The sequence below is a fragment of the Amblyomma americanum genome, chromosome 6 (assembly GCF_052857255.1).
Source record: "Amblyomma americanum isolate KBUSLIRL-KWMA chromosome 6, ASM5285725v1, whole genome shotgun sequence".
NCBI lineage: Eukaryota > Metazoa > Arthropoda > Arachnida > Ixodida > Ixodidae > Amblyomma > Amblyomma americanum.
In genome coordinates this window covers 60156000-60227066 of record NC_135502.1, presented here as the reverse complement: position 1 = coordinate 60227066, position 71067 = coordinate 60156000, and the positions used below count along the sequence as shown (strand labels likewise).

At 46.2% G+C, this 71067-nt stretch overlaps 3 protein-coding genes across 4 annotated transcripts; 2 read left to right on the top strand and 1 right to left on the bottom strand.

Annotated features, from left to right (window-relative positions):
* Positions 1-27359: 27359 nt before the first annotated feature.
* LOC144093583 (glycogen synthase kinase-3 beta-like) lies at positions 27360-41469 on the top strand. Of its 2 annotated transcripts, none has more exons than XM_077627125.1 (5): positions 27360-27759; positions 28059-28444; positions 28518-28648; positions 28715-29202; positions 41192-41469. In XM_077627125.1, the coding sequence occupies exons 1-5, from the start codon at positions 27672-27674 to the stop codon at positions 41326-41328; spliced, it is 1230 nt and encodes a 409-aa protein (XP_077483251.1). In that variant the 5' UTR covers positions 27360-27671; the 3' UTR covers positions 41329-41469. The 2 variants fall into 2 exon arrangements, with proteins under 2 accessions (XP_077483251.1, XP_077483250.1); XM_077627124.1 differs by lacking the exon at positions 27360-27759 and adding an exon at positions 27854-27985.
* A 5102-nt stretch (positions 41470-46571) lies between these two features.
* dUTPase (Deoxyuridine triphosphatase) lies at positions 46572-58024 on the bottom strand. Its single transcript, XM_077627126.1, has 6 exons — positions 57584-58024; positions 56339-56475; positions 54993-55067; positions 52671-52741; positions 49763-49852; positions 46572-46797 (listed from the first exon to the last, which is right to left on the bottom strand). Exons 1-5 carry the CDS (start codon positions 57808-57810, stop codon positions 49793-49795), a joined length of 570 nt encoding a protein of 189 aa, XP_077483252.1. The 5' UTR covers positions 57811-58024; the 3' UTR covers positions 46572-46797; positions 49763-49792.
* Positions 58025-58101: 77 nt separating this feature from the next.
* LOC144093582 (protein TAPT1 homolog) lies at positions 58102-70688 on the top strand. Its single transcript, XM_077627122.1, has 9 exons — positions 58102-58319; positions 63983-64374; positions 64428-64566; positions 68154-68251; positions 68308-68458; positions 68531-68640; positions 68708-68767; positions 68826-68956; positions 70531-70688. The coding sequence occupies exons 1-9, from the start codon at positions 58157-58159 to the stop codon at positions 70661-70663; spliced, it is 1377 nt and encodes a 458-aa protein (XP_077483248.1). The 5' UTR covers positions 58102-58156; the 3' UTR covers positions 70664-70688.
* Positions 70689-71067: the final 379 nt, after the last annotated feature.

The window sequence follows — 71067 nt, the reverse complement described above, 5'->3', positions numbered from 1 at the left end:
TTTGGCCCTCACGCACCTTAAGCCAGCCGTTGCGTTGCCATGTCTCAAAGACAGTTCCTCAACGTCCACAGGCCCTGAAGAAATTGTCCTCATACTCTGTGTGCTCCTCCCCGTGTTCTCTTTTTTTTTTGTTAATTCCCAGCGAGAGGCTGTATCACTCGGAGACATGGGGCTCCCGTCACTGTGAAAAACGGAATCCATTAAGGCTGCGAACCGTTCCAGCCAGCCTCCTTCGCGCTTTGACTTGGTTAGTACCTGCTATCTCTTTTGTTAGCTGGTGAATTCATGCAGGAGGTGCTAGCTTAGTCCTACACCATGGTGGTCAAATAATGTTCTACTGGGTAGTATCTTGCTAGTGCTCGTCAGAATATCGGAAGCGGCTAAGGTAAAGGCTTGAAATTAAACTGACGCCAACGCATTCAGCTGTAGCAAGAGAAATAATTATTGCGACAATGTTATAAGACAAGAACCCAGAGTGGGTTAGGGAACAAATGCGAGTTAATGATACCCTATTTCAAATCAAGGAATGGACATGGCACGTAATGCGAAGAAAAGATAACCGATGATCATTTAGGATGGCGGAGTGGATTCCAAGAGAAGGCGAACCTATAGCGGCCGGCAGCAGAAGAAGAGGTAGGCAGATGACGTTATTAACACTGCGGCTGTATGGCGGCCGCAGATCAATGGGGCAGGCCTTTTCTCTGCGATCGACGTAGTTTTGTTGACGATGTTGATGCTTTTGATAATGATGATGACGATGACAACGACGCCCTCATTCAGAATACGGCGCTTTTGATTTGGTGCTAGGCCAGTTTGAACGACCACGTGTGTGTGAACAGAAGCCAGAGGCTGGCAATATACTTCTACAAGTCAAAAGAAGTTCAAAGCTGACCAACAGCGCAATTCAGAACCACGCGTCCCTCCCACAACTCACCCACGCTCCAGATCGCGCACTCTCCACAAAATCCGCGCCGACTTAATGCCCCCGACACTTGTGAAGAGCCCGTTACCAAGCAATTTTCAAACAAACGACCTGCGCAAGGGTTCCCCTACCGTCAAAATAGTACCACCACCTCTCGTTGTGGCGCAAGGGCTCGTTCGGCCGCTGCAGCGACGTCGCGGGATCGATCCCCAGGCGCCGTCGCCGCATTCCTATATATACGGGTCGCTAAGAGCGAAAGCGAACGCGCACACACGCGGAGGTGTCGGAGGAAGAGCGGCGCGCTGAAAAGTGCCACATCCAGGTTGCGCGCGGAGCGCGAGCCGCTTTCGAAGCCCCAAATATCATCGGAAGGACCCGCGTGTCGCCGGCGCATCGGGGATCGATACTCGAGGACAGGAGTGCCTCCTTGTTCGCTCGCCACCAGCCGCAGGTGGAGTCGTTTGCGCTGCAAACGGGCCGCGTCGAGGCTGCATTAGCCTTACGTGGCTTAATGGCTCTCCTGTCCCGGCCAGCCGTCGCTAACCGCAAACACCGCGCAGCAACCGTGCGCTCCTTCGCGCCTGATACTTGCTGCTTCTGCTGCGGTTGCTGCAGGGGCGCAACAGCTCCCGAAGAGCCTTTTCGATGCCTGTACACCGGAATCGCCAGCCCGTCCTGTGTATTACCGCCCAGCGTGGTTTGAGTGGGTGGCAATAACTAGACGCACGCGGACAACAGCGAACAGGCTTAGTGTACCAAAGCCCTTTGTAGTTCCTTATCTATTTATCAGAATTCCATTCTACAGTGATAACGACGGCCTAATGGAGGCAGGGGCTCTCGACCCACTACGCCCACGAAACGCCAGACGCGCACTTAAAAGGGGTCCCTCAAACGCGTTTTCGTCAGAACTGTTCAGTGTGTCACCCCTCGTAGAGAACAACATCCCACCGTATGCACGCTCTATCGTTCGCAATATCTAAGCTTCAAACGCAAATAAAGGGAAGTTAAAACTGACTTCATGTAGCTCTCTTCGTTCAGGTCGCGTTGAAGGCCCTCTCGAGCAAACTTTTTTTTTTTTTCAATGAACTCTAACCAAATAGATCTCGTCCTTGTCCACATACTTTCCCTCGTTCTGACTGAGCTGCACGCCTACGTCATTCTCGAGTAGGCAGGCTGCTTTGTTGTGCAGTTATACGCGATTAGAGCAAGCGTCTGCCGATTATAGTTCACTTCGAGACAACGCGCGAATCGGTTTTCCTCAGCTCTGTTGACAAACCGCCATTCGAACTGCTCCTTTGTGCAGCCCCGCGCGCCCTGCCAAGCCTTCAGCTCGCAGCTTAAAGTGCGTGAGTCACGTACGCCGATGCATTTATCGTTGCGACCAGTAGCATGGGTTTGTGTCGGACCTCCGGAGTACAAATGACGGGTACTCGCAGCCGAACATATTAAATCGGAAATGTACTGCACGTACTCTGACGAATAGCTTTGAAGAACCAGCGAACCCAGTGGGCCGGTGTTGGGTACACTGTAATGCCTCTCATTTGAAATCGTGTAGACACCTTTTTAGACACAAACTGGTTCCTTACCCACCCCAGAGTTAATGAATCATCTGTGCACGAAGGTATACGTGAGTGGTGTGTGCCTCGTGTGCCAGCGGGAGAGGGCCATCTTGACGCACATCCTATGGGATTGCACCAAGTTCCCCGACGAAGCTTCGACAAGTACAACGATTCCGCCGCGACTCTCGGCTGCAGCGGAATACTCTTACCTCGAAACCCAAACCTGGGCCGTCCAGCAGGTCTCGGCGGCTCTTGAAAGACAGAGGCCGAGCGAAACCGACGGAACGTTGCCCCTCAGGGCGAGCGACCGCGGGATTAACACGCGCTGGAGTTGAGTAGAGACCAGCCGCTGAGAAGACGTCAGGGCCCGCGTCGCGGCGCCATTTAGTCATGGTGTCGTTCTGCAGGCGATTAAATAAAGTTGTTTCCTCCTCCTCCTCCTCCTCCGATCATTGAGGGCCAATGAAGTTAGCTGGCCGCTAAGAGCATGCAAATTCTACAGGAGTACCTTTAAGGGATGTAAGGCTGCGCTTCACTAACGCGTACACTTTTTTTATTCCCTTAGCTTGCGGTCACTGCGGGCCTCCGGTCTACGTGCAAAGCACTCAGTGAAGCTCCGAGCTCCCCCTACCTACGTGCCCCCCCCCCCCCCCCCCCGCAAGCAATGGCAAAGGCGCATGAGGCACTGGCTGCTTGAGAGCACCGCTGTGACGGCCGAAGACACCTGGCTTTGTTAAGCGCACCAGGAAAGCATGAGAGGCGCACACAACGAGCACGTGATGCCGCTTGGTCTTAGCATTCCCACGACGGCAGAATGCGAACCACCTCGCATTCCGCGATGGTCACCCTTTTTTTCTCTTTGGCATTCTCGATGGCACCGAAGCGTCGCGGTTCTCCGCCGTCTGACATTCCTACGGCGAGCCCGTCGAGCCCGTGGTCCCACAAATTAGCTGAAAAGCAACTTTTCATCCTTCGAGAGGCGACGCACGGGTGCGGCACAGAAGGGGAAAGCATCAAGCAATAAGGACGAGAACTCCCCCTCGGGGACAGGGTTTCCAGAATGTTTTTTGTATGTGTTTCTTTTTCTTTATAGCCAAGCCGCAGGCTCGAAGTTGGGTCCAACCTTCAGGGGCTGTGGCTACTACCTCCATTGGTAATCGAAGCTTAGGGCGGGCCTCGAAATATGTCCGCCCTAACTTCTTTGTTTGAAAAAGCTTTAAAATTGCATGCAAAATAATTGGAGGGCAGTCCTGTCTAGTTGAGCTAGAGGCTCCGTGCAGCGGCACGTAATTCTACAGACCTAGACTCTAACCTCGGGTCGATGAGTAAGGGCTTGTCGAGTTTCTCTGTGTGAGATCTTTTCTTTTAAGTTACAGTTTGACTGTCGGTGTGACTTAACTTGTAACGCAGTTTTCCCTTGTACATCCTGTAAGTATATTTTCTCTTTGTCTTCATCATCTGGCATCAATCATCGTCTGCTCCTTCAGCACCGTCGAATTCACGTTTGGAGAGGTCTTGTGCCCCTCCGAAGAAACGCAAAGAACGATCTTTGAATTTACTAGGAACTAAAGTGATATATATATATATATATATATATATATATATATATATATATATATATATATATATATATATATATATCTTCTTTTTAACGTGAAATCTTTATATGGCTCATCGGCAAGAAAACCCGATGTCGGCGCTGGCCAGCAGCAGTGGTCCCGAATATCCCAGATGACGTCACTGCGGTATAAAAGAAAAATAAAATTTCTACCGAAGAATTGAACCCAGGTCTTTCAAACTGCGAGGCGAGCACGCAACCCATAAGCCACAGAATTTTTTTTTTTTTTTGACGCGATGGCGTTAAAGACCCCGTTATCCAGAAAATCCGATTTCAACGTTGCCAGCGTCGGTGTTGTGAGCGAAAAATCGCGAGCATGACTCTGGCAGGTGGCGCCCAGAGAGCAACCTAGGTAGGGTGCCTCGATGCCTGCCCGCCGCGCCGCCGTTCAGGGTGGTGACAGCCTTTGTACCGCTCCGCGCCGCCGTTCGGCAGACGGGCCGCCATTTTGGTTCGACGTTGCTGCCCGTTGCACGTGTCTCCCGTGCGGTCGACGAGTTGGTGAGGCGGCATTTTCGTGCTCTCGTGAGCAACCGACATTGAAAACATTTTCGCACACGCTCTTGCAGTGTATCAGTATTCTTATCGTTCACCCGTGGGTGGGTGAACAAGATAAGAGAATGACGGGCTGCTGCGTTCCGCTGTGCACCGGATCATGGAAAAAAGGACTGCGGACTTTTCGGTTTCCCCGAGACCCTGAGAGAAGAAAGAAGTGGGAGGCTCAAGTGAAGCGGCAGAAGTGGAAAGCGACTGACACATCTAAGATATGCGAGGTATGTGATCGAAGCTTGCTTGTGCCTCGGAGTTTGATAGGGAAGTTGTCTAAGTTTGTCGGCCGTCGTTTAACGCGTAGCATTTCTTCTTCATATGTGACGTGTACAGAATGTGCCCGCGGTGGCTGTGCAGCCTATGTTTAGTATACAGCCGCAAGTGTTATATCGTTGGATAGCTTATGTCCAGTATAACTACGCTGCGCTCATTAGAGGTTTCAATTAATTACTGCTAGTTAATTGTAATTAAATTGCTGTTTACGCTGCATTATTTAGTCATATATTTTTGGAAAGCCTATGTAGGGAGACTTAGGTGCCTTCGGTAGTTTTCCCTTTACTGTTCTGTCTTGTTTGTTTGCAGCTGCAGGTGCGCATGCTTATGTCGCTCTACTTAGTGCGCGCATCGTGTCGCGACTCAGTGCACCTTCACTGCGATCCTGATAGCGGTACGTGAATAATCGCGGTGGTATAAGCCGAAAGTTCGGTGATGCGAATTTGTTTCAGCATCCCAGTAAATAACCAAAATGTTAGCAGTGATCAGCTCGGTGGTGTCAATATGACACTTTCGTGAATATAAGTGCCTCTGCATGATAGCTCAGAAGAGCCTGTCCCGCTTACTCTGTGTGCTTGCATGTGTGGTCTGCTTGTCTCTAAGATTGCTTCCGTGTTAACATTTTCTAGCGTCACTTTGAGCCTGACCAGTACGAAAATGCCAGACAAGACGGGCGGCGGCTGCTGAAGTCTACTGCAGTTCCGACTCTCTTTGATTTTAGACGTAAGTAATGATTTCTTGTGAGTCACTGTGTTGCTTCCAATTACAAGCGTTATGCGTATTGAATATGAATGCCTTTATTTCTCCATGCAGCGCAACCGAAAAGCAGGAAACCTCCTGTGAGGCGACGAAGTTTAGCTGATTCTGCAACTTCAGCTACCGAATCATTTCAGTCGACAGATATAGCCTCACCCGGACCTTCATCTCCCAACGATCAGGAGCTAGACACAGGTGAACTCTGCATCAGCGATAGCACAGAAGAAGAGGAACAGGAGGAGCACTGTGACATCCTGGATGTTGACTCACTGTCAACAAGCGAAATGCGGAAAGCTCTCCAGGACATGCAGAAGAAAAACTCTCAGCTTAAGGAAAGTCTGTCTGCCGCTAAAAAGATGAGGACTGCTACGAGGCAAGCAGCCAAGCTGGAAACAAAGGTCACAATGTTGACTACCAACTTGAAATATCTGAACGAAGACCAGAAGACAGCTCTAGAAAGGCAGGATAGAACATGCCGCACGTGGAGTGCCGACACAGTAAAAAAGGCACTGCAACTCAAGTTCGCCTGTGGAAGTACAGGTTATGACCTCCTCATAGAGCAAGGCTACCCCCTGCCATCACGGCGCACACTATGTAGAAGATTGCAGCATCTGTCTTTCAAGCCTGGCGTGCTTCATGAAATATTGTCTGCAATGCAAACAAAAATATCTTCAATGAAAGATATCGAAAAAGACTGCATACTATTTCTTGATGAGATGGAAATCCGGAGTGGGATAGAACTTGACCGTGGCAACGATACTCTGCTTGGAATGATAACATTGCCTTCATCTGACCAGCCAGCAAAGCATGCGCTTGTCTTTATGGTGGGTGGCACAAATACCCGTTGGAAACAAGTAATTGCTTTTCATTACACAGGTGCTTACGTCAGTGGAGATGTGCTCAAGGACTCCGTATTCCACCTTATCAAGTTCTGCACAGACATTGGCCTTCGTGTGCGGTGCGTCACTTCTGACATGGGAAGCTCCAACCGCGCGATGTGGAGGTCACTGAACTTAAGCAGCTCTCGCAACGCTGTTACAGTGTCCAGTGTGCCGCATCCCTTCATAAGCAACGAGACACTACATTTTATGCCAGACCCTGCCCATGTGCTGAAGAACGTGAGGGGACATTTTGTTCGGAAAGATCCGATGCACCTGAGTAGCGAGATAGTTTCACGGTTCAATTTACCGACAACTGAAATAACAGTCGAACACGTTGAGGCTCTTTTGAACTTAGATAGCGATCAGCTACAAGTTGCACCTAATTTAACCCATGTGCATGTGTCCACTGGGCACTTTACGAAAATGAAAGTAGGAATAGCTGTACAATTATTTAGAGAGTCGCCTGCAGCTATTCGGTATTATATTGAGCAGCGGCTACTACCACCTGAATTTGAGACAACTGCGTGGTTTCTTGAACTGATCTCAACGTGGTACTCCCTGATGACAGCTCGCCACCCAGTTGTGGCTCTGAGCTTCATGAATGAAGAGAAATACAGGGAAGCAATTTCAGTGCTAAACCTCACTGTTGAGGTCATTAACAGCCTAAGCATTGGTGTGAAGAAGGTATGGAAGCCATGCCAGGCAGGTGTTGTTATGTCGACGAATGTTATTTTGCAGCTGCACATTTTTCTCCTGAAGGAATGTGGATACAAGATTGTATTAACAGGACGGTTTGCACAGGACTGCCTGGAGAACTTATTCTCTGTTATAAGAATGCGGAAACCAGTCCCGAGTCCATATGACGTGAAAAATGCCATAAAGATTCTTTCCGTGAGCCAGTTCTTTAAAGTGCCAAAATCCACCAGTTATGACACTGATGACAGTGAGTACCTCGGTAGACATTTTTTCTGCGGAAATTAGGCACGTACAGCAAGAAGTCCCAGTTGACGTAAATGATTTTGATTTTGAAGATCTTGAGCCTCTTTGTCATATTGAAAGCAACATTGTGGCCCATCTAGCAGGGTTTCTGGTGAGGCCACTGCTGTCAACTGTAACTTCTTGTGCTGTGTGCACAAATGCGTTTACTGCAGAAGAAGTAGGAGAGGAACATGCTCTTGTGCAAATGAAGGAATATGTGAGTGGTGGAAGGAACCTTACTTACGTTAGTCGTGGAGTACTGAGCCTCGTTGAAAGCTGGGAGAGTGCCTTCAAAAACTTTTCTGAGGAAAGTGACATATGCCGATTGAAAAGCCCCATGAAAACTTTGAGGCGCATCCTGGAAGAATGTGTACCTCCTTTTTAGGTGCACTGCAGTGACCACCCCACTCTGAACAAAAGACTACTTGAGCGCTTTGTAACGCTGAGGCTACTCATCTATTTGCGTTGGCTGATGCAGCCTGATGATTCATGTGACGGATATGGCAGCAAGACAGTCGCTGGTGCTAACCTTGAATAAAATTTATTTTGCAAAGTCTATATACATTTTCGCAAGCTACCTGTTTTCTGTAAACCTCACTGAGTGCATGAAACGACCGCTGTTATTAAAAACACATTTAAACCTCCGCATTTGCTTTAGAGATATGATTATGCAGAGTGCTATTACGGCACCAATACACTAATTAGAAGCTCAAAATTGTAGCTCATGTGTAATCTAGACTCATCGTGTACAGGATCACTGTGAAATAAAAATACGGCCGGGACTCTGTGATATAAGGCCGTGAACTGCTGTTAAACGCAGCAAACGAAACATGTGCTTCAAAGTTTCGAGGGAGCCTACCAACACGTGAACAGAAAAGCGTTGTGTAATTTCACAAACGGTTTTGTCCAAAAAATTTTCCACCGTCCAAACGAAATAATATTGCGACAGTGAAAACTCAACTAACATTCCGACTCGCCAATCGCCTCTCCTCGTAACACCGCAGCGCTCTGCCAACATGACTACTGTGCTTTTTTACAACAGAATATGAGCTCTGCATTTCAGCACGAAAGCATAATTCCACACATGCCAGAAATTTTCAGCTTCCGATGCGATTGGTGAGAATCCTGCCCTCTGCAACGATAGCTCGGCGGGCGCGCGAGGCGCTTCTTCGAACCAAAATGGCGGCGCCGCGGGGCTGTCACCACCCTGATTGGCGGCGCGGCGGGCAGGCATCGAGGCACCCTAAACCTAGCATGCTGGTGGGCCACCTATGTCACGTGACCCTGCGGCGTTATGAAAACCTTCACACCGGATAGTGAGCAAACTGCCCACCGTAGCAGGTGCAGCTGAAGAGCAACCTGGTCCGCACAAGGCCAACCGCAGGGAGCACCCGCCATCGCAGGGCAGTGGCGCATCGCTTAACACTGCACCACTGCACCAGGAGGTACGAAGACTCCCAGGGATCTATGAATGTAAAGTTTAGAATGACCTTCTGCATATATGGGAATTAAATTACGCTAACGCGTCATAGCCTTAAGGCGGAACTCGAGTGTCCCCTCCAATTTTTTTTATTTATTGCCCATAAGCCACAGAATCGCGTTGATTCTTGCTGAACAAAGGTGAACCCGATACCCAACAATTCTGGACAAAAGCATTTTTCAATAGAAAAGAGTTTATGAACGCAATTTTTTTCATGTATTGCAAGATTTCCGTATAACAGGGAGTATATCCGCATATCTCCCGTGTGTAGGTTTGAACTTTTTTTGCCATTAAGGTTTTTGCTATCGTCAAAAACATCCCCCATTAGTTTTCTATGGCAGTCTTAACTGCTCGATGCGAGATAAGAAAAACTTTAAAAATACGATTTTTCTACGCATCGGAAGAATGGACAATTACCTTCCATATTTCCATAACAGTTGCTCACAATCTTACATTATTAATTTTTTTTTTCTCCAGAGAGCTGGACATGAGTATATGCGTTGCCTTACGACTGTATACTAATGAGTGGGTGTGTCATTCGCGCTCATTCGCTCCGGTCACAACAACAACAACAATAATAATAATAATAATAATAATAATAATAATAATAATAATAATAATAATAATAATAATAATAATAATAATAATAATAATTGGTTTTGGGGGAAGAAAATGGCGCAGTATCTTTCTCATATATCGGTGGACACCTGAACCGCGCGGTAAGGGAAGGGATAAAGGAGGGAGTGAAAGAAGAAAGGAAGAAAGAGGTGCCGTAGTGGAGGGCTCAGGAATAATTTCGACCACCTGGGGATCTTTAACGTGCACTGACATCGCACAGCACACGGGCGCCTTAGCGTTCTGCCTCCATAAAAACGCAGCCGCCGCGGTCCGGTCACAATAATAATAATAATAATAATTGGTTTCTAGGGGAAGGAAATGGCGCAGTATCTGTCTCATATATCATTGGACACCTGAACCGCGCCGTACGGGAAGAGGTAAGGAAAACGGATTTTCAGGAAACGACGTTCATATTGGTAACGCAGTAAAAGCGACTAAAAGGGACTTTTTTGTTAAGCACAAAGAACCAGTGCACACCGTCATGTTGCCGCTGAAAGTCTAAAGCATCAGATTCTGTCCAGCAGGCCAGCTGAACCCGTCTTCGAGCGTCCGAGACGTGTGAAAGATTTGTTACGCACTATGTTGCTCCATTTGCACGTCACCTACACGTCGATGGTTTACTTCCGCGCATGGTGCATGTCGCATGAGGATCGAGGGACAGCTGTCGCGATCCTTTCGCACTCCACCTGGGGAGAGCATCACGACAGGGGTCCCTCCTCCGGCATGGTCCTGAGCTGCCTTGTCATCGGCGGCATAGAAACTGGCGGTGGTTTCGGTATCCCGTGTCGATCAGTCACCATCAACATCAACAACGTTAGTCTAACTACGTCCACTGCAGGACAAAGGCACGTCTTGTGCCATGTCCTTTGCAACCCGCAGCCACTTTATCCCCGCAAACTTTCCGAACTCATCCGTCCATCAGACTCTCAGTCACCCCCCCCCCCCCCCCCCCCTTACGGTTGTCTTTTTGTGAGAATCCATTATGTTACCCCAGCCATCGTCGGTTCGCTGCTGCCTGCATTACATGCCCAGCCAAAGCCCTCCTAAGCTCACGATTAACAGCGATATTAAAATATGTGGATGTGACACAGAGACAGGACACAGGTACTTCGTTCAAGTCCATTTACACTTGATTTCCACCAAGAAATCATAAACTTTAGTTGGTTCTATAATCAATGGTACGGAATTTCTACATACCTCTCTACGATACGCCTACGTTATCCTGCGCTGTACCCAAATTACCTTCAGACCATTTCGTTAGTTTCCGTGTCTCTACCCCAAAGCTGAGCACTGTCAAGATACGACCGTTATATACACCGTAGTCGGGATATAGTTCGTTCAACCAGAGTGCAGTTAACCCAGGCAGGACTCCGCTCTGACTACGCTAAAGGCACGAAAAAACCGCCTCCCAATGCAACATAGACTGAGGCAGCTGCAGATATAGTCAGGTGGCGACATCTTTGAAAAGTTGCGCGCATTAGTGTCCTCTGTGCAAGCCAGCCGCGCGAAACGCGTATTTGCCGCGATGCACGCATAAATTACGCACGCTTTTGCTGTACCTGCAGAAATAGAGAATCGTGTTAGCAAAAATAGAATTGGTCAGGGTTTGTCTGATTACCAAAATAAACACAAAAGGAAGCATGTTGGAGAGAAACGATTTGCCACATGGAAAAAAGTAACTGTCGCTTCCGGCAACAGACACCCATTTCAGTGAATTCCCTTGTATTGTATTCGTACCTTTAATGCCAAGTCACGCCTAATTTGGAACATTACTTTGACAGCACTAGCTGTATTTGTTTGGATCTCCCAGTTTCAAGACGTCATCGGCGTCGTCGTCATCGTGTCGTTTGCATGCTTCATTCTGCAGCAAAAAGAGTAACTAATATACCTGTATGCAGTTGAACCTTGTTATAAAAAAAAAAAAATAAGCGGCCCAAGGACGGAGTCATGGGCACTCCTGATGTCACATCAACAGCAGCACAATCAGTCGAACTGTAAGAGACGAACTGGGAGCGAAATGACAGAAAGCTTGAAATCCAGTTAACTAATGCGTCAAATTTTTCGAGAAATCTACGGAAATGGCGTCAGCGTGGTTGCCAACATCAAGGGAGAAATGTCATGCGTTAACTCAGATAATTTCATTACCGGGCTAAAACGAAGCCCGAAAAAAGTGTACTGTAGACAATAAACTATTCGATTCCAGAAAGACCATGATGTGTTTATGAATTGCGTGTTCCAGCATTTTGCATGACTGTGAAGCCAATGAAATTGGCCTGTAGCTCAACAACCACTGCTTATCGCCAGATCTGTAAAGAGGGAGTACTTTGTCAAACTTCCATGAAGAAGGAACACTTGCATACGATAAGGGGATTTTAATATGACCGTTAGATATTTTGATGACCAAAAGGAGTAAAGAATCAGGAACGCATTGTGTATCCCGTACGGAACAGTGCATATCTTAGGATCCAAGTTTAATGCATGGTTGAGAATGCCTTCACTAATTATCTCAACTTCACCGAATACTTCGCAAGAAACTATATCAGTAAGTGGCGCTGTGAAATTGTAATAGGAAACAAAAAAGAACTGAAAATATTTCTTGAAAGCTTATCACATTAAAGCAAGATCGCTTATGATGGCATTATCTATTCTGAAAGAAGTGGATGAAGCATCGCGAGGTAATCAGATGACCAAAGTTTTCGAGGAACAGTGCTGATGGTGCAGGTGAACGCGAAAAAGAAATCTTTGGCGGTGCGCAACTTCGTATTACGTTCTTTCTTTACGTCGAGAAATATATCCATGGTTATGGGACAGTTGCTCCTTTTGAAGCGTCTAAGCCTACGAACGCGGCGGGACAATTGTAATATGTCAGGAGTCATCCAAGTAACGTTCGTATTCCTTTTCTTAGTTTTAATAGGCACAAAGCGACAGATACAAGGTAGGACAAGACGCTCAGAGTAATTAAAGAGACGATTTATGTCCTGCCTGTCTGAGAGCACACTAAACGTATCGCAATGATCCGCTAAGACATCAGTAATGAAGTCGTCATCAGCACTAATGAAATCAGGGAGCTAGTAAACGTATAGGGTGATCCAGAAATTGGCTAAGAAAGCGATAATAAAATACCTTTATGGCCTGAGAACCCATCAATTACCTAACAACAGAAGTCTTGTTCGGCAAGATTAGCGCTTAGAAAAACGAAATCCAGGGCGGAATTCAGCGGGATTGCACTAGAAACGACCTCAGCGGGTCGAAAGCAGAAGTAAATGTTCGTCAATTGTTTAAAAATTGTGATGTCACGACAGATTTCAGGCGCCGATGGCTTGTGTATGCCAGGAGCGTTGAAATCACCCGTGCGGATAAAGCCCGATGAGGCAGTGTTTAGCTCGTTCATGAAATTTGCAACAGCATGAATGACATTAATGGAAGAGCCGGGTGGACGATATAGAACATTAATTACAATATACCGATTATTTGCGTAATTTTTACACCACAAGGATTCTGTTTCTAGGGGAGAAGGCAAAACGGGGAATCGTAGATCCGACCGGACAAGCAGTGCCAAGCCACGCCACCTCCAGTACCACAACTGCTGTGAAAGAGCACTCCAACAAAACCGGGTATAGCGAAGTCAGAGTAAAAACCACTATGCAGTCAAGTCTCAGTGATGCTGATAGCATGGGGATCTCAATAGAAACAAGCAACAGTAAATCAGTAAACTTATTTACAATACTACGAGCGTTAATATTCAAGACAGACAAGGTTGTCGAAACAGGCAGAACGAAGTCAAGGATGGGATGGGAAGGAAGTCAGACCCAGGTTCAGAAGAAACACTTTGATTATAAGTCATTGCTAATGAGTTTCAAGTGTCGTTCCAGTTATAACGAACCTTGTCAATGAAAGCATGAAAAGACACGGGTGCGTCCCAAATTTTTTTCTGAATGAACTGAAACCTTGCAGAGAAATCTTCTTTATTCAAGAAGTTACAGCCCGTGAGTTTCAAGATGTTTTTTTATAACCTCAGTTTTGTCGTTGAAGTTAGAAAATTTTAGGATAACGGGTTTTAGGATAATCAGTGCGTGTTCTACTTAGTCTGTGGCAGCGTTCACTATCGGGACAGCTACTCTTCAAGTCCTCAGCAAATACAAAGAAACTTTAATCATCAGTGTGCCAGCATTTTCACTTAGGTCTTCCAATATACCGTGTATTGTAAGATCATTTCTTTTATCCGTCCCAAAGCGACTCAGACTATGAGGGACGCTGTAGTGAAGGGCTCCGGAAATTTCTGCCGCCTGTGGTTCTTTAACGTGCACTGACATCGCACAGACCGCTTGGGAAAAGAGTCTTGAACTAAACCGTTGAGTTGACGGATCAAAGATTCGTTCCGCCGTCAAGCCACCTTAAATCCGCCTCAAGCAGTAAAAACCCAATTGTGCAGTCGATCTGTGGTTAGGGAGCCTTCAGCGCGCGCACTGAGCGCCCCGACGCTGCGGAATGCAGGCCAACCGACCATTTGAACCTCGCCAATGCGCGCGTTTTGTTCTGCGGCGCCAACAAAACTAGACTTGGAGGAATAATGACGTAGATCACAGTCTGTTGACTATTCCAAAAATTTAACCAGTTTTCTTGGTGCTAGAGCAGATACTGATCACAGTGCACGTTCGCTTCTTCACAAGGCATATGAGCCCGCTAGCTGTAACACTTAACCGCATGACAGCAATGCCCAGTGGAGAATGAGTACGCCAGATCAAAAGCTGCCGAAAAACCATTAGACGCTTTGATGAGGGCTTCCTCAACAGCTTGAAAGGCCGCCGTGGTGGCTCACTGGTTATGGTGCGCGGCTGCTGACCCGGATGACGCGGGTTCGATCCCCGCCGCGGCCGTCGCATTTCGATGAAGGAGAAATTCCAGTGGCCCGTGTGCTGTGCGATGTCAGTGCACGTTAAAGAACCCCAGGTGGTCGAAATTTCCGGAGCCCTTCACTACGGCGTCTCTCATTGCCCGAGTCGCTTTGGGACGTTAAACCAACATAAGCCATAATCCAACTGCTTTATAGGTGAACGCTCTCCACTTCCTTTTGTTCCTTTCACAACGCAAGAGATGGCGTTAGCGACTGGTTCTTTGTTGACACTCTGCAACATCACATGGGAATGTAAACGCAACCAAACATTCCATCAACACAATAACCCGAGTGCGGAGCAATGGGAGAGTCTACTCACCAGCTGCGAGCTCACGGCCCAAAGGGCTTTAGTGCAGCACGCAAGTGAGGTAGCTAGGCTCAGTGGAGCCCTGGAATAGGGGCCCAACCTTGCTTAAGAAGAGGCCTCAAGTCGCCAGCGCAGTGAAGACGACGGAGGCCTCGAGACGCCAAGCCCTTGAAAGCACGCAAATAAAGTTTTCTCTCTCTCTCTCTATTTGTTGAGAAGATTTGGACAGAGCTCTCGGAGCTATGTCAAAGTCATTCGTTGCCTAATACTTCGAACCTGATGCAACCGCCTTGGTAATGGCCGCGTTCTGGTCAATAGAAATTGTCTCACGCTTTTATTTTCCACCGCTACCCCTAATCTTGAGCTCATGAGACCAGTGGTGCGGCAGTAACATCAAGGACACCAAGCACTGCCAAATGGTAAAACCATTCGACCCCGCCGAGAAAACCGAACTGAACACGGCACCTGAGAAACACAGCCAACACAATGCAGGCCCACAGCAGGCAGCGAGGAAGTTTGAAAAAGGGGTTATACCAATGACCTTGCCAATTCTATCGAGGCTCAGCGTATCATGCGCTCCGCGCTTCGTGACATATCGTTCAGAGGGCCGCCTGGCCGGGTCAGGGGAAGATTGGCACGCCGCCGTCAATACTTCGTAGTGTCCAAGGCGACGCCGACGATTCGTCCAGAGAAACGCTCCAAGTGGGAGAAGTTTTCTGCAAGTATTGCGCGGTGCAAGCAAAATCAGGTAGTTACGCTTTGGTAGGTACGTAATTGTTGAGCACCTTGCAAATCGATATATTCAGCGCAAAACGAAAAGTGAGGTTCGTTTGGAGTTCACGGTATCGGTTTATAGTAAAATTTAACTTCGTAAAAACGAGATATCGTATACATGGGAGAGGAATAGCTATCCCTTCGTTATATCCATTATTTCGTTAGAAACCACTTCGCTATAGCAAGGTTTGATTTCACAAAAGTACAAAGCCGCTTCGGGAGAGAAGACGGTAATGGCAGACGCCGCAAAATGGCCTTTCTGTCGGAGAGCGACATGCTCGAACATCGGTCGAAATACCCTTAGTGCTTTCGGTGCCCACGGCTAGACATAAACTTCTTTTAAGAGCGGCAACCGTGGAGCTGGTAATGCTTGTTGATTCTGCTCGGCCGAGAGGTGAGGCACAAGCGAGAACACGCCTACATGCCTACAGCTTCCTCGTCTAAACACGTAGACCACGAGGCGCGACAGCTCGTCCTTTTACGCATATAGATTCCAGCGCTCCTTGTGTGCCTTAGTTTCGCTACGCGTGAGAACCATGAGGCGTTATCGCTTCTGCCAGTGAACGAAGTTCAAAAAAAAAATACTGCCATATAACCGCAACCACGCCACCCCGATAAAATTCCTACATGCGCACGAAACTTGCCTGGCGCAGGCGAGCTCATTCTGTAACGGCTGTGCGCAGCGTAGACGGCATGGAGAACGCGTCGACGGCGTGACTATCATCGCAGCGTTCATGTAGTCGACCTCCACTATACACCCCACGTGGCGTGAGCTATGTCCCGCTTTAGCCAACCGGCGCCAACGGTAAACCGACGCCCGTGCGAAGCCGTCGTCACTCCTTTGAGGCCGTCTGCGCCGCCGTGAGTCGATCGGCATCCCACGAGCTCGCCGACAGGCGCCTCTTTGTCCCTCGCTACTCGGTATTTGTCCCTCGCTACTCGCTACTCGGATACTCGGTATTCGACTTTCAGACACGCGCTGGGCGATCTGTGAGGCCAGCTATGACCAAAGTCTTCGTCGGAACATGCATGGTTGTCCTGGTTGTCCGCCAGGATATGTATACGCTCGCAATGCTTTTGAAGGATGCCTAAGAGCCAGAAAGACAACAATATTAAGGTGCACTAAGATATTGCGTACTTCTGGAGTCCAGCACGAAACATAACAATCTACTCCAAAATGATCAACCTCAGACACATTTATTAAATTCGCGTTTTCGGTTATTGATTGAAGTCGCCTTGACGTGCACCCTGGAAAATAATATGTAGTTTTTGGCACGAATCGGGTGGGCCATCAAGAATTTGGCGCCCGATAGCCTTGAGAAGTAAACCCATCTTTTCCCATTCTAATGGGCTCAAATTATGACGTTCAATCAACTTTATGCGATCAGCGGAATAAAAAGCCAGGAATGAATTTTTGTCTTATACGCACACTGCATGGAATCTAGTGTCTCACATTTTCTGACATCAAACATTGCTCGAAACACGCCCCCGAAAAAAATTGTCTTACATCAAATTTCGGGGACAACTTTTCTTGGCACTGAACGAAAACTTCTATAGCTAGGCGATGACTTCCATGGGTCGAAATGCAAGAACGTCCGTGCGATGGCTGCGCGGTGCCAGTTCTTAAAAGAACCCAGGTGGTTGAAATTATTCCGTAGCCCTCTAATGCGGGGCTTTCTTTTATCTCCCCCCCCCCTTCTTTCACTCCCTCCCTCATACCTTCTCTCATCACTAAAATTTTCGGTATGCAGATTCACCCTTTTTTTGCGTTGCCTCGCTAGTCAGTCAGCTGGTATGCTTCGAGAGGATGAAGTATCCATGTCCCCTCGTACTTCAATGGTTTTCATTCACCTACTTTGCCGAAGAACACCGAAATATATTTACTTCATCGAACCCGCTTCCCGCAAACTTTTGTTCATTACTGTACTTGTCCACATAGAGGAAAACAAATTGTAAATATTGGGGTATGTTAATTTTGTTATTTGTTATTGCTGTTTGTTATTAAGCTTTGTTAATTTTATTGCTTTGTTTGCTGTTACTTGTTTAAGGTCAATACTTTGGTTGTCAAATCTGCCTTGGGCTGCATCCCTCTGGTCAGAGGAGAACCAGACGAGGCCCCTATCGCCGACCAACGGTCCGAACCTCCACCTTTCGCACGTAGGGTGGGGTTGTTTGCCACTCCAGTCCCTCCAGACCTCAAGAGAGCTCATCCGTGGTCAGGTTGGTGAGAAGTGGCAAAGCCATCGGGAATATTTGGTTGTGACAAATTAAACGGTGGCCTCGGGCCCTCAAAAGGGAAGGATTGACGACAATAGATGTGCTAGCTGTCTCTCATGAAAAAAAAAATTCCTTCGACAGTCAGTGGATGTAAGCAGATCGCCTTTTGACATTTTTGTGAGAGCTTATAGCCCTCCTTTCCTCGTATCATGACAGTGCTCAGTCTGAAGCCTGCCTGTGTCGCATGACCATATGCACGGGGTTCAAGAGCGTCCGTTGTCCAGTTTTTATGGAAAACGTTTACGAGTACTGCATGTTGTCCAACGGGACACTAGGTTTACACGCGAGCTTTCGGTTGCGCCACACAACGCCAACAGCCACTCCGTCCAGCCAGGAAAAAGTTCCTGATGAGGATGGTTATGGATTTTTATGGCGAAGGGCATCTATGGCCAAAGAGCGCCATGGCACATGGCGTGCACAAGGTATTTTCGACTTCTCAAGGTGGGGTCAAAGACCCACTTCCCAAGCATTTCACACTAAATAACCCGAGAACCAGACCAGGAGAAAGCTTGTACCCATTGTATCACCAGTGGGTCCCCGGCGGTACTGGCGATCGAACCCCGCACCTCCCGCATGCGAGGCGGAAGCTCAACAACTTGGCCCCCGCTGCGGTGGGGAAAAAGTTCCTGCTACAGTTGTTACTGCGAAGATGACCCTCGGTGACGTGGTCTCCAGATGAGGGCCCGTACATCAGCAAAGAACTAGAGTTCGATGGAAAAAAAAAAACTCTGGACGAAGTACTGACGATTTTGAAGTCATAATAAAAGGGGAGAAATATTTGGTTTATTGAATTTATTGGGGTCGCGCGGAATGGTTTGCTCATTTTTCGGGCTGGGGGGTGGGGGGGGGGGGGGGTGAAGGGAAGTTGGAGATACGGTGTGAGGTCACTGAGGCTGTGTTAGCCCACTCCCCCAAGGCAAAAGGGACAAAGGCCCGTCTCCTTTCCTTTTCTGCCTAGCCTCTGTTACAGTGCCACAGAAAGTTGTGACGTCACGCCCCCTTAAGTCTTTTAGAGCCAAAGCACTATTGGCCTCATTACCTTAAAAATTCGTTAGTCACGTGATGCGGGAAATGGCGGTAAATAAACGAGTCTTTGAATGAAGGTGACCTTGGCCAACCTGAAGAAATTAAATAAATACCGCCGGTTTCGAACCCGCGGCGGCGCAAACAGATCAGCTTCGCTAGCCACTGCACGAGGGCACTATGCTATCGCTGCATTTTTTTTTCCCAACATGGTATTTACTACGCGAGGTTTACGTATATACAGAGAGGGGCTATGTATAGATTATTTACAAAGCAGGCGGCTTGTGACTGCACTGCACTAGCTTGACAGAAAATAACATGATAAAAAGGCGGCAAATATAGACACCGCATCAACAGAGGGAACCAGTCTGATAGAAAGTCTCTCTCATCATAAATGTCCCTGAGCTTGAGCGTAATTCTACTGAAATGGCTTCTGGCTGGGACAAGAGGCTCAGCGTTGCGGTCCAGCACGCACGTTTTCCACAGGCTATGAAGTCCAATGAGAAAAAATATGTCATATGGTTCGTAATCAGGTTGAGTAGCCGCAAGGTAACGAACACTGTAGGAATTTAAAACAGCCTTTCTTTAGCGTCCTCCGCAGCACATCCCAAAACAAAATCTCATACTTGCAGTTAATGAAACTCTCTTCAACGGTTTCAGCTACATTGCACAGACGGCAGTTAACAGAAGGCATAAGTTAAGACATAAGCATAAGGAAGATTTTTGTACCTCATGCTATCGCTGCAGTCGATCGCGCCTCGTGTTATTGTTATTGCTGTTAGCCTCATAAGAGAGAGGGTTTATTGATAAGAAAGGCAGAGAGGTTGGCCTGAAAAAGAAATATCTGGCCTGCTACTCTGCTCTGGGGGACGGGAAGAGGAGATAAGAGAAGGTCACGATGGGGGACGATGATGATGGGAGGAGGCAGATGAAAAACTACTTAAAAAAAACAAGGCACACTTTCTGACATCACAAACGCGAGACAAGGTCCGTGTTGCTCAAAAAGCGTGAGAGCGCTTGCGTTGCCTTTACAGGTCTAAAACTATCTGGCCAAGCGCCGAGGATCAAATCCTCAGAGAGGAGCGATGTGTCCATAGGCTTCAGAGCAGATGCGAGTATGAGTCTTTCACGTGCATACGCTGGACACGCCACTAAAACATGTTCTATAGTCTCTAGCACGCCACACGTGGTACATTCCGGGTAGTCCGCTTGTCCTATTAACTGCAAGTATTTGCGCGTGAATGCCACATTTAAACGTAGTCTACGGATAACGCATGCAATAGGGCGAGGTATTCCGCGAGGAACTGAAAAGGTCATCGTCGGATCTAGCCTTTTAAGGCGGATATGGCGGGTGTCTGGCAGGGCCCAGTACCTAGCCGTCGCATACCCACAAGGGGGTTTGGCCATAACCAGGCGGTGACTACCTGCATTGCAAATTGCATGCGGCAAGCATGGGATAAAATATTTTGTGCAGCTCAGTTTCCGTGACAGAGGTGGTTGGGGGTGATAAGGATGCCTACTAAGCCTAAATTTATGAGGTAGAAAGTAAAAAAAGAGAGAAAAATATAGGGATAGCCAAAAGTAAATACCAAAATAATAAGTAAAAGTGGCATTACAAAAGCTTATGATGGTAGGCGTTCTGATTCTAGAAGAAAATTTTGATTGGCAGAGCAAACATGCCCATTGGCATATCCAAGCATAGACGCGCCAAGGGATAGAGCAACCGCAGAAGACAGGCGCAAACTGAGTTTCTGGAATGGAACTTCTAACAATCGCCTCCTTAGCGATGAGTAGCGACGACCATAGAGAAGAAAGTGCTCCACTGTTTCCAGCTCAGCACAATACGGACACTGGGTGGAGGTCGCAAGACCAGGCCTGTAGCGGTAAAAATTTAGTTGCGGCACAGAGCAACGTAGTCGCGTGAAAGAAACTTCGGTTTGCGAGATCGCCAAGCTTTACTCCTCCAAGGGAACAGGAGGAGCAGAAAATCGTCCAAGGAAGTAAGCGCTGAGGCGCCAAATGCTATCAGTAAATATATGTACGGAGCCGTGGCGCCGTAATGAACGCACAAGTTGGAAGGGGATCAACGATCGGACTACTCATGGCTGCCTTCACTAAAGCATCAGCTGATTCATTTAAATGAAAGTCACTGTGTCCAGGAACCCAAACAAAACCGAATTGATGGGACATGTGGGGAGATCAGAAACATCAGTATTCGAAGTGGGCGCGATTCAGTAGACGCGGACAAGGAAGTGCATAAGGATAATGAGTCGCTAATTATTATTACCGCAGAAAAAGGGTTGGGTATATTGCGCAGAGCAAGAACCACGGCTAGAAACTCGGCCAAATAAATAGGCGTGAAATTTTGAAGATGGAGAGAAATAGACCAGTCAAGGAAGTGGGAGAAAATTCCTACATCGAGGCATCACTACATACTGAGGCATCAGTACTTAGCATCAAGTAGCCTTGCAGCATATCACTTAACAAGGAGAAATACATTACAAGATGATGTCCATAAATGGGTTGATGAGCCGCACCGGAACGATTTCAGGTATTGGCACATTTAGTGGCCCAAGCAAGCTGCAACACGTAGTCTCGCGCTGTGCATTGCACGCCATCTTCATCAGCAAGTCCCGAAAGGAAAGGAAACGCTCTTTCAGTCGAGCTTTCAGGTACGTGTCGTTGGTCACATAAACCTGCTTTCGCACAATATTTCGTGGTTAGCTATGGTAAACCGCCAGCGATTATTTTAATTCATTTTCTCCGTGGACTGCACAAGCTGCGCTAGCGGCATATAAAATGTAGTCGTCCAGGAAAAGCAAAGCGTTCTTCAAACGTCTCTAATCAGGATAATATCTCACCTTTTAGAGCAAAAAGTGCTTTTTATTAGAGGTTTTGTGGACAGTGCTTTAGACTCGCTTGTCAATATAACTTCCCTAAAAGACGAGGTCAACCGAGCTTAAAATTACTGCCTTTCTCATGGTTAAATGGTTTGTTGCAGGGTTATTTGTCGACCTTCAGCTCACATGTTGCAATTGCGACTGATGGCTCGGTGTGTGCAGAAAAGGCAAGTGTAGGTATTTACTCCCAGTCCCTTGACTGGTCTTTTTCTCTCCGTCTCCAAGATTTCACTCCTATATATCTGGCTGAGTTTCTAGCAGTGGTTCTCGCTCTGCGCAAGGTACCAATTTCTTTATCAGCAGTAATAATAATTACGGACTCGTTATCTTTATGCACTTCCCTCTCGGCGTCCACTGAATCGCAGCTCTTTCGCATTCTAAAATTCCTGATCCCTCCACACATCACATCAATTCGATTTCTTTGGGTTCCTGGGCACAGGGGTCTTCTATTAAATGAATCAGCTGATGTTTTAGCGAAGGCAGCCCTGAGTGGACCCATTGTTGACCCGCTTCCAACAACTGCTTACATCACGGCGGCACGCTTTCGACGGTACACTGTAATGAACGAATTGGGCGCATCAGCGCTTACTTCCTTGGACGACTTCCAGCACCTACTGTTCCCTTGGAGAAGCTCAGTCTGGCGATCGCGCAACCTTGAAGTTTCGTTCACGAGGCTTCGTTGCCGGGTGCCGCAACTAAATTTTTACCTCTACAGGCCTGGTCTGGCGATCTCCCCATTGTGTCCGTATTGTGCGGAGCCGGAAAAAATAGAGCACTTTTTTCTTTTTTGCCGTCGCTATTCATCGATTAGGAGGCGACTATTAGAAGTTCCAATACAGAATCTCAGTTTGCGCCTGTCTTCTGCGGTTGTTCTGTCTCTTGGCGCTTCTATGCTTGGCCATACCAAAGGGGAATGTTTGCTCTGCCGTTCAAAATTATCTCCTAGAATCAAAGCGTCTACCATCATGAGCTTTCGTCCTGCCCATCCCGTTATCAGCTTCTGTATTTCGGTTTTTACAACCACTTATAGTAATCCCTACCCCTTCTTTGCCTAAATTTTAGTTTGTATGACCCCCCTAACCTCCTGCAACCACCTCGGCTACGGAAACTGTGCGATCCAAATTTTGGTAGGTCATCCCATGCATGCTTGCCACATGCAACTGGTCATTTAAATAGTCACCGCCTGGTTATGGCCAATCCCCCTTGTGGGTATGTGCCATTGTGTGAGGTCAACAACAACAACAACAACAAGTCTGAGCGGGGGCGATTGGTGCGTGCGGCTTAAGTTCTTGCGTGGGGAGAAAAGAAAAGATCAGAACGACGCAGTGAACTCACATGCAACCGCGTCCTGCTGATTCCTACGCCTCTCGATTCTGAACCGAGCCCCCAGTGTGGATTATAGACGCCTGTGCAACAAGTACAGGAGCAATAGCTAGAAGGACGACAAACCTTGACATGCTTGCGCCTTATTGGACCTAGCTGAGCAACCCGCACCGATGCCAGAAGAAGACGAAGGCAGGCACCATGACGGAACCGCGGCCGCCGCTCACCATTTCACCTCAAGGGGAGGAATCAGGTGACTCCTGAGCCAAGGGCGGCTTCCAGGGCAAGTGTCCTCGCGCGCTTCTGCCCGAAGCCCCCGCACGCGTGAGCGCCTGCTCCCGCCTTCCTATAGACCCATCGTGGCAACAACGCAGGTTGTACGGTCGTGGACAACTTTCTGTGCCTATTCAGTGGAAACTGTACGAACACAAGGAGGCGGCATCTGGTGGTTGTGCTGTTCCCAAGCGCTCACGAGCCAAACGTACAAGTCCGAAAGGCGTAGCGTCGCGCCCCTAGCTTCTACTGCACAGGCACAAAAAGTTGTCAACATGGTTTCGGCCGGTGGGTGCAGCCATCTTAGAACGCTGAAACAAAGTTTTGTCGCCGCGTGTCACCATGCACGCTGCCAGAACCATTTTGTAAGCATCCGAAGGGCATTCCAGCCGTACAGACCTGCTTGATAAAAGTGAACGCGTTTCGTTAAAGCAACCAAAGCAACGCTGGCACAACCAAGTGCATGCATGCTTATTATCAAATGCTTTCAAGGCAACTGTAATCGCCAACCGATGTGACTGAAGGAGGCTTGCATGTAAAGTGAAGGGCGTCATGTTGGTGTACAGCGCGCAGCTTCAACAGTGCAGGCTGGAGCATGTGGCGATCAGTCAACTAGTGTCCTTCATGTACCCTAATATGGCGGCCGCTGTGGCTTGAGTGCAAGCTCCCTGTAATCGGCGCCGCGTGGCCGTGCGTGACGTCATCATCTGCAAAGCCGGAACAGCAATAACGATTTATTTATTTGTTACAGCCTTGGTCACGTGGGTCTTAGGTCACTTCGTGCGCTGGACACTACTTTCACTATAAGTTACAGCACTGCGACTCAACTGTGTTCAGGCTGCAGTATAATCGTTGCACCGCAGTTTAATTCTGTACAACACGTAGGCCAGCCGGCTTCAAGAGCTGGCATGACAACAGACGGCGTATCAGCGGTTATATGGCAGTTTTTCTCGTTTCTCGCGTCACCTAGGCCACCCAACGCTTCGTAGCGATCGTTCGATAGATGAAACCGAAACAGCATCAAGAAGAAGCTTAATTATAAATTATTTAGCGGTCTCACGTGAATATACCACATGGTGAGCCATGTATCCTAATGTCTGACGAATCATTTAATGAAGAAAACACGCAACTAAAATTAGGTGAATGTGATCCTTTAACCAGTTGCGGCTTGGATGTTTGAGATAGTACCACAGGCGCGTCATAGGCCGGTACCATATGGAACCCGAGTAGCACGGACTTCCTCTGTGATAAAACGAGCGTACCCAAACACGTGGTACTACCGCCTCGTGGGGATTGCGTGCGGCAGCAGGGCTCTTAATTACCGCAAACAGAGAGCAATTGGTAGCGCCAGCGTTATGCACGTGTTCGCTGCGGTCCATAATGCGAGTGTTTCGTCCTTTCGTTGTTTACAATCGGACGCAAGTGTGAAACTGTGAGTGAGCCTCTGAAATTCTGAACCGCCAGGTGTAAGTGTGAGTGCAACTGAGCTCTTTTGGGCGTAACCATCAAAGTTTGTAAGCGTGAGTGTACGTGAGTCCTGAGGATGGGAATGGACGTAAGCCCCTCTGAGCGTCTATGTACTTGAGCGACTTGAGCCCTTGCAAGGGTGTGAGTGGTTAGTGTGAGCGAGCGTGAGCCCTTGCAAGGGTGTGAGTGGATGTGAGTGTGACTGGACGTCAGCTTCTGCTCTGGTGTGAGCCTTTGAAAGCCACCAGACAGCGGCGATTGTCATATGCACAACTGCGCAGGCCGTTCAAGCGCTCTAGACAAGTGTGTAGACGACCGTACGTGAACACCTGTGATTGTGAATGAATGTGAGGCGAGTTGGAGGGAAAGGAGAAAAATACAGTATTTGGATGTGAGGGAGTCACTTGTCATCATGCTGAGATATAGATTCAACTGGGGAAAATAAAAAAAAAACTTTTTCATATACAAGCAGCTGTTCTCCCGTTTCCACAAGGCGGTAACTTTGAGAATCACCTTAACATATCAGCAAGTGTCAGTTAATTAACCATTTAATGGGCTGAAACATGCGTGATGATTTTCATGGAACCATAAAAAGTGATGTTGCAAGTTTTTCGTTGATCTACACAGCCCTAATCCTTTGCACAATTTTAAACGTGAGTGAGCAGTGCTTTGGGCATGAACATTTTCACACTTGAAAAGGAAAACGCACATCATTCGCCTATTTTTTTCTGGGCAGGTTGTGAGATCAAATTAATGTCATATATTAGTGGTACTTTCATCCCAGTGGATGCAGCTTGATCTGCAGATTGGCCGATGCGAATAACTTAAATGATGCACGCTGACATTCCTATTTTTTTAGACATACAGTTCTTCAAACATTTAAGAGCGCAGGTTCTGACGAATTCTGTAATTTCAGAAGCGTTTGCCGTATATTTGGAAAGGAAACGAGCTCATGAGAAGTGTTGAAAAGGAATGCCTGATTTTGAACACCCCGCCTCCGGCGACTTCCGTTCGGAGCGCCAAGCCTGCGCCGCGGCTGTTGCTATGAGAACAGCACAGCGAACCGCAGGGGCTCAGATGACACGACAGTTTCTTCTTTACACCCTTTGGCGTACTTTATGTTGCACGCGTAAAAGTCAGTGTAATAGCTTATATTAATATAATGAGCGATTTAAAGCCACGGTACATGTCAAAGCTTTGCCTGGCTTGGCTGACCAACATCGAGCGGGCATACAGGCACCCTAGACCGACAGACAACACGGCAACGCGACAGTAACGCCCCCTTTCGAAATCTCGAAATGTAGCCTCGGGGCCTTGGAGGCGCCAAATTGTGAATCGCTCTATTAGGCTTTTGTGATGAAGCAAAAGCATGAGTGACAGGCAATCTCGGAGGCCACTGAAGCAAATTCCGAACCCCCTATGATTTGAACACATGCTTTCTTTAATTTGTGAGATGCGCACAGTAAAAGCACTCATTCGTTTGATGAAGATATGTACGTGTCACCTCTTAACTGGTTTTGGACATTTGGAAAACGTTGAGCTGCAAAAAACAGCCTCAGAAATTGGTATGCGTACACGGGTTTGCAGGCTGTAACGCGATGCCATCTATCTTTTTCTGGCTGGCTGCTGGCGGCAAGGGGTCACTAGCGCTTCAGAAGGCAATCCTGACGCGCACTGCCCGGTGTCCGCGCTATTAAACATGAGCCTGTTTTCTGGAGTTACGTAGAAGCTACCTGGTTACGTAGAAGCTACCTGGCGACATGCAAGGATGTCGCTTCACGAGAGAGCTACATCTGGACCTCTCTGCCTAGCTTCCTCCAGACGTCGGATATGCGATGATGTTTAAATGAGTTTCCGACCCCTTTAATACCAGCTAGGCTATTAGTTTATTGCGGACTACATTACTTTTGCTCATGTTACCTCATCTATTTCTTTATGTTGCTCGCAGCTATCTTGAATGGTGCAAATCAGTTACAGTGATTTCCACATTATCTAGCCCCTCTCTTTATTATTATTCTTATAATTTTGAAATCAAAACTCTCATCCCTTTTCTGTTCATGACGAAGAATTCACCGGTGTTGCGCTCCCACGTGCTTTTCCTTTTTGTTAACTGCGTTCAGGTAAATAGCCACCCGATTATTGGCCGATCCCCCAGTGTGGGTATGTGCCATCTTTTGATAGGCTAACAACAACAATAACAACAAGCGCAAGAAGCAATAACCAGCTGAGGTAAAACGGGTATCGTCTTTGTCGTCTGCTACAAGTGCAGAACGCCAGTAATATTCCGTAAGAAACATTGTTATGAATCGCCTCTGCTGAAATGTAGAACCTTGTAATTGCTTATTAAACAGGTGCACATGTTGGCTAACCTCCGTGGTCAGGATGTTGTTTAGGACATGGGTTTAGAACGCTAGACGCGGTTGCTAGGTGCTATGACGTCAGCACAAAATTTATCCGACTCGTTTCGAAACTTCTCCGAGGGCAGCCGACGAAGCCCGAACGCGAGCCGAGGGTGACGTTTAGGTCAATGCCTGATCGCTGCGCGTACGGAGTTACGTTACCGCCGGACTACCGCTGGTTACCGAAGAGAAACCCGGCGCCGTGCTACGGAGTCGAGTGGAGACCAGCGAACATGGTCACCCGGAGGCCCGAGCCCGGGCGAGGTCGGCCTCGTGTGGCTGTGTAGGGCAGACGGTGCAGTATCGACAGCTGAATGCTAGGCCTAATAGCACTGCCGTCTGCCGAAGAACCGTGATGTGAAGTCACAAGGAACTTTGATCTTCCCGAGCGTACGTTATAATGAGTGGACGGCCGAGGACGACTTCCTTTGCTGAAGGGAACAAGCAGCCTCAACAGCCGAATTTTCTCGCTGGAGTGAAAATAACCAGTAAGTACAGCTCGTAGGCCTAACGCTCGTAACATGGCGCAGCGCGGCGGGGCCGGTGACTCGCGATCAAAAGAAAAAAAAAAAGCAGGGCGGGGGGCAGCGTGGCACAGCGCGTCGTCTCCTCTGTCTCTCTCTTGCATGCCCGTGGGGATCGGGCGTTGCGCCACGTTAGATTCGGATCTGGATCTGGCCACCAATATCATAAACGAGATCGACCTGGTGCCCGGTAAGTGAAGGTGTGCGGGCGCGGCGTTGGCCCCCGGGCGTACATATCTCCAGTGGTCGCGGCTCCGGTGCAGGCAAGGACGGCGCCAAGGTGACCACGGTGCTGGCCACCCCGGGCCAGGGGCCGGACCGGCCGCAGGAGGTGTCCTACTGCGACACCAAGGTGATCGGCAACGGCTCCTTCGGGGTGGTGTACCAGGCGCGGCTACTGGACTCGGGCCAGCTGGTGGCCATCAAGAAGGTGCTGCAGGACAAGCGCTTCAAGAACCGTGAGCTGCAGATCATGCGCCGCCTGGACCACTGTAACATAGTGAAGCTCAAGTACTTCTTCTACTCGAGCGGCGACAAGAAGGATGAGGTGTACCTGAACCTAGTGCTCGAGTACATCCCTGAGACCGTGTACCGGGTGGCGCGCCACTACAGCAAGTCCAAGCAGACCATCCCGATCTCCTTCATCAAGGTGAGCTTGCTGGTGCCCTCCCACAGTGGCAGGCACCCGGTCTATGTCTAACCGAACATGTGTACCCACGCAGCTCTACATGTACCAGCTGTTCCGAAGCCTGGCCTACATTCATTCTCTGGGCATTTGCCACCGAGACATCAAACCTCAGAACCTACTGCTTGACCCAGAGACGGGCGTTCTCAAGCTGTGCGACTTTGGCAGGTGAGTTGGTCCAGCTACCACTTCGACAATGGTGGCTGCATTGGTTGGTCCCCGCTTTGTTGACAGTGCCAAGCTGTTGATCAAGGGCGAGCCCAACGTGTCGTACATCTGCTCGCGCTACTACCGGGCCCCCGAGCTGATCTTTGGTGCCACGGACTACACAACCATGATAGACGTGTGGTCGGCAGGCTGTGTGCTAGCCGAACTGCTGCTGGGCCAGCCCATCTTCCCGGGTGACAGTGGCGTGGACCAGCTGGTGGAAATCATCAAGGTCCTTGGCACGCCCTCCAAGGAGCAGATCCGCGAGATGAACAGAAACTACACAGAGTTCAAGTTCCCTCAGATCAAGGCACACCCCTGGCACAAGGTGTTCCGGGCGCGGACACCGCCGGAGGCCATCGACCTGGTGGCCCGGCTGCTCGAATACACACCCAGCGCACGTGTGGGTCCCCTCCAGGCCTGCGCGCATGCCTTCTTCGATGAGCTGCGCGAACCAGGCACCCGGCTGCCCAGCGGTCGTGAGCTGCCTCCCCTCTTTGACTTCACACCCCACGGTGGGTCACATTGAATCGTGTGAAAGAGCATTTGTGTTGCATGATTGTTGAGCATCATTGACAGACATGGTTGCATGCACAGAATGCGAACACGTAGTGAATACCTGTGGGGATATGCCACTCACTCTGTAAAGCCATTGCTTCTCACTCTTTGCTGCGTTAGATGCAGATATGCTAGGTATCGGGTTGGTCGAAAGTCTCCAGGCCGAAACGTCTGCTTATGAGCCTTGTAGAGGGTGAGGAGTCTCAACCTTCTGCGCTAGGACAACAACTCCTTAGACTCTGTAAGTGCTCTACCATACTGCTCAAAAGGAGACCCTGTGGTCTGGACAACTTTGGCCAACCCTATGCATGCTTATGCTACATGAATGAGTCAAGGCTCGCAGCTCAAAGGAATTGCCTTGTAGCCGAAGAATCAGGCGTGATACAGTTGAGTCTTTTTAATTCAAAATTGCTGCATGCTGATTGCTTATTAAAAAGACTCTCCTTAATTCAGCCACTGCATAATTCAAACCAATTCTCACTCCCCTTTGAGTTCCAATTGTAGAAGGTAACTGTTTCCTATTTGAGTGAGCTTATTATTCAAATAGCGCAAAGTATGGGGTGGCATTCAGTAGTAAAGCTTCGGTATAATAACGGTATTCCAAAAGATAACTTGCATAGCGATTGTTGAATGCACCTTACATTGTTCCTAAAAAGTGTAATTTTGGTAATTCCTAATAGCCTTATTTGCTCATTTGTATTTATTTATTTTCATTATATTACCATGTGTACTTTCTTTAGCACTCTTGGCATTGAGGAAGTTTGTGTTGAAAAGTGGTGCTGCCTTCGCACTGATGAATAAATAACAGTGACACGGCCATGCACATCACTACCTTTATGCATATACGTGCACTAAAATGCTTGCACGCTTATGTGTGTGTATTATTGTGCATGCATATGTTATGTGTATGTATATGTTAGCATACAAGTTATATGACTGCCCTAAAGGCATGTGCAAAGGTCACAATTGCATTATTCAAGAAAATGTGACATTTTTCATTTGGGGTCATACCATTTTCTAGTTTGTCATTTTTGCTGGCATGCAACTGCCACCATGCTCACTGTTTATTGTTTCCGGTATGGGGTGCATAAAAACACGCATATTCATTGAACCAAGTTTCGAAGCGACTACGCTGGCACAACTATTGCAGGATCACGCCCTTTAGATGCCAGTCTTCCTATTGTGCAAGGAAAAAAAAGTGTATGCTTCCTAAAGATAGGTTTTCGGTCTCTTGTCATTTTTTTTTTCCCCGGTGGAATGTTAGCAGCAAACATTGTCATTAATATGGTGTTTTTTATCTGCGGGATCCTTGTAGACAGTTTTCTATCTTTTGTATGTGTCGTGAGAGCTGGCTGTTTTAACTAGCATTCCTGCAGGTTAGTTGGGAGCAAGGATGTTCATCGTTGAAGTTTATTCCCCGACCTGTGCAGAGCACATCCTGCACTCAACTCTCATGTTGTGCATGTGCTTACATGGCATGCAGCTTGCAGCAAGTGGAGTTCATGGTTTTGTAAAGCATTCCACTCGTACACCTCATGCTAGCTCTTATGCTTTTATTATTCCTCCTAAAATCTATAACCCGGCAAGGGTGGTTGACTAGCATTGATTGTAAGCCTCGCAATGGTTCGTTGTGGCATTCCATTTGTCAGCCGCAGTGTGAATGCCTGGTCTTCCTCATCCGTGCTCGTATCTTTCTCTGTTCACGTGACACTTTTGATAATTGTTTGCACTTTTAGGTTATCTTTCAGTTGTCGTATGGCAAGCAGCCGCTTAGATATCAAGAGATGTCGACAAGGGTAGGTCATGAGACTTCAACACCCCCGCACCCCATTTTGAGACTGGCCTTTTATAGAGCACGGTTTTTCCCTCATCCGATTCCTTGTTTCATGAGCGAATCGCATTTTAGCCATTCCCTTCCCATCTGAAAGTTTTGTCACGCTGGCATGGCACCTCGGCATTATCCGTTGCTCATCCGTAGCAGCAGGTTTTCCTGTAGTTATCGTCCATGTAAGGTAATGGCCACATGCTTTTGTTTTTTTTTTATTCTGTCTTTTCTGGATAAAATTGCTTTTAAGCCTCACTGGAAGAGGGTTGACAGGCATGCGGATGAGAATAGCCATGACGTTGGAATTGCTCAGTGTAGAAGTGGTTAGTAACAGCTGTTTTTGCTAGGACATGCGCCTGCTGAAGGACGTTGGATAAATAGTGTGGATGTGTTCATCTTTTGCCCGTGTGCTTTCTAGTGCATTTGCAGAAAGTTTTGGGAGTGAGATGTGGTTTAGTGGCATGTTGTTACTATATCTTCAACATGTCCACTTGTAGAATTGGTATAAATAGGCATTTCATCAGTGATTCTGCGTGTTCACCATGTTGGTTGTGGCATTTCAGTTCCTGTTTATTAACGGTGTCATTTTGTCGTTTAGCAACACTGTTGGTAGGCATTTGTGGCCTGTTGGTGGTGATTTAATCCAGTGGAGCTGTTGTCTTATTAGCGTGACATTTTAACGCGATAATGTTAAGGGTCCTGTATCGCAGAAAAGGTAGCATGGTTCATCACGCGGTTGGTCACGTGATTGGTCATGTGGTGCGGTGCGACCGCGGTGGGGCTGCGAGCACGGCAAAACTGCGAGTTTGTTGCCAATGTAGCTACAAAATTGGCACAGATGCAACCCACATGGTGGCCCACCCAGGTCACAGGACCTTGTGATGTCATCACAAATTGCCCACTTGGTTATGAGCAAACTGCCCACAGGGGCAGGTGGCAGTGCAGTTAATGATTGGCCACGAGAGGTTGCTCGGGAAGAGCAACCTGGGTCTCGCAGGGCCCACCGGTGGCAGCACCTGCCATCCCAGAGCAGTGGCACATCACTTAACCGCCGCTGCTCCACTGTGCCAGGAGTGGTATGAGGATTCCCAAGGATCTGCCGATGTAAAGTCAGGAATGAATTATTTTGCATACATGGGCATTAAGCCATTGACGCTATTGTGTCATGCCCTTTAGGCGGAGCTTAAGTGTCCCCTCTAATTTTTATTTGAGGACTGTACATTCATGAAAGCACATAGTGGCCTGCACTTGCTTGAAAAACAAGATGTGGCCTTTTCTCTCTTAATGTGAGTTGCCTAATGTGTGTAAAAACTAAACTAGTAATAACTAAATACATAATACTAAATAGTATTTTAATAAGTAAAATTGACAAAGCTACATGACTAAATTTGTGTTTCAGTACTTGGGCACATAGACTGTGAAAATGTAGTCTGAAGTTAAGATGTAGAAGTGCAGCGGTAACTGCTAATTTATCTACTCACCTCTTGCAGTGTTTACAATAGCAATTGATTGGCTGGAAAGCTTCCTGCTGTGAGGACCGTAAATCCTTTTTGTGTGGGCCACATGTGATTTTTTTACTAATAAGCTTACAAGTGTGAAAAATGCTTGCATGTGGTTTAGTAAAAGAATGTGTAATTCGTGTCGGGGGTGTTTTTAGCCACAGTATAAATCCGTTAGCTGATGTAGCAGGGTCAGGTGAGGTCTGCTGGCTCTTTTGCTATTTTTGATTGCACTTAGTTTTTCATTTATGGCACTATGATGCTAATGTGGTGGGGCAGAAGACAGATTAGGTGGATGGGGCCTTGGAGTTAGTACTGAATACATGGTATGATGCCTCTCTTACGAGAGAGAGTGAACTTTTATTGAATCTTTTTGAGATGACACAGTAATCTTCTCTCTTGTTGTCTGTCTTCTCCGTTGTAAGGGGCCCTCAATCCACTACTCCTGCAGCTTTAGCTGCTGAGCATGCCCGGTTCACGAGCTGGGGCTGGTCATCTGGCTCAGAGCTGGACAGCACGGCCTTCCATTGAGCAGGGGTGGGATTGGGGATTGTGGGGACTGCCGGATTGTGTTGGCAGGCCCAGGTGGTATGATGCACTTTAGCGAGGGGTGGTAATATGTGAGATACCATTGGCTGAGGTATTTGTGTTGGTTAGCAGGTGATGTGAAACAATGGCTGATTAGAAATGTCATTGAAGTCCGTGATTGCTCTGAGGAACTGTTAAACTGGTTATAACCTGTGCTAGTGTAAAGCCCCTTGATGCAAATGCAGAGATCGTTTGTTCCCTTTCTTGCTTGCTTATTTCTCATGTACTCTAGACTATTGGGGGGCCGACTAGGAGTTGCGAAAACTTATTTGACAGTAAAGTAATGAGTGCAATATCAAAAGCAGTGCAAGAGTAAATCGCAGCTTTGGATTTAATGATATGAACTAAAATCCGCATATTCGAATGGACAGTTGTGGCATAGTGGATGGCAATGCCATGTAGCAGGCTTTCAGGGGAAAGCAATGAAATTGAGGAAAGAAATAGAAAGCAGCATGGCATTTACCACAAGTACAGTTATACTTTGTTGGTTCCCTTATTCGCAGTTAGGACAGCTGTGTTGATAGTGCAGCTTATGGGTGTAGACAGCTGTTAACTTCAGCTAACCCTTCCTGTTTAACGTGGCAATTCAGGGCACAAAAGAGTGTACAACAAAGATTTTATTGGCATCTGTTTAGTATAACAGACGCCAAAGAATGACTGAGCTGCATTTTAAGAATGCATGCTTGTTGTTAGAAGTAAAGTGTATGGTCCAGATATGGTCTTGAATTTTTATTATGGACACTCGAAGCTGAGTTTAAAAAGGTCTAAACTAGTCAAGTTAAGTTTGTGGAGTCATCTATGCATGTGGCTAAATAGCCTCGTTTGTAGACTGAGATGTGAGCAACATTCTACAAAACTTTCTTTTGCTTTTTTCTTAGAAATTTTAGTGTTATGCACTTGACACTAATGTTTATGTCCAGGCTACCTTGTGATGCTCCCTGTACTGAAATTTGGCATACAGTGAAGAATTGGAGGTTGTTGATCATAATCCAAAGCCCACTTCTATGGCACTTCATAGCCCATAGTTTGCTTTGACACACAAGCGCAAAAAAATATTAAATACTTGTTGAATGACCAAATATTTATAGCCTTGTTTTTGGACATTGGTTTCTCTGCTTCTTTTTTTGTCTAATATACGAACAAAATCAACAGTGATACCAAACTAGCCTTTTCATTGCTATAGCAACACTAAGGAAGTTTCATATCTTTTTATAACTGTTTATATAAATTTTCTGAAATGTGGCTATTGCTTTGGGTATCCTGCCTGGATCAGAATTAGGTCTGCAGCTTTGTGTAAAATTAACCACAAGTCTGCAGCAATTTCTGTGTACTGCTGCAAATATTAAGTGATCAGCAGCTATTGTTTAACACTATCATGTAAAGAGCAGTCTACTGCTAAGAGTTTAGAAATATTGTCAAATTCCAGTAGATCTTTCTCTGTGACAATAGCGAGAGCAGAACTCAAGGTTCTGGCAGATATTTATATTTTAAATTGCCAAAGGAAGTTGGGCCAGAGCCGACATTTGCATCGTGCTGTAAAAACTTCGTGGCTCTTCAAGTAATCTGGCTACATCGCCTGGAGTTGATAAACTGCACTTTATGAGTAGGACTGAGCCCATTAAATGGTAGTTTTATTTTTTGTTAGAAGAAACTTCAGACGCCTTAATTTTTTTCTCTTGCTACTAGTTGCTATTTCTTAAACAGTTTAACCGTGCTTGCTCACGGTCTATTGTGCTCACCGTGCTTGCTCACCGTCTTTCGGTTGACCAGTAAAAAAGTCTTAATATAAGGCCAGTAGACTGTTCCTTTAAACATTTGTTGTGGTCATGGCTGGCTGCTTTTGAGAGGCTTGTGCTGGTAGTCTGTTAGGAGTCTAAAGCACACACTGACTGAAATTGAAGTCCTTCTTGTATTGATGGGTAGCTTTCACATCGTCATTTGTGATGGATGTTTCCTTTACCTCTCAAAGCTAGAACGAAAATTGAAATCTCATGTTTGCGTAGTTTTCAGCAACACTGGTTGTTTACGTTGGCTGGTATCACATTACAGCCTTCCTAGTTCCGAAGCTTGGAAGCTGTTCGAAGCTGGTTGCGATTGGATTTCTATCGAAAGGTCTTGTGGGTTTTGTCTAACAGTGGGCCACAGCGTAAAGCAGTTAGCTGTATGATAAAATCCACGCAATATTAATATTGGTACCTGCATATTGAACTTGGTTGACTAGTACATTTAGTCCCTTGTTGAGAAAGTTTTTTTTTAGTGCAAAGACCATGGTTATGGGATTGCTGTAAGCATGTGTGACTGATATCAAGTGTCATTGTGCTTGCTAGAAGCCATTCAAATGAAGATTTTTTTCATATTTCATGGCAGCAGTTTGCTTTTTTTGCTGCGTTGTTGTTGGTGCTAAGGTAGTCGTAACAGTTTTAAATAGTAGCTGATGTTCAGTAAGCTTTTTTAATATGAATTTCAGTCATATGTTATGTTTCAGCGCTGGGTAGGTCACATCCTTATTGTTTTTGCATATAAATGTCGGCTCTTTATATATCATAGATCATTTTGAATAGGATTGAAACTACAGTCGAGCCCAGGTATATCGAACCTGGATATTTTGAATCAAAGTCTTGCAATATGTCAAAACTCCAGTTTTTGCCCATTGTTCAATATATCAAACTGCACACCATACACCTGCAAGTGGCGCTTCTCCTAACGACGCTGTTAGATTTTTCACGAGCGGAGACGTCAGCTGCATGGCTGTAGCTGTCTGCTGGCAACACTAGCAGTATCAAACGGTGTGACGAGATGAACCTGGTGTGTGGTTGAGGGTGACTTTCGATTTCTTGTACTCATTTTCCGCGCTACTTCATCGTCATGCACTGAAGCCAGCCTAATGAACTAAAGGCTAAAAGCAGCTCTCGCCTGTTGATTCAAGCTTGCTTTGCTACCGAAGGCTATGCATATCCAACTGCGCAATAATTGTAACTACCGATTATGCTATTTATAGTGCACTGATAATAGAATTAGGCATCTTATGACAGACAGTGGCTAGTTCCAAAGCAGAGTCCGCTGCAGCTTCAGTGTGGAGCAGGTTAGGCCCACCAATGCCTAGTCGCGAGAATACACACATCACTAATGTTGGTGCAGTGTATTGCCTCTAGGTTACAGAAAAGCATATCAGCTGCTGTGTTCTGTATATCGAATTGTCACTGTATCAAGCCATTTTGATACCCCTTTCAGGTTCAGCTGTATTGGAAGCACAGAATACAGAAATTCTTTGATTAGCAGTGGTTGTTAGCTTGTGTGGGTGCAAATTGTCATTTTTCTTCTACAGCCGAACCTTATTATAACGCAGTTGGATTTTGCTCGGAAATTTTTTCATTATATCCAATATTCATCATAAAAGCACGCACACACATTCCCACAAAAAAGTCCGATAAACCCAAGCAAGGGGTGCTCCAAGAAAGAAAGTACAAAATGGCAAAAATGGACAGTTTTTGGATTTAAAGTGTGTATATCAATATGTGAAACCTCGTCGTTCATTTCGTGTTGGAGATCAAAAATGAACACACAACTAGGGATTCTGGTCACGTGCACAAACAATTTTTTTAAAAAGTGATGCGATCTTTGTTTGGCGGCACTTCACGGTACAGAGCGCAACGCTTTCTCGACGTCAGCTGATTTTGCCATAGGCACCTTCTCGAGGTAGCCCCTCAATTTCCTGGCCATGTCACTGGCCTCGGTGCTCTTCGCTTTTGGCATCATCTACAGGAAGCAGTTGTCCGATTTCTTTTTCAGTCACAGGTGCCACAGCCAAGTTGTTTTCTGCAGTTACACGAAATCCTCGAACGTAACATTTGGAATTGCCAATTGACACCAGGTCGTCTCACCGAAATTATCAGCTAGAGGTTCAGGATCATCGGACTCTGGTCTCGCTGGTGGATGGGATCAGCCCAGCATCGACAGAGTAATTTCTCACAGTCGACTGCGTCACTTCATTCCGTGCACAGTACAGCATGTCCAGTTCTTTTAAGGTTTATGGCTGTTGACATTCCCCTCTCTATATCTCAAACAAGCTGCGTTACCAGTCGCTTCCGGTAGCAGCATTTTAGAGACCGAATGATACCCCTATCCAATGGCTGGAGCACGGAGGTCGAATGTGGTGCCATAATAACTAAGCACACCGCTTCAAGTGGAATAGACACTTTATGAGCTCAGCAGTTGTCCAATATTAGGTGCACTTTTCTGCACTGCTTTGCCATGTTGTTATGGAAGGCCGTCAACCATTCTTCAGACAGTATTGACGTCATCCATGCCTTCTTATTAGAATGGTAGTCGGCTTCCAGGTGCCTACACGATTTACCAATGATAGTTAGCCGCCTCGTATCAGATCCATCCATGTTCACAGCAACTACAACGGTGGCGCGGTCTTTGCTTTTCTTGCCACCCAGACACAGTTTGTTCTTCGCAATGAGCGACTTTTCTGGGAGCAGCTTAGAAAAAAAGCGCCATCTCTTCCACATTGTACAGGCGCGGACAGAAGTCAACGGAGCATGCCGCACAAGAAAGAACTGCCCGTCAGCTCCGCCTATCCAAATCAGGCGTAAGCTCAAAATCGCAACGCGCATATGCAGGCCCCCTACCGGCGCAACCCTCTCATTGCTCCACTTGCCTCGCATTCGGCCGGTGTCAGGGTCGCGCTGATGATGATTACAGTCTGATGGTTGCGCCCTTTGTAGGGAGTGGGCATTTCGGAACGCACAGACCGCTGCCTTGATGCCACAAATCCCGCGGGGGCGACGCCACCATTATGCCGTTTCATCTGAGGCAGCTGTAGGCCCGTTTCCATCGCAAATAGCGCGCATCGTTCGAACTTTAGTTGCCTCTGGGATTCATTTCCATCTCGCTGTCGACCAAATATACTCAAAACACTCAATCCGCCACCGCAGTTTCGGGTTCTTTTAATACAGTTACCGTTCATTCTCGGCTTGCTCCTACGAGAAACCGATGGAGAGGCAAAGCATGCGCCCTGTGTGTCTGTCCTGCCGAACATTGCTCCTGCATTGGAACCTGGCCTAGGAGGCCAGCTTAAAATAAGACGAAACCGCCGCTCTTGGCGCTTTATGCAGCGCGATCCAGCGTCGCAAAAATACATAGTGACCGCTTCCCGATGTTCTGGATGCAGCTGCTGAGTTGCCACGCCTATATTGTCAAACAAACCAATGTCTTTATGTAACCGGTAGCAGTGAAGTAATACAGCTTGCACAGAAGAGTTAGGATCGTTTACCGGTGTCTATCGTGGACCATTATCTGATTAGTGGGCGCACACGGGTATTTATGTGCCAAATTTCGCACGGGGGTCACGCAACACTGACGCACCGCTGCCGCAGCATTCACGTGGGTGAGACAGCGGGTGCTTATAGTCATCCTAAGATCCAAAGGTGCATGCACGGTGATTACCATGAGCTTTGCTCCGCACATGAAAGCGCGATACGCAGCGCACTGTCTCAGTGGCGATAACAGCAAGTTCCAGTATAGAGACTGTGTGCTTCGCGGGAGACAGGCAGGGTGCATGCACTGGTGCTGCGTCGGCGCCTGGCAGGGACAAGGCGAATCATCACTGATAACTGTAGAAAATTAACACAAAACTGGAGCGAGACGCAGAAGAGTCCCAGCGGCAGCAAAAGTTCAAAAACACGCGGGTTATTTGCGGCGCAAACGCGCCTCCAGCTGACTCACACGAAGCGGCTTAATGGTAGAGCCATCCCCGCGCAATTTGCGTTATCAAGACAGCGGTCTGTGCATTCCGAAATGCTCGCTAGCTACACAGAGAGCGACCATCCGATCATGATCATCATCAGCACGACATAGACGCCGGACGAATGCGAGCGAGGCAAGCGGAGCATTGAGAGGGTCGCGCCGCAAGGAGGCCTGCACATGCGCGTAGCTATTTCGAGCTTTTGTCTGGTTCGGCTAGGCGGCACTGACACGCAGTTCTTTCTTGTGTGCCGCGCTCCGTTTACTTCTGTCCGCGCGTGTACATGTCGCACTCCTCATAGCCGTCCTGTTGCATTCGGAAACTTTCTAGCCACTTCTCACAGTTCTCGACATAACGACTGCTTCTTCACTAGACAGGGCATGGGAAACAATCTCATGGCAGTCTTTGAATCGCTAGAGCCAGCCACTGTTTACATAAAAGTCAATTTGGCCCAATACGTAAGCTAGACTTCTTCATTTGAAGGAGGGCATCAGACGCAGGCAGGGTACGCACTCTAACATTCTTGAGCCACAGAAACAAGGCATCTTCAACATCCTGGTGATGACATGGCCAAACACGCTTTCATTTTTCATGGCACCTTTGGAATGGATGTCTCCGTCTTCTGCCTTGTGTTCAATATTGTCGATAGAGTGCTAGGCACAGCACCAAAGTCTGCGGCAATGTCCTTTTTCTTGTGCCTGCTGTTGACCGCCCTAAAAATCTTGATCTTCGTTTCTAGTGAAACTGCCTTGCTCTTCTGAGCAGACATTTTGTGCGACGGAGTTGACAGAATCACAGAATACAGACCTTGTGGACGATGGTTCGATCATGTGCCGGTCACACGCTAGACGGCCGTTGATGCTATTTTTTTTTGCCGCCTCTGATGGCGCGATATGCGATCCAAATGCAAACGATAAAAATTTTGCGTTTCTGAAGTTTTTTCGGCTCCTTTATGCATGTTGAGCCATGTGAATACAAAAAACTACATTGGTATAACCGATCAAGCATCAAATTTTTAATTTTATGCAGATTGCACCCCCATAGAAATAAAGCATGGACCAACCAAACTTTGATTTTACTTCGTTTTATATGATGATTCGCTGTATCTGTGTTTGTTATAACTAGGTTCGACTGTACACCTTAGCTGTTTGGTAGTGGGGCATGCAGATGCCCCGCCATAAACAGACATTTCTGTAGCCTTCTGCACTTTTGCTGAGGCACCTTCTCAATCGTAATGTCAGTATGCAGTTTTGTGTACTGCACAAACCTCAGAACAGACCTCACAGCGCGGCTGCATGTTTTGTTTTAGTAACTTGGTAGTTGAGTGCTCATGTGTTCATCTTGGCATGCCAAACTTCCTGCTTCATTTTCTTTATTTTTGCAGAAAATGTTGGCATTCATGGCGGCTTGTAGTGCTTGTTTATTTTATTTTCTCCATTCTGTTTGTTGCTTGCTGTGGTCGTATTGTCCCCCGTCTCTGCGCCACCCTGTGATGAGGAGCCATTGCTTTGGCTTACGTGGACATTGTTGTGTTGTGCTGCAGAGCATTTGTGTTCGCCTAGCCACTGAATGCAGGTGTTCACTGAAGTACTTTCAGGGCATCTTTTTTTTGTGTGCGTATGGAGGTTTGCAGTGCCATTTTGTTCAGTCCTCCTGACAAAAATATAAATGGTGCTCTCTTTACTGCTTTAGTTTCTTTCACATCTGTGCAAGAGCACTGTGCTTGCAAGTCACTATGTCGGAGAAATTTGCATGCCCAAACCATGCCTCCCAGCCACCTCGGGAACTCGTGTTGAGCTAGAGTGCCACAGTATGATCTGCTTACTTTCCTCTTGCGCAGGTAAAACTAGTCTTGCTAGCAGGGAAGATATATACCGTGGCAGCAAGTTTACACAGAGATGCATTCGGTGAAATGCGTAAATGTCGGCCTCTTATTGGTATGGCAAGTGGGCATTTCTTTGTATTGTGTACGTTAAAGACCTTTGGCATTGCAAAGTTTTGCACATGTTGCTGTCCTCCCTTGTAGTAGTGCTTCTTGCTTTGATGCCGCCTGCCTCGTACCAATGTTTGCTTCTTCATAAAACAATAAGTTTAGGTTGACAATTGAACACTATTTCTGCATCCTTTGAACACTTAGGATGTGCTACTTGTGAGGCAAAAGGACTGAACGCTGGTTGGGAAAGGTGTTGACTCAAACTCGTAGCAATGCGTTTTGTGTCCGTGATGGTTGATGTGAAGCAGATGAGTGCACTGGACTAAGAAGGCATGATGGCGCATGTGTGCAGAGCTGTCCCTGGAGCCGCAGCTGAATGCCACGCTGATCCCAGCGCATCTGCGAGGCGGGGAGGCTGCTCCCGCAGCTGGGGCAGCAGGGTCATCTGAGCCGGCCGAGGCATCCACTTCCAACAGTGGCCCCGTGTAAATAAAGTGTGTGTGTACATAGGCGTGTACATACCCTGCGGGAGGAGGAGGAGGGCACCCCCCCCACACCCGCTATTTATTGTGTGGCATTAGAGTTTTAGACGTGTAGCGCCAGAAATAAACGTTTCCCATCTGCCTCTCTCTCCTCTGTCCCTGGACCCTCGCTCTCACTCCCACAGAGGTTGTTTGGAATGGGCAGCTTTTGTTTCGCTTGTCGGCAGGGAGCTACTCTCTTTTTTCTAGCTGGAAATGAGTGATTACACGCACATTCAAAGTGTGTACACTGTGGGTACTTCTGAGCTACTCCACCGAGAAAAGTGCCTGGCCAGTGCTGCAGCTCAACTGTTGGCAAGAGGTGTCATGGTGGCAGTGGCCCTAGCCACACACCGTCTCACCATTACCGTGGCAAGAGTTGTGATTGATCGGAAATTCAGGGAGCTTGCAAGTGGCTTTAGCTGCGTCCTTTCTGCATATGTGCACCACTGCCAAATACGTCGTGTGGCGCCTAACATGCCAATTGTCTTTTTCTCATGGCACTGTAAGGACAAAATTCTAGCTTGTGGAAACTGCAGTTGTGCGAGTGGACCAGCTTGGCAACATTTAATCTGGCGTGGAACTTGCAGCACGTATCTGCTGAAACATTATAATATAAAGTTCAAAGGTTGATAGCTGAACTTTAGGACACAGTACTTTCCAGCTCTCAGACGCATGGTTCTCGGACATTTGGAACTCCGGTAGGGTCTCCAAAATGTTCCTTGTGCAAGGCTATCTAGTGAAGACTGGAGTCTAAAGATATCCATGCATTGACTGGAGATGAAAAGCCGTATGTGTTTAGAGCACTAATGCACATGTGCTGTTGGGACTCCCGCGTAATGTATGCCTGTGCTTTTGCCATATACTAGTAATGTTCTAGTGTCCAGATTCTATTGAATGAAAGCGGGCATTTTGGCTCCTTTATTAGCCTGTGGTTTTTTGTAATGTTTTTTATTGCTGTTTTATTTATTCATGCAGTGGGAGCTTATGCACTGTCTCACTTGTTCCGGTTCCACATACCACTTTTGTATATTTGGACAAATGCTTGTTTGCATCTTTAACGTGTAGATAAATGGGTCATTTTTCTGTGCATTCCTTTCTTGCCTATTTGAACTGTGTATATATACTACGTGTATCTACAGGCATACACGTTCCTATGCATACCTGCATGTATATACAGCATGTGCTAGCGTACAAGTATATGCACCTGTATATGCTTTGGTGGCATGAGGAATTTCCTAAATGTTTTGAACCTTTTATTAGTTGTGCTTTACTAGTTATGCTAGCCTACATTTCAATGAATTCAGCGTAATAGAAAAGTGCCCCAGCTGCTGGGTGTTGTTTCCTTAACCCCCAGCAGATCTTGGACGAGCCAGGCTCGTCATAATCTGTCATTTCTGGCTCATGACGAGCCAGAAATCTTGTCAGGCTACGCATTTTTGTCGGCAATGTACACACGTGCTTAATAGAGTGCCAGCTCGCATGACGCTTAGGCTCTTGGAACACTTAACCCTTTCATTTTCAGTCAATGACGTTGCCATCCTCAGCTTGCCATAGTTCAGCCATCACTGCCTTTAAACACTTCGACAAAAATCTACAATTTAGCAGGATTTGCCTTACTTTCACATTTGCACTGCAAGCATTTACTTAACCAGCTTAGAATTCTTAATCTCATAGAGCATTTGTGGTAACACAATGTTGAGAATTCACAACACACCAACTGTATGTTGTGTACTTGTTTACACATGGAGCACAGCCACAGACTTTGGCGTCAGTGTGCTGTTGGCAGGCAGTGCTTGCTTTCTGTATTATACCAAAAGTGTATGGCACCATGAAAAAGTAGTTAGAAGTCAGAGAGAGCATGCCATCCGTGGATTGTTACTGCTCGCCAAGTTAGGATGACACGACATTTCTTGTTTTACGGAAATTGTTGCTAGAGGTATGAGCCATAATACATGGTAAAGAACTACACTTGGTGCGCCCATAAAGACTACTTGCGTCATTGCTGGATGCTTGAAACATTACTGTGCAAGTAGCTTGGTTTCTGGCTTCTTGTGAATTAGCAATGGGCATTTGCACCTCTTAACCTCTGTTGGAGGGAATGTGAAACCCGTTCTGCCAAGGACTTCTTGTTTCTAGGTGTACAAGTGATTATGAGTCATGATGGCTGAGGATATGTACCCCATCAAAACTCTTGCAACTGCTCACCAAGTGACTAATGGCGACTGTGTGTGTGCGTTACAAAAGCATCGGTAATTGAATATGGGCACCTGCAGCACTAGTGAGTAGCAGAAGGGCAGTGATGAAATCCAGTGAGTTGGAGTTTGTTTTCTATACAGAAATATCTAGAATGGGTGAACTACAAGACTCCTCTGAGGGCGGTTTCTTTTCTACTTAACATGACAAAGGTGATTGCACTGCAATGGCCAGTTAGATTTCTGTTGCTGCGAATGTTATGTACACCTTGTTTCGCCTAAACGCTCCATTTACAAACGGCTTGCGATAACAAACTGTCCGCTTTGTGACAACTGCGGCTAGATCGAATCTGTGTAGCACATCCTGCTCGAGTGCCCTGCATATGCTGACGAGCATGCGTACTATGAACAGTGCATTCAAAAGCTCTCCCCACTGCCTCTAACAATGGACAGTGTTTTAGGTTCCTAGCCTGCCCTAGGCAAGAGACATGCAATGAACTTTTTGTTTGCGTATTTAAAGGAAATTGGATATCTAAACAAGTTCCAATTTCATCTAGCCTGCTGCCCTCATGCATTCTTCTCGCAGTGAACTTTGTTAGCCCATTTGTCAGACTATGCACTTCATTTCATATGTTACATAATTTCTCGCTGATGCACCTTAGTAGGCATTTAATGGCCGCATTTTATGTTCTCCCCTTTTTTTCTTTAACTGTTTCTGCACTGCTCTCCTTTCGTCTTTATCTCCCAAATTCCCTTCCCCACATAGAGTAGCATGCCAGCGATTTTTAATGTTTGCTAAATGCTGCTTTTTCATTAAAGGGTCTCCCTCTCTCATGTACACCTGTTAAGCAAGAACAGTACTTAGGTATTCATCAAAATGTAGCCTTTCAAGTCGGTTTTTTTAAGTAGCTCCAGTTGTGCAAAATGCACCCTGCCCAGTGTTGTGAATTTTTAACACGCTGATTTCACTGATTGCAGATTGGCTGCATAATTTAGCAGTTATTTGTTCCTGTGGCATTTTTTCAACTATGGTTGCTAACAGGCAGTTTGGAGGAATGCTTGAAATGTTGAAATGGAAAGTGACACATGCTGTTGTGACCATATTTCATGGTAGGTTGTGCAGTACAGAAGTACATCTAGAGGCAAAGCAGCGATAGTAGTACGCTGTTCCTGTGTTGTTTCCTCGTTCTGTCATGCTGGATTAATCTGTTGATAGTAAAGAACCAAACTCCTAGCAGGTTGACAGAACAACACGAAAAGTTATCAGTTATCTAGCAAACACTTGTGTGGAAAATTTAATGGATTTTGCAGAAAGGAAAATTAGTAGGAAGTTGAGTAACTACAGACCTGCTGAAAAGACATCTTGCTTAGAAAGTTTTCAGCCGTCTACTCACAATGCCTCTTAGCTGAATGATAGTGACTGAAGTATTGATCTACAAGGGCAGTGAGGAAAACCTGAAAATTTGGATGATTGGCTGACTGAAAAATTTCTTGTAAAAAACTTTAAACAGCAGTTGCAAAGTCAGTCATTATCCCATTAAACTCGCTAGTTTGCATAAGGGCACTTTGACTCTTGATTGAATTTATGCTGAAAACTTCCATCAAGTAGTTTGGAGGAATGCTTAAAATGTTGAAATGGAAAGTGACACATGCTGTTGTGACCATATTGCATGGTAGGTTGTGCAGTACTGAAGTACATCTAGAGGCAAAGCAGCGATAGTAGATCTGGACCATGAGAAAGATTGTACATTTGGCTGGAAGAGTTGGGTTACATGCTGAAAAAGTAAGCGTGTAACCTAAAGAAACAGGCTTGCAAAAAAGCTCCAAATAGGACTAAGGTCAGTGCAGGGAGCTATGGAAAGGGAAAAATGGCAACTTTGGGAGCTTGGAAAAGCAGCATGGTTCCTGAAATTGAGAGGAGAAAATGACCTCAGCAGGAGTTTTTCTGGCTTGCAAAGCAAGGGACAGACAATAAGCTGTGTGCTTCAGTCTCAGGTGATGTTTTCAGGGTTAGGGTGGCAGTGGCTGGCACAGGCTAATTAAAAGTCTGTGGGAGCCCTTTATCTTGCGTGTTCAACACGGCTGATGGTGATAAGCACATTGGGCGAAAGTAATGGCAGTCCTCTTTCATATTTCAGTGTACTAGCACATGACCCTCCGCTTTCCAGACTGGCAAGACATGCTGATGACTCCTGGGCCACTTTTTGCAGCTGCTCCACTGATGCTAGCCGATAGGCAAGCCTTTTGTGCAGTGCCCTTTGAGAGCCTGCCAACAAAACTTCCAAAGCTTAAGTTATTCTGGAAACGTGCACCTCGCGTCAAATTTTGAAGTTACAAGTTAATCAGTAGCCTGCCCATCAATTTTTGACCTCTGTTGTTGCATGCACAGGAGCCAAGCATAATTCTCAAAAATCCATTATCAAATGCTGAGTCGCAGATTATTCATTTCAGAATACATCGGAGCCTTTAGTGCCAACTCGGGCATTTTGAACATTGCGAGTTGGTAATCGCATCACATCCTTTGTGGTCCGCTTACTCCAGCACAATGTTTTTCAAAATGCTAAGTAGTATTCTTTTTAAAAAAGAGTGAAAAACCAGGAAACCAAAACTGGGTTTCAACCAAATCACTCTTCGACAGACCGTCTTGCGAAGTCACGGGTACTGTTGCAAAACCTATTGTGTTCGCTTTGATTGGCCAAACTCGCCAATCAAAGCCAGTGCGATATTTTGTCCTTCAGCAGACGCAGAGCTAATATCGGTGACAGTGTGTCCAGTGATGTCGCACACAAAAACTTGCCTGTTGAAATCTCCCCCATTACGGCCATGAAATGGGAGATTTTAAAATTGGTTTGCGCAGCACCAAAACACCACCCCTCTGCAAAATTTGGCACACCGGACTAGGAAACTGCAGAGAACGTACAGTCTGCGAAAGTTTCAGTAAAATCGGAGAAGGTAGAAAAAATTACGGAGTTTCCCTTTAAACTGACACAAGTTGCAGATCGACAATATTTGCATGTCCTATAGTGAAAACTCATTTCCACAACATCCTCTTTTTTTTTATTAATTTAACCAAAAGGCAAAAAAGAAATGCTTTTCTTTCTGAAATGCAAACACATTCCGCTTGCAATGAATAAAATGGAGATTGCTACTAAATGTGTGAAGTGCTAAATGCAATCTGAAACAACTGAATCACAGCTTGGAACGCTTGCAACAGCTTGTGGTGACAGCATGAATGGCAGCATCTGCAAAAGGTAGAAGCGAGAAATGTAAGTGCAATGCATGTGAAGAAATCGTCAGCATGAACCGCTGATTTAAATGATCTCCGTTCAATTCAACACAGTTTTCAACATAGGTAACATCATTTGGAAGAGCTAAAGAATGATGCCATCAATTCCATCTCAATTCCTTCGAGTACAGAATATAAGCCAATTCCCCCTCTGGAGCAACCCAGGGCCATTCCATTCCTTCAATCCTGACACACATTCGCCGTGAGATCGACCTACAGGTGGTGGCAGCATTTTCTGCTGAAGAAAACGTGCCCTCTGCAATGAACGAATTGTATACTGCTTGAAATGTTCCGAATATGCACAGGAAAGCGTAGAATTGGCCAACGCTACATGAAAGAAGTGTGGATTATAGGAAAACGAGGGAGGCATGAAAGCATATAACCCTTGTTTTGTGATTTGCTATGTGGTTTTGGATACCGTATTTACACGATCGTAAGTCGACCTATTTTTCAAAATTTGAAAATCCGAAGTGTGTGTGTGTGGGGGGGGAGGGTGTCGACTTAAAATCAAAACCAAAGCATTGCACCATAAACAAAAGTGAGAGAAACAAGATATCGGACATGCTACAACGTGGTTGCATTTTTGCTTGGCGGCTCCGTCGCATCGCTCTTGGTGCTGGCCTTGAGCAGCTGCTATGTCAACGCGCAGAACCGGCATCTGCACCCCACGTGCAGCGGCCGATGGTGACTGTCGATAGGCAGCAAACCAGCACCAGCCCACTCCTCACGCGTGACCGCAGATTGCGGCTGCTGATAAGCGGCGGCAGCCCGATAACACATACGCGCTCTACTCTTAATAGGCGTCGTCCAAGTTTTTTTGAAGCGAAAGCTTCACTACGCCAGGTTTTCATGAAGGTAGTGTAGTTCTGTTTATGGCCTTGAAAATCTTTAGAGGTCAAACCGTGGAGCAAAGTCACGTAGGCCATGGTGACATATATGCCAGACCAAGATGATGGGCCACAGCCCAAATCTCAAAGGTCGAGGTCAAAGGTTGAAGAGCTGGGATAACTTGCGATGCTGCATGACGGTGGCGTCATATACATAAAAGGAATTTGAGTAAACAAGCACACCAATCATGGTGATAGATACTCTGCTTGACAACGGGGGCGGAGCCACTGTCTGTGATGTCAATGGAAAGCTGTGTATATATACGAACGGCAAGCCGGTGGGAGTAGAAACCGGTTTTGCAATGGATGAGGAAGAACACCCTGCCATGATAGCGCGCCGGAGATCGAAGCTTCAACGTTTCATTCAGGCTAGGAAGAAACGCTGTGCCGAAGAGACAGAAGAAGAACGTGCGGAAGAGTGCTACTGCGAAGAAACGACAAAGTACTTCAGGCGGTACGTATAACCAGCGACGCAGAGTCTGAGGTTTCTTTCGCTTCTCACCAGGTTTAACCAAAGTTGAACCACAGCTAATTTTTTTGTTTATTTTCAACCGTGTACTCGGCACTTCCTTCAGGGAGCGTCAATATTTGATGGAAGGGCCGCTGTTCCAATCATGGCAGCACCGCCACTCGGAACCACAGCGGCGCCGGGTAGTGTCTGTAGCCGACGGGAGAGCCGACGCCGCTCACGAGTAGGTAGTTGCCGACGCCGCTCACGAGTAGGTAGTTTCTCTTAAGCTCTGACGCATTTTGACTACTGCTGGCCGCGGTTCACAAGTTTTTAATGTAATGCTTCATCAGTTGTCGTTTGTGCTCCGGGTCCGGTAAGCGACTGGCGCGTGGTCACGGCTACAATCAAGATGGCTGCCATTCTTTACGCTGAAGAAACGGAACAACTGCGTGCCAGGTGGCAAGTTCGACGTTCGCAATAGGTGATGCAGGTGTGGCAGCTGCAGGGAGGCAAAATTTTCAGCTGTTCCACGCGATGTCGTGATGCGGATGTTTGTGAATTACGGGATTTCACTACGCGACAACATTAGAACGATGTGCTATGGGACAGAAACAGCGATCACAATGGCAGCGCTAGTGAGGACGATGGCACAAATGTGGACAAGTAGTCCAGTGACTAAGAGAGTTTCGTCTTGGAATGTGCCCGCGCGCGACAGCGGATAGCAGCTGGCGATAAGCGGAGGCCGCAAGATAGTGCTATCGCGTTTTATTACTGAAGGTCAAGTGTAAACGACCTCCAAGTTTGTTTTTTTCAGAAATGTGATGTGGAAAGGGGGGGTCGACTTGCATTCAAGTCGATTTAAAATCGTATAAATACGGTACATTTTCCCTGCACCGCGCTCATGGGCCTGGTATACTTATTTTGTCACAGTTGTCTAATGGCAGTTTTGTTTTTTCTTTGCCTTTTCACCCATGTGCACACCACTGCTTGTCTCCGTAGAAGTGACGTAGTTATACAAGCATCAGACAGGCAAACTTAGCGTAATTTCCAGCGAGTGCATTTCTCCTTGCACAGTATCGCTGTGGGGAGGAAATGCTAGCAAAAGCAGAGTATGCAGCAAAGCAATTCTGGGGATTCTAGTACATGACAATTGTGAAAAGCATTCAACTGATAGCGCACTGCTGCACAGAAAGCTAAAATTATTGCAAAGGCCTTGTGACAGGGCACCCAAGAAACAAATCAAATGATCATAATAAACGGTCAATTCATTTATCAGGAAAAATTAACTGAAAGCACTTCTGCTGAAACTAGCTGCAATGATTCAATGACCAGCTCTCTTTCATAAAGAGTAGAGATGCACCTTGAACTAAAGAGGCATTTTGGCTCCCACACAGTGCACTGAGGGAGCGTCATTTTTAACCACACTAGAGCACGTGAACACTGTTTCTCAAAAAGGATAGACAGGCAGCTGGTGTGCCTTGACGAAAGGTGCAACTTGATAAAATTTGGATCTTGCACACAGTTTTTAGAAATGACAATTTGTCTAACTTGGCAGCAAGGGGGGCTCCAAAAAGGGCCAGTACCATTTTTTGGTGGTCTGACTACTCTTGCCATCAGCCTCGCAGGCCCGTGGAGCCGAAGCCACCTCCACCTCGCTCTGTGTCATCCAGGCTCTGGTGTGACATGGAAATAGTGTTGTGAAACTGAACATGCAAGCTCAACCATGTGAACATGGCTGGTTACAAAGCAACAGGGAAAATAATGCCTGAAGTGCGAGTCATGTTTTCCAAAAAAATTCACTGCACAATGCCTCTACATCTGTGTGGCAACCAGTGTAACTATATGGCATCAGTAGACACCATGTCCATTGCAGTATAATTCCTTCTTTTAGCCTAGTAATGAGGTATTTATCAACAAATTTAGCCAATAACCTCTTGCAGGTAATAGGCAAATAAATATAAAAAAGAGAACAGTGCAGTTGCCTTTGTTCCCATCACATAGATACAGATGAGCCACTGTGCCACAGTTACAACATAGAGCATTCATGAATTCATGTTTGCATCAATAAACATAGCATACTGAATTGTACTGCTGATCAAAAACACTGCAAAAGCTCCCGGACCATGCTTCAGAACTTTCAGGAGAGAATGATTTCCTGCTGTTCTTAAATCAAAAATTTGCCAAATAGTTCAGCGACCTTATTATACACCGGCTGCATCAAAGTAGACACCAAGACACATCTTCTAATTATAAAGGGGTAGAGACACCAAATTTTTCACATAGTGTTTTTGATCTGGAATGATGCACATATCACATATCACCCTGTGTAGTTTGTCAGAATTCAATAAATAATTTATAATAGAGATTCTTCTCTCACGTAGTCTGTTACAATTTCAGTGGTTGAACAACAATCGTGACATCACAAGAATCAAATCCCGTCAGGCATTCCAAAGGTGAAACATACAGTTTAGCTTGGATATATCGAACCCAGATATTTCAAATTACTGACTACATCTTGAGTAAAGGTCTAGAAAAGTCATGCAGTATATCAAACTATAATTTTGATGGCCATTCAGTATATCGAACTGCACACTACGGTTCTCCAAGTGGCACTTCTAACAAACCTCTTCAATCACTTTTAATGCATTACTTGGCTTGTCGAGCGAGAACCCCGCCGTGGTCAGAAAGCCGTGGCAGGCACGTGTGGCACAAACACAGCTCGTGAATGATTTCATCCCTCCTCCTGGAGCAATAGGCCATCACAAGGCAGGGGTAGATCGAGGAAGGCAAGTTGACTTTCGCAGTGAATGAAAACAGGTTTGGAGACGCCCCTCCTCCTTCCTGCAGTAGCTACACAATACCCTCTCAGCTGGATAGCAAAGCAGACTGCTCTCAAGATTGGGGCGGCTGGTTCAACCTTATAACTGTTCATTCTCTGCCATTCCAGCTTTTGGAGCAAGTTAGCATAAGAGTTGGAGTGAATTAAAACAAAAAGCAGTGATTATATTGCAGGATTTGTACGCTTCACATGGTCTTATACATGCTTGCGATGCTGTAACCACCATCCAGCTGCTGACACCGTTAACTACATGGGAGAAAAAATTCAGGTATAAATGATTGACCGAGTGATGCAGATTCAACGTGGTGACCCATGTTCAGTAATGTCTGGCTCATCATTCCAAAGCCAAAACACACAACAAAAAGTTTTATGTCTCCAGCAAGGCGGAAATTTGGGCGAGTTGGTAAGTGTTCATTTTCGCTCACAGCACAACACGAACGGGACACAAGACGAAGGACTAGCACAAACAGGCGCTGTGCTAGTCCTTCGTCTTGTGTCCCGTTCGTGTTGCGCTGTGAGCGAAAAAGAAAAAAATTATGTCTCCAGCCTTCAAAAGCTCGAGCTTTGATGACGAAGTAACAAAAAAAAAAAAGGTACAGCCTAGTGAGCACTTCATACAGCACATCCCTGAAATTGTTCTTTTGACTGCTCATTGCTTCATGCTCAGCTGCCTTACTGGCTACTCGGAGACAAAAAAAGGGGGAGAGAGGGGAGGGAGAAGACGCATTTTCCTTAGCCTTAGCAACATATCCTCACTTCGCAGTTTTCCACACAAGGCCTTTCATTTTCACATAAAATCCAGTTTCACCCGATTCTTGTGGGCCGAAAAGATGGCTCGGTTTAAACCCAATGTTTACCCGAAAAGAAACCTTTATTAGAGAGGCCTTGTTATTTACTCGATAAATTTAAGCAAAATCGAGTGCTTGTTATCTACAGCGTGGCCAAATATATGCTAAGTTTGAAAAGTTCATCTTAGAGACAAGAGGTAAATGAAAAGGAAAATATTTTTCTTGACGCAACCTGCCATTCCTAGATAGTTAATGAAAATAATGTTAAAAGCTGCCGCATTTAATGTCCCACACAAAAACGAGTTTAAAAGTCAAATATTTTTGCTGCAGAAAGTCGCGTAGTATTACCCAGAGGGAAGCTGGCACCGCCACCTATACCGCCACCTATACAAGAGCACTTCATCCACTGCGGGAATGCCGGGAAGATGAGGTTTTGTATTTGGCTTGGCTAGCATTAGGTGGAGGAAGGCGAGCTTGCCTGCACCATCGAGAGAAGCTGTTCAACGAGGTCAAGCTAGGTGGTCAAGCCCGGCTCTTCGTGCTAGCTCAGAGATCTCTCGGTGCGATTCTAGTGTCGAAAGGTGAAGCTAGGTGCCTTTATTTAAAGCCATAAACAGATGGTGCCACTATTGACTGTAGATATACATACGAATGCACGCTTGAATATATGAGTCTCACACGGCTCTGTTCACTGCATGTTCACTGCACCGTGTCCGATAGTGCTAGTACTCATCTCATCAGCGTCACAAGCCAAATTCAACCACCATGCCTTTTTGCCTTGAATAAATTGAGCAGCTTCTGTTTATTAACAAGCATCATGGCTGTGAGGCACAGTTGAGCCAACCAGCCAACATGAAAACTCACCTGGCACTCTACCAGTTCAGGGTAAGTGATGCGCTCGCAGATAAACTGTGCAATGCGGTCTCCCCGGCTCACTGCAATGGAAGAGTTCCCCACACAAAAAAAATATGTTCACCAAAGTATGATTGTGGGCAACAGTGCACAGAAAAAAGCCCTTTTAAAAATCCCCCAGCATGTTAAAAGCTAGAAAGCTAAGACAAAAACAAGATATAATAGCAGATAAGTAAATTCAAGTTGCATCTATGATATTTTGTTAGCTTTGAGCAAAAAAAAATAACCCACACCCCTTTACCCCCTCTGGTATTTTGAACCATATTTTGAAGTTTTGAAGCACCCCACCATGACCATGTTCCGATGAAAAAAATTTCAAAAGACGCTTGTGTGCTGTGCTGTGCAATGTTAGTGCACATCAAAGAACTGCAGCTGGCCAGAATTAATCCAGAGTTCTCAACTACAACACCTCTCTCTTCCCTTCTTCCACTCCCTCCTTTGTCCCTTTCCTCAGGATGCAGCTGAGGTGCCCACCAAGAGTGAGACAGTTACTGCACCTTCCCTTTCCTCAACTAATTTTCAGTAATGTTCGGTGCTGTTTAAGATGTAATTGCTTGAGAGGGAAGCCCCGTCCTGCTCACTGGAGCACATCTCGACAGAAGCTATGCAAAAAATAAAGTACATGTACCAGGAGAAAATTATCGACTGCAATTTACATTATTTTTATAACATAAAAGGAACATTAGACATTGTTAAAGTGGCATTTCTCAAATAACTCCTCAGCAAAGCACAGTCAACATGTCTTTCAACGTACTAAGTGACTTCTCGAGAGTGACATATAGCCTAAATGCCATTCCTCTGCATGGTGTTGCCCCATCGAAATAATATACCCATTTAACTGCAGCATATATAGCGTGGCTAACAGCTTGTGGGTTAAAATAACTACTCGTTTATGGCTGAAAATGGGCATGCTGGGACTCTCAGATATGCTAAAGCAATCTAGGACTAGAGTGTAAAAAGCTATCAGATATCACCAGCTATCTCAACAGCATTTACAGAGCATCAACTGATGCTGCTTTTGAGCCAAAAGAATAAAGCATGTTCAGCAGTAGCATTTTGTGACAGACCTGATGGAATCGCGGGCTTAACGAGTGTCACATATAATAGGGAGTCTAAAATAAAATTATGACCGAAAGAGGTTTGAAGAAGACGACGAGGATGGTGATAAGGATGATGTGAATTAACCGAAGAATAAAGAAGATGAAGTATTCAGTGAGGTGGAAAGAGATGATTGGTGGAGAAGAGAAGAGGACGACAACAAGGATAACGTGGACTAACGCCAAGGCTATAAAAGGGCGAAGGAGAGAGAGGCACGGGGTGGGGGAAGAACAGGGAAGCGGAGGCAGGTCAGGGACGCTTTGGCTGGAAGAGAGCGACGCAAGCTACTGCTCCGATGAGCTAGCGTTCTACGGCTTCGCATCGTGGACTTCCTGCCATTCCTGAGCACATTCCGGGGAGTTAACTGAAGACGCTACCACCTGCTACGGCCAGGGGTGTCTCCAGCGTTGTTGCCACCCATCCGGGTGGTGCCCCCAACACCAACACCGGCATCACCCCCACGGGCGCTTGAACCGGCCGCTTGTACGACGCAGCCAACGATGCCAGCCTGAGCACGTTGAACGCCATCTCGACGCCGGCTACTGGACCCATACGACGCCGCATCCGAACCAAACCAACCGTGAGCACGAACGCCGACAGCTACCAGTAGAATGCTAGTAGCAATGTTACTGGGTCGTGTGTATTGATAGTCTTTGTGTTTTGTGTGCTAGTGTTTGTGTCACGCAAGGTGTATTAAATGTGCGTCTGTGTGGGTACACCTGTCGCCTAGTCCATTCTTTCGGTACGAGTGTTCTCCGGGGAGATCCGTGACAATGAGTAAGTTACAGGGTTAACAATGAAAATTCCAAAGCAACTTATACTCATTTTAATCTTAGCTACATTAACCTTTTGGCTGTGGTAAACCACAGCAGCACAAACAAAGCAACGACAAACAAAGCAAAGCTATAGTATCTATTTAGTACAAGCATGGCTGTACAAGCTTCATTTGGAACAAAAACATTCAGACATGAAACCTTCCAGCTTCCTTATAATCATTTGTAGCTTTTGAATGGAGGCCTACATATGCATAGGCCACACAGCAGTTGACACCAGCACCACGCTACCAGAAATGAGTTGTATGCCCTTACATAACATTATTTGGTTTTCCTAGATGCAGACTCAAAGTACAAGTTCGTGCCAATTCAATTTATAATTGAGCATGCCGTATGTGCTCACCGGTAAACTCAGAATCTCCAAAGTTGAAAAGCAGCACACCCAGGTTGCCACGGTAGTCTGCATCGACCACACCAGCTGCATACACACAGAAAAAAAACGAAACAATGGAAGTACTTATTCACACTGCCCTTTATCAAACAGCCATGATGCACACTTCAGTTCATATCAACATAAAATTTTGAAAAAAGAAAAAAAAAACTTCCCATCTCCTAGTCAAAACTGCCAGCTTTACGTTCTCAGAATCTAGCTCGAAGCAAGAACAAAACATGCATTCGAATTTGTTCTGAACTTTCCCTCACAGCTTTTCTTCAACTCTTGCAGGCTAGCAATAGTTTGGCTGAAAAAAAAAAAAGAAATAAATCATCCTATCACGTGATTGACAATTCACAAATAAACATGTGAGGACAAAAAAGAAGGCTACTAAAACTACACAATGACCCGCCGCGGTGGGTCTGTGGTTAGGGTGCTCGGCTACTGAGCCGGAGTACACTGGTTCGAACCCGACTGCAGTGGCGGTGTTTCGATGGAAGCGAAACACAAAAGACACTTGTGTGCTGGGCGATGTCAGTGCAGGTCCCAAGATCCCCAGGTGGTCGAAATTATTCTGGAGACCTGCACTATGGCACCTCTTTCTTCTTTAACTCCCACCTTCCTCCTTTCCTTATATTATTGCCCTGTCCCCCAAGAAGTGAGACAGTCACTGCGCCATTTGCTTTCCTCAAAAACCATTGATAAAACAACTCAAAGAGCAATGAAATGCTGTCTGGACTGTTTAGCGTGGGACTGAATGAAAAAGGATAGGCATCGCACTCAGGGACACAGCTTAAACGAGAAAAATGTTTGCATATTCTGGCTCAAATAATACATATATATATATATACATCAGCTGAAGAACATCTCGGCAAGTCAGTCCTATTAAAAAGGACTTGTGGACCCCCCCCAATGCTCTATTTTGCTCTCATTTCATTAACACACACACACACACACACACACAAACACACACATACATATGTAGACACACAAATTGGGCTTCGCCATAGAATAGGCGAATGAAAGCAATAACAGTCAGTTCTGGAGGAGCGAAGTAGAGGAAACCAAAAAATTGGGAGGAAGGATGACGCAGGATCAGTTGACAATGGAGACTCGATCAGGGGTTATTGTGGGACAGAAACAGTTCGAAAGAAATGGAGAAGGCCTCTGTCCGGAAGTGGCCATAGTATGGCTGTCAACGCTGTTCATAATGGACAGGGCACACACTGTATGACACAAAATGTACAGAAGCACCGCCCAGCTGACTCACCAGCAAGCATTAAAATTCAATTGAATGCCAACAGAAAGACACTGACCACCAACATCGATGCCGTTCTTGGAGGCCAGGCCAGAGCGTGGCGCTACGCGACCATAGCAGCCATCTGGCACGCACACCTGCAGGTCAGTGAGGCAGACGCAGCGGCCACCAGAGGGCACCCGGTAGTCATACGCACTGCAGACACGAGCAGCTATTAGAACGCAAGAAACTATACAGTATTACTTACACGGACAAAAAGGCACTTTGAAAGCCCCAGTACCTAAAGCCACAAGGTGTGAGAAAGAAGACTCAGTGCATATAAATGTTCCTGTACCTCAGACGCACGTTATGAGGTCAAGTTTACCTTCTGCAAGAAATGACTGGAAGGAAGGATGTTGGTTGAGCTAAGTAAGCAAAATATAGCGTTTCTGAAAACCCGTTCCTGAAGCCCCTTTCAACAAACACTGTTGGTCACAGTGCCAAAACACATTATTATAACAAAAAGAAAGGCACAACACGAAAAATAACTTCCATTGTACTTGCGTATATCCATTTCTGTTCTGGACGAATTCTTACTTTTTAGACCTCTGATGCACATCATGTGTTAAGATTAGGTTTTTACTTTCACGCACGTCCCAAGCTGAAAAAAACTAACGCAACGCCATTGCACTTTTTTCGTGCGCTATATGCAATTAGTGAAAAACTTGCACTATGGTCGGCAGCAAAGTAGCAATCAACTGAAAGCGATGGTGTCAGCAGTGCGTTGCAAGCTATTAGCAATAAAAATGATCAACCGATATATGGGCATATACGATAGACTTAACGCGGTGCAAGCCTTGAAGGTCTGGCAACTGAAACAGATGGCATATAATCTATGTAGACATTGTGCTCTTGACGAAGCTTTTTTACGGCTAAATCAACAAAATGATGTTTGCAGGCCGGTGCACTACATAAATGTGAACATGGAAGTATGTAAAAATAGAATTAGAGGCAGCCGCGTCAGCTGACGACGCATTGACGACGCTCCATTAGCATATCCGGCCTATTGTTGTCAGTGAACATGCCCGCGATAACACATTCTCTCTCGAAGATAACGTCAGAAACAATGAGCCGAGTCCCGAGGAGAGAGAGCACCTAATCACTGCGTGTTTAAGTGGCCACTCACGCATTCTGGTTCAAAGAGCCTCCCTACTGTACATCTGGAGGGTTTATCGTTCTGTTTTTAAAATCTCCGCTCCATAATAACCGCCGCAGTACGTTTCTATAACACCAGGCCTTGTAAGCAGCAGGCCGCGATTCGCACCTGTACAGATCGAAGCCAGCAGCAGCAGCCGAGCCTCTCGTCGGCGTGCGGGCATGCTCCGTGAGTCGGACGAACTTGAGCTTCGGACTTTCTTCCGGCATCCTAAAGTCTCTCTTTGTCATGGAGTGATGCCAGAGACTCGTCAACAAACGTGAGCGCGAAGCTGGCTGACCTATGGAAATAAAGCGCAATGGCGTATGCATACCTTTTCCCGCCAAATTTCCCATTGATGATGATGCTGATCGAAATCGTATCTCCTCTACATCTTTCTAATGTTTACTACGTAAATTCGAAGCTCATGTCCCTTATTCAGTCGCAACTAGATGAAAACACGTGGGTAAAGCTTGTGTTTTGCCAGTTATTATACGCTTTCTGGTACACAGGTGATAAGGCGAGCGTACTGGCCCAGGTCATTTGGCAACACTAGCGACGCGTAGGTTGACAGCGCTTGCAGCGTCCTCCGCCGGTTTTCCTCGTTCTCGCCTTGCTTTTACTGCTTTTACTCATTGCCTTGCGTTTTCCCCACTTACTCCACCGCAATCAACTGAGAGGTGCAATAGAAAAAATGTCGCCATGGTGGATGTGGCGCACGCATTTAGCGAAGACATCAATGCAGCACAGCAGCCGCTCCAAAGTGGTGGGGACTCCGATGTCACCGCTGACATTCAGCTAGAGGATGTGAAGCAGTGTTCCGAAAAAAGACCAGGCACTAATGGCTCGCGCAAGGCGAAAAAGAGTGAGTGTATTCCCCGCAACGGATGCTTGCTACCTATGCAAGTGGGCGGCGGGTACTGTGGTTTAGAAGCGAAAGCACAAGTGCGAGAACATAAAAGCGTCATTGGTAAAGTGCTATGAAGAAATGGAAGCAAGTGTCACTGCGCCGCGCTGAAGCAGTGTGTGTTTAGTTATTTTCGAAAGCTTACGTCCATGGTTTGTTCAAAGTTTATAGGTATTTCAATCCACCTGCATAAGTACGCTTTTGCTGCTATAGGTCGACTTCAGCATGCTTCCTGCTTTTCTGGTCAGTTGTCTTCCGTAAGGTGGGCGATCCTCTTGTCTTGCGGCTTATACTAACCTGCACGCACTGTCAGACACTGAAATTCGTATCTGCAGCCAACACGGAACCATCGCCACAGCAGTGACGTTTATACGGAACAGGAGCTCGGCAAGGTGTACGCGCCTTCTGCGCTCAGAAGCACGTGTACAATTGTGGGCTGCCGGCGCGTGTCGGCTACAAGTTCTGAAAGTGGTACGCGCAGTACGGGTCCATTCGTTTGCACAAACTGCGCATAAAATAGTCACCGTACGCACACCTCGCATATTATTTGCAGGCCGGCAGCGAAGTGCTGGCTGGTTATAAACATTTCTTCGAACGCCACTTCATCGAACAAGCTTCTATCGAAAGACGTTTCGTCGAAGGCTTTTATTGAGTCTATAGTTTTACCGCAAGTCCTGCATTAAAATGCAGTGCACGTCTTTTCTCGTGCTAGTTTTGGGTGTTTCCGATTTCTCCGTGATGCAGGAAGTGTGAGGCAATACCCTCATGCAGGGACAAAGAAATTCAGGAAGATCAGAAATGTTTAACATCTCCCGAGTGCTGCATTCAAGACAGGACTTTTTTCCTGCAGAGGTTTTGATAATTTTATCTGAGCAACCATGGCCACAGACCTTCCTCTGTTTCAATAAAAGTTTTATTCATTCATTCATCTGAGAAGACATGGGCATCCTCACTCTGCTTGGAACACAACACACATTTGATTATGCTTTCTTTGTAGTGCTATTGCTTCCTCTTCTCTTTGCGTGAGAGTTGTTTTGAATGCTTATTGAGTAGATGACCGATTGTGTACTGTATTTACTGGAATGTAGTTCATTGGACTATACGTGTTTAAAAGCTGAAATTTCGCGTGGTGCAGACTATCTGCAGGTGCGGACTAAACATTTTATTTTTCAGGATCCTTTGTTAGAGCCGACGAAGTCTGGAGTGGCAGTCATAGTGAAAAAACAAAAAAACGGGGGACCTAACTGCACATGCAATATTTTGTCATGCTAAATCACATATGTAACAATCAGTTCGAATATGCAATCAGATTCTTTATCTGCTAGCAGTACTTAAGAGTGGCTGCTTATCAGTGCTTGGATTCACATTGTGAGCACATGCTCAGAACATTGATGAATAACGCCAGGGGTGTCGTAGTCCTTCTTGAAGAACGGTTGCGATGGCTCCATAAAGGCGAAGAGCCTTCCTGGCAGCATTCAAGCTCAGTGTAGTAGCCGAGCATGATGTACAAGCAGTAAACTCGAACCGAGCAGCGGCAAAAGAATATTTGACACCAATGAAAAAAGTGCACAGACGTAGCTTGCTTTTCTGAAACATCTGAAAGAAATCTGGGCTGCTTCCTTGAAACAACTAAGGACTATCCAAAATCTTATTTTCAGCTGAAATTCGTCCCTGCTGCCGGGTGCGAACTATCGAAGCAAGAAGTTTTTGTTTGAAGCAGTTCTAGAAAAATGCTGTTGATGAGGCCAGTTTCCCGTTGGTTCTTTATAATAACTGACCAAGCGCTTGTATTGTTTATTTCTGCCAGTATGTGAAAGTGGCAGAGCATTTGTAGTGTAAAGTCTCCAGCTTGTGCTGCCACACTCTTGCCATGCTTCAATATCACAGCTTTGTCTAGCCTTTCCAGAGTGAAACCATTTGTCATAGAAAGTGTATAATTTGACTAATTTTAATAATTTTCTTGATCTCAAGGTGACTGTACATCTACCAATAAAAAATCTAGTTATTTAATGAAAGGACATTTCGCAAAACATCTTTGATGGCAGAGGAGTTTTTTTTTAAATCAAATTGTATTTGGTGAACTGTGCTTGGAGTAATGCGTGTACCAGAGCATCTATAACAGTGCTTTTGTTTTCGGATTTATAAGACAATTCACTATAATTGTATGCAACATTTGAGCATTTGGTTTAGTAATGAATTGAAAGGAACTGCACCACAACATCTACCAGTGTAAACAGTTGTCACACTGTTTCAAAGCAGCATGTGAATGCATACCACACATCCAAGCATGCATACTTGTATATGCTGTCTTTTCTGATGGTTCTATCGTAGTGACTTGCACTAGGTCTGCTGTTTTAGCCTAAAGGGGCACTGGGACCACTTCATCAAATTATTTTTATCAGTAAACATTGATTTTCTGGTTGTTTCTGGCCATGTTGCCGTTTGTCCAGCAGCAAACAGTGTATTTATCACTGAGAAATTGGACTTCAAAATTTTTCTGCCAGTCGATTCAAACTCGTGACGTCCTTACTGAAAAGGACAGGTTGCCTCCATTTTGATGTGAACGACAATGTAGCATAGCCTCCGAGACCTGCACCAAAAAATCTGTATCGACGCACGCATTTTACTTGTAAAATCGTCCGGTGATGGCAACCTCTGTATTTTGTTTTTTGGTCTATTCTAGCTTTAAAAGCTCTGTTTTCGGTTAGAGTACTCTCTTTGTGATTCGAACGCAGTACCCTATCAATGCAAGCCAACTTATATTCGCCCTTAGTGCCTCTTTAAGGGTATTTTGCACTGGGCATCTGCTGAGCCCTGAAGACATTGCAGTTCACTGTCACATTAATATATTTTTAGCAAGTCATGTAATTGGGGAGATATGGGAGAGGCCTTTGTCCTGCAGTGGGCTTAACCAGGGGGATGATGATGATGATGTAAGTGGCAATGCACTGTGGTTCAATGTATAAAGGAAAAGTTCACAATTTGTGCAAGCTTAAAATGTGCGTGAAAGCTTACAGTATGTGCAAGACAAAAAAGTACGCTCATGCTAATTCATACTCTTTGGGAACACAGAGTATTTTCATATGATATATTTGAACTACTGGAACAGCTGGAATACTGCCTTAGACGAAATTATTGTCAGCAAACTAGTGGTGCAGCCCAAGTATTGAAACATGATTGGAAACATGATTGAATTGTCCCTGATATGGCCCTTAAGGCCTAGACCTCCTTCAATCATATAACGGCAAATGGCACACATTCTGGGTAACATTCTGAACAGCTAGCAGCTGAATGCAGGCATTTGTAGTTATAACAAATGATGGCATGTTGTTTGCCACTGAGAGTCTCACGTGTAGCTATCGCTGTAAAATTAACTGCAGCTGTCTTGGCTGAAGTGTGCAAATGTGTTCTTTACAATTGCATGCAGCTGTGTGACTTGTGCACTTACGTATAAATGTTTGTGAATGGTGCATCTCATGTTGAATATTGCTGAGTTGTCAAATGTGCTTGATGAAGTATGAATTGCGTAAATATGGCACCTTACAATGACAATTCTTCCTTCTCATTTCCTACTTTGTTTCGGCTGTAGTCATGTTCAAGTAGTCTAGTGAACCCAGCTCAGCCATTACTTATGTCATGAATGAGCCAATCTCAGAGTTGTTATCTAGGTGTGCATAGTTTGCACCAACGCTGTAGCGGCCACCACATTCAGCTCCAGAAAGCATGCCAAGAGCCTGGGCATTTTCCTGATCATCTTATTGCCAACTGGTTCTCTCATACACTATGAAAGCTGGCCGGTGCACCCAAAGATGGTGCCTGTGATGTCATGTGCAAGCTATCTAAACATCATCATGTGCATTAAAGGTGTATTCTTGCAAATGACTTGGAAGTAAACATGTCATGGAACAATTATTTTTAAACCAGTTTATTTTAAAAATCTTATAGCTAACTTATTTATGTGTGGTGGCACTCCATTACTTTGCTCTAATCGCACTTTATGGTGTGCATTTTTGTTATCAATTTATTTCTGTATAAGCTTGGTCATCCGGCAATTGTGTACAAATCATGTAGTATGCGTGCAGTGCTGTATTTATTGATGCTATACACAACAATGACACTACGAGATGGGTGATTTCAAATCAGCTCAGTAGCTTCCTTTAGCTGCGAAGAGAGAACTTCTGTAATGTTGTTGAAAATCCTTGTTCTTAGGCAGTGTAATGTTGCCATGTTCCTGTCTACTGCCCTGTGTGTATCATTGTGCAGGTTCTAACTATTTTTCTACATGGCACTGTTCATTCAAGGCAAAAGTTTAGCTGGTAATTGTTTAAAATTCAAAATAGAAATAACACTGTGGTGTTGAAAAATCACTAGAGTGCTTGTCTCATGCCATCATTTCTAGCTGCTTTTTATAAGTTGTATGTTATTGACCCGCAATACTTGGCTGCAGCAGACCAGTGGCTCATCCTTTTTCGGCACATATCAAGCCACCAGTCAAAATCTGTGCTATAGTGGATAAAAGACACAAGAGATTTCATGGCAGGGCCACAATAATTTCCACTTATTCAGTGCATCCGACCTGAAATCTCTGAGGGCCCCCATATGCTGGCACCTTAAACACCACTTATGCATGCTAGATTTTAACCTGTCCCATGGAATGGAAGCATGTGGGCAGGGGTCTGGGAAGAGTGGCCAATGTCAGCAACAACTCAGCTAGCAGACTGCTATGTTCCCTGTCATCTGGCCTGTTCAATACCTTTGTCATGTCACTGACAATGCCATCCATAGCACAGCTACAAATTTGGCATAATTAACCCCACATGATATACCATACCACACCATGGCCACATCAAAAAAGACAGCTGAGAAATTGATGTACAAGGCAGTGTGGACGAAGACACTAACCTGCTGGAGGGGGCATCTTTCGTGACCATGTGTAGGTAGCTCGTCAGACTTCCACTCTCAGAGTAATCCCAACCCTCAAGCTTAGTCTGAGGGTTGAGCTCAGTCTGGTAGTGCAGCGTACAGTGTAGTACCACAGCGGGGTCACGGCTGCAAGCAAGGTGGGGCCTCTTTGCAGATCTCAAGGGTGCTGAGGAGCCTGCTATACATTTTCCTGAGGAATGGATGGCGCACTACATTTTTTGTAGAAGTTGGCACACAAGGCTGATGTAAAAGGTTGATTTATTATTCTTAACTTCCTTTCTTCTGCGCAGCAAGCCATCCTCTCAAATAAAGTTACATTTGTTCGGTCATTAACAACATAGCCACACCACAAAATATGTTGTTCAAGTGGCACTTGGAACTTTCAAGAAAGATTTAGATTAATGCATGAACATGCTCAACATTTACAACTTCTAACTTTTGTTTATTAGCTCATATCGTGTCGCTGAGGGAAGATGGCAAGCGCAATACTGTACTGTGTGAAAGGATTCTTATACTTGTGTGTTAATGCGGCTGTTGCTAAATGTTTATTTGCTGTGTTGGTATTCTTATAAAATTGCAAGTTACAATACTATGCCAGTTGAATGGCCGCTGTATATTTTCTGGTATGAGGTAGTTTTTTTCCCCCTTTTTTTTTCGAGAGTCGGGGCCAGCACTAAAGGCGCCTGTTGCCATTGCAGGATCTCTGTGGTCATACCTGCACAAGGAGGTGCGCCGTGGCTACCAGCTGGAAGAGCAACGCTACGAGAAGCGCCGTGCCAAGTTTTACGCCTTCTTCCGCATCCCCCGGGAGCTGGAGCGCTTCGTGTGCTATGGCTTCCTACAGTGCGCCGACGCCTTCTTGTCAGTGCTGACCCTGCTGCCTGTGCGCTTTGCACTGGCAGCAGGCCTGCTCGGTGCGCGGCTGGTGGGCCGGCGGCGACTCCAGCCAGCCGAGTCATGTGACTTGCTCAAGGGCCTCGTGCTGCTGGGCACCTGGCTGCTTGCTGCCCAGGTGGACACATCCATGCTCTACCACATTGTCAAGAGCCAGTCTGTCATCAAGCTGTACATCTTCTTCAATATGCTTGAGGCATGTGCTGCCCTGGCATCGCCTCTGCGATCTCTGACCACTGCTTAATGCAGGTGGCGGACAAACTGTTCTCGTCCTTTGGCCAGGACATCCTGGATGCTCTGTTGTGGACTGCCACAGAGCCAGAGCCACGACGGGCACGTCGCCGCCTGGGTCTGCTGGCGCACTTGATGCTAGCCTTGGCTTATGTCTGTATCCTTTCTTGTGGGGCGTCCTTCAGTGGCTCAGTTGAGAAGGGTGCAAAGAGTATCTATTTACAGATCCATGCTACCAATTCCTTAATGGGAATAGAGCAAAGTTAAAGCCAGGAAAGTCAGAGTTGCAGAAGGTAGGCTAATCTGCAGTCCTCACGTTCTTATGGTCTGAAAATGCAAGTCGTAGCTGCATTGTTGCTTTCTTGTTTCACTCACAATCTCGGAACATTTTATGCAGGTTAAGACATAACCGCAAAGAAGCTCAGTGTGGAGATGAATGCTGCTAGTGATGGCTTTGGGAAATGCTTGAAAGCTCTAAGAATTCATCTGCAAGAAGCCACCATCGTCAGTCTTTGTCCACTGTAGGACAAAGAACTGAGCACTGCAAGAAGTTTTCAGTTCTTAACCCTTTAGGGCACTTTGTGCACAAATGTGTACACAGAGAACTCTGATATTTTTCTCTAAGTGGGCTACACCTACCATTGATTTCTGTTTCAGGTGAATTTAGCATCATTCATGTCGGAAATAGGTTTTTTTTTATGCAATTTAGTGAACGTAGTGAATAATATTGCATAAAGCAGTGCGCTGGATAGCATATCGTCCGCCATGTTTATGCACAGATTTTGCCATCAATTTCTTTTTCCCAGTTCATGCATTGTGGGATTTGTAATATGAGAGATAATTACTTTTCCCAGCTTAATCGCATCTAACACTACTCAAAACCGCCGGACCCACCCCATGGTTATGTACGCTACCGAGCGCACACCGACCATGGCGGGCCTTGCTCTGAGGGAACAAAGAAACGACACTCTGGCTGACACAAACAGGCATTTATTTCTACAACAACATTAACACCGGCTAGCAACAAAATATGCTAAGGAATCGAGGTCATCCAACTCACCAGCACGGTTACGAGCAAATGTTCGCCCGCGCTAGGGCAAGGGGAAACTCCGAAGCGGGATGGAACGAGATGCAGGAGAACGTTCTCCCCGCAACTTCCTCGCCCCACTGGCGAAGAGCGGAGCGCTCGCCGAACAGTCCGTACGTGCCACGTTCCCCAGCCAAAGAGAGTGTGTCGTCTTCCCCGCGCACTCGCACAGCAGTCACACTGTCTGTGGTGCTCATGTCGCTGCAACGCCGGCGCCCTCCCTTGTTAGTTATAGTAACTAACTGGAGGTAGTCACGGAGTGCGCCCCTCCTTGAGGCGAGGCTGCTGCAGGGTGCATCGTGGGAAAGCAAACCAAAGGGGATGTCATGGGGGGAAAGTCCCCACAGCATCAATGGGCATCTTCAAAACAAACTTTTTCCATCATCTCTGGTGTTTACGTGAGAAATCCTGGCATTCTAATGTTGCTATTTCCAACCACTGTGACACTTTGTACGAACTTTCGCATATCCTTGTAAAAAATTGGTGTTATTTTGCACTGGAAGGCTAACAAATTGTTTTAAGGCGGAAAATATATTTGTTTTCGATGGAAACAAAAAATGGTGCCTAAAAGGTTTAATTCACAATAAGGCTTCAGCAGATAAGCAAGGCCATTCTTGTTTCTCGCAAACAATATGTCATCAAGAAAATGATAGCTCCGTCCTCATTTGAACCCACTACATGCAGTTGGTGGACAGCTGCAAGCATTACCTGAATACTGAAAGGTAACTGTCGAGCAGGTGGAGTAGGCTTCTTCGAGCTAGCATTCAGGCGAATGGGTTGAATGGTCCGTAGCGCCTCCGTGTAGCGGCCGCAGCGGCACGCGTGAGCCGAGGAGAACGCTCGGGACCTTGGCCAGGGCCGGACGCTGCTGCCGCCGCTCTGCTGCTATCTCCTCTCCGGCAGTCCTCAATAAATGTGGCCGCGGTCACCTTCCTGGGCGACCTCCACAGGTCTATCCAAGAAACGTTCACCAGCTGATTTAAAATTGTTAAAAGTGTAATTGTTGGCACATGTAGCTAGCTTCATTAAGAGTGACATTTAAGATGGTTGCCGTTGTGTGTTCTTTAAAGTTGTATAGCCATAAATTTTTTGTGTCATTTCAAATCTAGAGTGCAGTGTGGCAAATAAAAAGGACACTTTTAGCGTAACTTTCAGTTCCATTCGGCACCAGCATGTAGCTGCTGCGTAACATCACATTCTACCTACTGAAGTATCATATGAGTGGTCAAGGGGGCACTAATTCTTTGATGCAAGCTTAAGTTCATCTCCACATATCTCCACCACACACCAGCAAGCAACCTCTTATGCTCCATGTTACCAACTTCTCAAAGATGAACGCAAGAACACAATTTTTCATTTTGCCAGGATGGCACATCACTGAATAGCGATTTCTGTGTAGGTGGCAATATCAATGCTGCTCAACAGCCTATATTGAAAATCTGATTAAATGATGTTCTTCTCAGTACCTTTGATTAGCACATGAAATTTTAATGACTGACGAAAGATATTACTTGGTTCCTAAGTGTATAGAGGAACCAAGTCATATCCTTCGTTAGTCATTTAAATTTCGTGTGTATACCTCTTTTACAGTACAGTGATGTTGAAGTGAAATTTTATTCGAAGCTGTGCTCTATAAAGGCAGAAATTTGTTTACTCACAAGCTATTGTCACATTCTCTAGCACAGTTGACAGCTGCACAATTTTCCAACGTTTTGAAAAACAGAGTGTGCTCTGCTTATTATCACCACCACCACCAAATAGGCAGTCTTCCAGCCTGTTACAAGCTATAGCACCATTGTTCTCTGCTGCTGGCATGCGATCAGCAAGATTTTGTACCTTTGTCAAAAAGAGCGAGACAAAGCTGATGAGCATAATTTCGTTCGACAGCTTCTGGTTAAGCAGCAGTTAAAAGCGTTTGTGGCTCAATCTCTACACAAACTGTGGCTCATGCTCAGAACTAAACGCTCACAGATTGTTTACAATTTCCTTCGAGTTTGCATTACTTCTTAGGTAGGATATTGAGAATCCTTTTCAGCCACAATCGCCATTTAGGAAGTTGCGAGTTCAGCTGGAACATGTAACCAGAAGTCCGGATTCTGTGCCCTTCAGAGAACGGAATTACGCCACTGCTGTTCTGTTCCAGCAGCATCATCATATTGGACATTGCCTGTGACACGCACACAAAGAGTATGCTGGGACAAACAAAATGAACAAAAAAATGTCCCTGCCTGTGCCACTAGGTATAACGGGTGCACGCACAATAGGTTTTGTCAATAATCCACTTCTGGCTACCTGTGGGCTGCCAGAACGCAGAATCAGGCATTCGTTTTTCTTGAGTTTTTCCATCACCACTTGTGCACTTCCAGTGTCTGCCAGAATGTGTTCGATTTTCTCAGGTTTGTTTATTTTGGTCTGCTCGGGGTGTTCCTGCAAACACCACAAACAGACTACAAGCAGACGACAGAGCACGCATGAACACAATTAAGGTCTATGTACTGTCCTGATTAGTTGAGGAGGCCTGTAGCTACCACAGTGCTCCAAGGAAGTGTAGAGATGGAGAGGAGGCACAGCAGGTGCCAGGCCATGTGAGTAATTTTCTGCACACGCGCCACTTCTCGGGTGAGGTGTGGTTGCCCATCCTTGACATACTGTCCCAGTGCTCCACTGCCTGCTGGTGATGCTCCAGGCGACTACCTTAAGTGTCGCAATTAACTCTCAGAACAAGGCTTTGCTGACCATCATGATGTCCAACAATGTGAGTCATTTTGCATTGGGTGCTTTGACCTGATCTGACAGCCGCATTCCTTGCAGTTTGTGGAGCTCAAGGGCATGGTCTTTAAGAAGTTCGCCAAGAACAACCTCTTCCAGATGGCTTGCAGTGATGTCCGTGAACGGTTCCACTATGTGGTCCTCCTGTTGGTGGTCATTGTGCAGACCATGCGCGAGTACAGCTGGCGCCAGGGTGAGTGGTGGGGGAAGTGGCAGCATGCACTTTACAAAGGGGTGCAGGGCCTGAGACTGCACAACTTTGCAGAGCAGTTCTGGAGCCTGCTGGGCGACTGCATCCTGGTTCTGGTGGCTGAAGTGCTGGTCGACTGGGTCAAGCACGCCTTTGTGACTCGCTTCAACGCAATCTCTTGGCAGGCAAGTGGGCTTTTGGTATGGAGGGCATTGTAGCTAGTCCTACAGCGTTTGCCTCATCTGCATGCAGGTCTACCGAGAATACCTGACCAGCCTGGCCTACGACTTGGCCAGTAGCAAACTTCACATGGTATGCTTGTTTTGTAGTGCAAAATTCTGAAGAGCATTGCCTAATGAGAGCTTTGCAGGCACCCTCAGATCATGGGGACCTGGTGTCTCGCCGGCTGGGCTTTACGCCGTTGCCATTGGCAGCCTTGGTGCTGCGGGTGATGGCATGGCCTCCTTGTTCGGTGCGACTAGCCCTTCTCACCTACGTGTGGTGCGTGACAGTTTTGACAGCCTCGTGCCACTTGGCTGACAGGGAATTAAATAAAGGCAGTCTCATTCTTGGCATCTCACAGCACATGCTAGGCCTCCTTATTTTTCAATAGCGCATGTCAAGATGCCTCAGAGCCATCTCAAGGATATAATAAATGGCCTACTGTCTACTAGAAGAGATTGAGTATATGTAGTAATGTGTTCACAAAAATACGGTTCTGAACATTTTCTGCATAGTCTGTGATAGTTGTCATTTTCAGCAAGGCTAACCAAGTGTTTAGTGATAGTTCTATGCTTCTACGAAATCGCTGGCTACATAATAAGAACAACCTGGCCAGTGCATTTGATTCACTGACAGTATTTATCATTACAAGTTAATCACAGTGCCACTATTCACTATTGAGAAAACCATCAAAAGTCCGTTTTCACTAGGAATGGTCTAGTATCTTCTCTGTGTAATGAAAAGGATAAGGTTGAGTGAAATGTTTCGGCTCCTGAGTTATGCATAACATCTTACATTCAAGAGAGTATTTTCTCTTTGAATTTCTCGCATATAATTTATGCCACTTTTAAATTCCATATACTAAGATGTGTGGGTGACTGGATTTTTAATGTAATGGGAAGTAAAGGTGTGAAATAGATCCAATAGCTCTGCCAATGCACGCCTATTTCAGGGAGAGAAATTTGTCACCTTTCTGTTTGGGAAACAAAAAGATTGCAGTGCATGTGTGTTTAGTGAACTGCAAGACGTTGTAGCAGTCTGAGCATCTACTGGGCACAGCACTTGCTGTTCCAAATCCCTCTTGCGAGCCCCTGCCCACCCAGAGCAGGGCAGGAGATCTCTGCTTCAGCATGTCCCCTTATTGGGATTTGGTTTATGTGGGGAACTCGGGTAGCTAGGGACTAAAAATAGACATGTAGCTCCCACTCCATGGTGCAGGGGGTTCATTTACGGACTGGGTCCAGGTGTGGATTCATCAAAACGGGTTTATTTCCCGACAGCGTACAGTGTGATCGTGTTGTACATCGGGGGTAAGCTCCGGAAAAGGCTACTCATCTGCATGTGACCACATGCAAGCGCAAAAGCAGGCCTGGCTGCTTTGGTGACGCACCTGAATTTCTGGTTGTTCTAATCCTCGCTTGCTGGGCCATGCAGTCAAATTTGCATCTGTGAAGCACACGAGTACATTGTTAATGTTGTGCAGTGAAGTATTATTAAAAGGCACTTAAATTATACCACAGTCTTTGTGAAAGAATATGCAGTCTGGCTTTGGCCCAACATATTTCCAAGCATCAGGCGTTAATGTAAGACTCTTGTGTTGATGTTACTGCTTCGATACTGGAGATGGGGAGAGAGACATCTCTGCTCGCTGTGTTGAGTTTCGGAGTGCCAACAGCCTCCTAGAAATCCAAGGCAGGCCCAAAAACTTCCTTGGCCATGCACAAAACGGCCAAAATATTATTTACAGAGAGTTTACACCCTTTCTATTCCTCCCTTGTCACTTATAGTGACACAGTGCGTGCCAATGCGCTCAGCATCTGTGGACCAGTGGCGATTGATGTGCATCATTGCAGTCTGTGCAGTTTCAAGGTGCTGTTGAACCTGGTGCTTCTAAGCCGTGCCTGCAGCCTTGTCGAGCAGCACCGGCAATCGCTGCTGGAGGACTCTCCGGAGAAACATTCACAACGACCCAAATCCCCGGAATAAACTTACACAATATGTTGGCGAGAAAGTCGTCATGTTGCATTTTGCTGTGGCAGTTGTCAACATCCAGATGCATGAATTAAAAATATGCTACTGCTTATCAATTTAAGAAGTACCTTTAAACTTATAAACATCTATTATGGGAATGTGGTACTGGTTCCTCATGTCAGAATGCATCATCCGTAACACTTTAACTGCCAACCCCAAGCTCTACTTGTTATAGGAGATTGTACCAATATCGCTAATGACAAGTCAGATGAGTTACGGCCAGCAGTTGCGCTCCGTACAATTTTCAACTCAGAGGATGGTAGTTGTCCATGACAAAGTGTGTTTTACACCTTCAGAGTGTAGTTTAAGTCTGGCAACAGTCATTTCATAATGGTGTCTCACATGAAGAATGCCAGTGG

Coding starts and splice junctions, on each gene's coding strand:
- dUTPase (XM_077627126.1), bottom strand. CDS start 57,810: ATGGGAAATTTGGCGGGAAAAGGTATGCATACGCCATTGCGCTTTATT. Junction 52,742..54,992: donor TGGAGATTCTGAGTTTACCG/GTGAGCACATAC, acceptor CTTCCATTGCAG/TGAGCCGGGGAGACCGCATT. Junction 49,853..52,670: donor CTGAACTGGTAGAGTGCCAG/GTGAGTTTTCAT, acceptor ATGTCACACCAG/AGCCTGGATGACACAGAGCG.
- LOC144093582 (XM_077627122.1), top strand. CDS start 58,157: ATGGTGGATGTGGCGCACGCATTTAGCGAAGACATCAATGCAGCACAG. Junction 68,252..68,307: donor CCATCATGATGTCCAACAAT/GTGAGTCATTTT, acceptor CATTCCTTGCAG/TTTGTGGAGCTCAAGGGCAT. Junction 68,641..68,707: donor TCAACGCAATCTCTTGGCAG/GCAAGTGGGCTT, acceptor ATCTGCATGCAG/GTCTACCGAGAATACCTGAC.
- LOC144093583 (XM_077627125.1), top strand. CDS start 27,672: ATGAGTGGACGGCCGAGGACGACTTCCTTTGCTGAAGGGAACAAGCAG. Junction 28,445..28,517: donor TCCCGATCTCCTTCATCAAG/GTGAGCTTGCTG, acceptor GTACCCACGCAG/CTCTACATGTACCAGCTGTT. Junction 28,649..28,714: donor AAGCTGTGCGACTTTGGCAG/GTGAGTTGGTCC, acceptor CTTTGTTGACAG/TGCCAAGCTGTTGATCAAGG.